The sequence below is a fragment of the Colius striatus genome, chromosome Z (assembly GCF_028858725.1).
Source record: "Colius striatus isolate bColStr4 chromosome Z, bColStr4.1.hap1, whole genome shotgun sequence".
Taxonomy (NCBI): Eukaryota; Metazoa; Chordata; class Aves; order Coliiformes; family Coliidae; genus Colius; species Colius striatus.
Window position 1 is genome coordinate 85,839,610 of NC_084790.1, and position 63,720 is coordinate 85,903,329.

Below are 63,720 nucleotides of genomic sequence, written 5' to 3' on the forward strand. Positions count from 1 at the left end.
GTTCTTCTTAAAAAGTGATTGTGGAGGCATGTAATTGTCTCAGCCCCAGCAGTGGGTCTGGCTCAGAGCTGGGGAGAGTTGCGAGCAACTTCTTACAGGAGCCATCTTTACAGCCCCTTCCCCCTTACCAGAAAAGGCTGTCATGTCAAACCATAGCAGGAAGGCAAAATTGCCAGAATTAGCATTATGAGCCAAAATTACCTTTCATTTTCCCAGGTGATGTGAGGCAGCTCACTTGCAGTTGAAGGAGTTACGATGGATGTTATTTGCTTTCCCTCACTTGGGCATCTAAAAGTGTCTAGTTTGAGCTGCCCATGACTAAACAGAGGGGAAGGGCATCTCTTGAACCCTATGTTAAGCCTTTCAGGATGCTGGTTCTGAGTTGACTATCTGAGTTGGAAAGACCTAAATACAAATACGATGAATCTCACCCAACTCTTGCAAACCTTGTTTTTTAGCCCTTTTGCCTTGATCTATCCTTTTTTTAGCACGACCCTGCTGTTCTCCTACGCTCAGGCCTTTTCTGAGGCATAAATAGTGCTTCTCAAACTTTCTACATCCCCAGGTGGGAGGTGTTGCAGAAACACAACTGCAGGGAGGCATTTGCAGCTCATCCTCTTGCAGACACAGAAGGTTGGGTTAAAAACCAGCCAGTTAATTTTGTTTTAATGGCTCTAAGCAACGGTGAGCTCCCCCTCTACCTTCCTCCAATGCCTTGTGCCAACATTTAATTGCTCTCACTCTGGGGAGATGCTATCTCCTTTCAAGGTTGAACTTATCAAGCTTCGACTTGCAGAGGGGGGGGATGTCGTCATGCCCTTGTCACAAAGGCGAATTGTCACTCCCAGCTCCTTGCCCAGTGATCTGGTCACCCCTTCCCCTGCTTCTCGGGAGCCCGAAGTATCTGAGGTGCTGTAACCACATGCTGAAAGGCTTCTGCTCCATCTTTTATTTTTTGTTGGGACCTCATGAGTGTTACTCCATTGTCCAGGTGCCAGTCTGGATGCAGCAGTGACCTTGGTGATGCCGTGTGTTGGTATGAGCTTGCTCTCTGACTTCTAATGGATGTGTTTCCCTTTTGTTTTGGCTTTGCTCTGACTGTGCATGCAGAAGAGATGCCCCACACTCATAGAATCATAGAATGGTAGGGGTTGGAAGGGACCTTTAGAGATCATCCAGTCCAACTCCCCTGCAGAAGCAGCTCCCACCTAGATCAGGTCACGTAGGAACATGTCCAGGTGGGTCTTGAAGACCTCCAAGGAAGAGACTCCACAGAATTACAGAATCTTAAGGGCTGGAAGGGACCTTGAAAGCTCACCCAGTGCAACCCCCCTGCCAGAGCAGCACCACCTAGAGTAGGTCACATAGGAACTCGTCCAGCTGGGGTTTGAATGTCTCCCTTAAAAGAGATTCAACAACCCATCTGGGCAGCCCCTTCCAGAGCTCTGTTACCCTCACAGTCAAGAAATTCTTCCTTGTGTTTCTCTGGAACCTCTTGTGTTCCAGTTTATACCCACTGCCCTTTTGTCCTGTCATTGGCCATCACTGAGCACAGCCTGGCTCCATCCTCCTCACACCCACCCTTTACATATTTGTAAACATGAATGAGGTCACCCCTCAGTCTCCTCCAAGCTGAAGAGCCCCAGCTCCCTCAGTCTTTCATCACAAGGGAGATGCTCCACTCTCTTCATCATCTTGGTGGCCCTGGGCTGAAATCTTTCCAGCAGCTCCCTGTCCTTCTGGAACTGAGGGGACCAGAACTGGACACTATATTCCAGATGGGCAGCCTGGGCCAGGGCTCCATCACCTTCACAGTAAAATAGTTTTTTCTTATGTTTAAATAAAACTTTTTGTTTTCATAGAGTCATAGAATGGTGGGGTTGGAAGGGACCTGGAGAGATCATCTAGTCCAACCCCCCTGCAGAAGCAGGTTCACCTAGATCAGATTGCATAAGAACATCTCAAATCCTTTTCTGGCTTGGGCAGAGATCTCTTTTGTGGCCACTTCTATTACTTTACTATGTGAAAACATGGTCCGTTGGACTCTGACCTCCACTGAGGTGCTTTTGTTCTCTCTGCAGCTGTCATCAACCAAGCATCCATTAGTTACTGTTTGGTTTTGGGTTTTGTTTTGTCACAGGTTTTTATTTAATATAATCTCCCAGAAGGAATCACAGGTGAGACTGAGCAGGGATAAAAATCCCTGAGGACTATGCCCAGATGCTGGTTTCCCTCCCTCGTTGTGCCCCATCCCACTGGGGCTGTATCAACACACACGTAGTGCCTGTGGGGTTTGTTAGACCTGGTGTCGGGTTGATCCTCAAAGTGTTACGTGCTTTGGAGGAATGCAGGCGAGTGCTGCGTTGAGGCAGTTGCCTGCGTCACGCAGCCCTGTTGGCTGTCAGAGGGAAGAAAATATGTCTTTTAAATAGAGCTAATTCCAGGAAACTCAGCTGGCTGATTGGAATAGTATTTTTAGTCTCTGGTTCATGTATTTACCTGGATTTTCTGTCCCGCTGTTCTAGCTGGAACTGACGCCAGGTTGCCTGTTGCTCCTGCCTTTCACTTTTAGTCCTGGCCTATAGCAACTACTCAAAGTCTCCCTGTGTTTTTAAAGGCTTTATTTTAGCAGATGCTTGGCAGCACTCTGTCACTGAGGGGTTTTAAGGCAGGTTATACAGGAGGTTGTTGGGAAGAACCCTGCTTTTGCACAGTGGGGTGCACGCAGTTTAATCTGTTGACCGAATTTCTCTCGTCCTCTTGGGTAAGTGTTTTATGCCAACCCCAATATCCCATTGGCAACACAAGTAATCCACTTCCAATTTTACTGACAGTACATAATACTGAATCCAGCTCTGTATTCCTGGCATGATTTAAAAGTGCCTTAATTTACAGATAATTCTGTTGGCTGTTTGGATTTAATGGATTCCTTTAGAGGTCCTCATCAGTCACCGACCCTGGATGTTTCTTTCGGTGACATCTCTTTTTCTTCTTCCTTTCCTTTGCCTTTTAGGAAGATCATGTTTCCATGCATTTTCCACATCTCATTTTTGCCAGAATGTTGTTTTCCCGTGTTTCAACTCTTGCTGCTTTTCTGGGTTTGAAACTTCTGGGGTCTTTGGTAGATGCTTTAAGTGAGTCCCTTACTCTCAGAGATGCCAACAATTGCTTGTGGCTTTGTAAAACGTGCCTTTTTAAATTTAGACACTGCTACCATTGTTTTGGTCTTGTAGTTTCTGTGACTAACACAAAGCCAGAAAGAAGCTATAATGGAACAGGACTTGCGTTAGACACAGCAGTTCATTTTGGCTTCATCCTTGTCACGTAGGTCTGCTGCTGCTCCATGGACAGTTAACACTGAAACGTGAGCTGCTCCGTGTGCCACCAGTGGCTTTACATCCAAAGACTTACTGGTGTGTTCCTTGGGTTTGGTATTGATTGTTCATGAGTTGCTTGCACTATGGTGTTTTTATTTGTCTCTCTGGTTGTATGTGTGTCGTGAATCGTGCTCTAGTGCAGCTTGAATGGGTAGAAGAGAATGAAATTTGATGCTTATGACCCACAGACGTGCAGAAAATGGCCTTTGAGGCCACTGCAGAAGAAAAACACATACCACATATAGTTTAACACGTTTAAGCACCGAATCTCTTCTTTTGTGGCTCGATATCTTCATACTCTCCTGACTGACTGCTGCACCTTGCAAGCCTCTTCTGCTTGCAGAAGCGATGCCAAGAGGTGCAGCCCAAGCCACTCTGTGGTTCCCATGATCCATGCTAAGGTGAGGCTAAACAGTCATCTGCTTCTAGGGCTTTCCGGGAAGAACTACATGTGAGGATTTACAGGAGCTGATCAGCCCTGCTGAAAGGTGCCAGGGTGACCTTGTGGGCTATCTGTGTGCACAGGAATGGGTCAGGAGCAGGACAAGCTCCTAAATCTCCCTGCTGAAAACCTGCCCTGTTTTGGAGGCTGCGGGAGGAATTAGCAGTGTGAGTTCCTGCAGCACTTTATCTGAGTTAAGCCTGTCTTTAAAAAGCAGTCGGCGTGGTTGTGCTTGGAACAAGCGGCTCAGTTTCTATATTATACACAACAGTCATCTCTGTAGGAAGCTGTCCAGCCCACGCCACTGCAGCAGCCCAGTGCTACACAGCTCTTCGTCTGCTTATCCTCGGGGTGCTCCCCAGAGGGAGGGAAGGAGATGGGGAACTTGAGGGAAAACCTTCCCAGACTGCTGTGTCAGAAGCAAACCCAGGTACGTGCGTGTTGCAGGGAAGCAGCTCGGCTTTGTCTCAGCTTCACTTCAGCATCTCTAGATTCAGGGAAGAGCAAACAACCACCCCCCTCACCCTGGGCCCATACCTGTTGGTGTCCATCTGTCCCAGCTACTCAGATTGTTTGCACAAGTTAGTTCTTGGCTACAGATGATTTTACAACAGTACTAATTACATGGTAACTGATAAACCTGTGACAATTAGCTATGTAAACTAAGATAAAAAGCCTCATCAAAAGTCATGTTTTCAGAGTACAAGCTGCTTCCCTCTGGAGGCTTTCTAAAGCCCTCCTGCTGAAATCCCTCCCTAAAAGAGACTACAGATGATCTCTGGACCCTGAGAAGGACTTGTTCCTAGTGGAGGCGAGGTGGGGCAAGGGAAAGGCTGTGTATCAGCTAGCGAGGCAGGAGCCTTCCTGGGAGGACTTGTTCCCCATCCCTCACTTTTGGATCCTTCTGGAAGGAGCTGGGGGTATCCCCATCCTTGCACTGCGTGCCCCTGCAAAGGATATGGAAGAAAATGCAGGCTGGATCATGTTTGCAGTCGAGATGGAATATCTTCCCATGTCTGTCAGGGTGGAATATCCTCCCACATCTGCCGTCACAGCACCAGTTGTACCCGGCCCCTCGCCGGGGCTGTGTGCTCCATTAACCCCCCCTGCCCTGTCCTGTGAAGTACGGAAAGTTCTGAACTATGAGAAAGTGCCTTTGGGTAGAGGTAAATTAAACCCTGGCCCGCTGTGAGGAGGCAAGGCTGGCAATGTGAATGTTGGAAGTAGGATTAAAATGACTTGGAGGACAAAGGTTAGGTGCTGGGCTTCTCAGGATCTGATTCATCTGGGACTGGTTCCAGTTAAAATCAGATCAAGAAGAATGGGAAGATGAAAAAAAACCAAAGTCCCAAACAAAACAAAACGTTTCTTTGCATTTCTGCCAATATTGCAGTGTGAAACATTGGGACTGGTTTGCATCTCTTCTACAAGCATTGAGTCTGACCCCAAGAGTATTGCAGAGAATTTCTTTCAGGAATTTCAGTTCTTTTGCTCTCTGGGATTTCTGCTTTCTCCCTGGTTCTCTGTGTATTTGGGGTGGTTTTTTGAAGTTGTATCAGCTTAAGAAAGCCTTTCCCCAGCGTAGTTTCTTTCCATATATCTCCCAGTCTGAGTGTGGTCAGAAATGCCATAAATTAGAAATAATGATGTGCTTTTTTAGGACGACACTAAGCCCAGAGCAGACTGCTGGTGTTTCAGTGAAGGCAGGCAAGTCTTGCTAAGGAAAGCTGAGAGCAGGGAATGAGTGAGCAGGGAGCTGGCAGAGAAGTAGGCTTATGGGGGAGCCAAAAAGGGGGTAGTCTCATGAAGCAGAAGTGTTTATGGGGTGGAGAGGACCAGGTCTTGCAGCTCCTGCCGTTGCTGCTGGATTGAAAAGGGATGCTGCAGGAGCGAGGCCAGATGTGCATACAGCTGTGTCATCAACGGCAGCCGGCTCTGTTCCACTCCTCTGCCACCATTTGCTGAACCTCAGTGAGATAAGTTTTAATGCAAAGCTGAAATTTCATGTGCCTGTTTCTCCTTCTTTTTCCTTTCTGATTTTGCTTTGCATTTGGGGTTCTTTGGCTCAAGGGACAAAGAAAGAAACGTGACGTTGGGTGATACTCTTGTGGCAATAATAAAGCTGGAGGTGTGACCCCGTGGCTGTGAAGGGATGACGGTGTGCACGGCATTATCAGTGAGCTGTCTCCTCATTCGCTTGAGTAGCGGACAGGGAGACCTCAGGTGGCATCTTGACAGGCTTTATGTTTGCCAAGTCGGTATTTACCAGTAATATCAAGGGTTGATAGGGGCTGATGTCACATTCCAGCTTCACCAGAGTCTTTTCTGCACTTCTTATTAGACGAGGGCTCATTCTGCTTGTTTAAAAAAGAAGACAAAAGTTACGAGAGAAATCAGATGGCTGCACCCACTCCCAGAAGACCTGCTTGACTTTAAACACGACAGACGTCCGTGCCATCTGCGTGCCTCTTTGGGGACACGTTTTGCCCGGGGTTAGCAATTGCATCGCTGCATCCCCTGATGTGAAGGCAGGTGAGCAGGCAGAACAGCTCGGCGCCAGCAGCCTCAGATTGCTGGTAAATACCAACTGATGAACAAAGTATATTTGTTCATCTAGTGCAGAGAGTGCTTTGCTGAACTGGGTGAGGATGACGGAGTCACAGGCAAGATTGCTAGTGGTGTTCATTGGGCTGGCAGAAGGGAGTTTGATCATGATGCTTGAAGGGCCTTCTTTTATTGTATCCAGTTCTGGGCTCCCCAGCTCAAGAGGGACAGGGAAGTGCTGGAGAGAGGCCAGCACAGGGACACCAAGATGCTGAGGGGACTGGAGTATCTCTCAGATGAGGAAAGGCTGCGGGATCTGGGGCTGTTTAGTCTGGAGAAGGCTGAGAGGGGACCTTATCAATGCCAATAAATACCTAAAGGGCAGGGATTAAGAGAACAGGGACAGTATTTGGTCTGTGCTGGCCAGTGGCAGGAAAAGGGGTAACAAGCACAAGCTGGAGCACAGGCAGTGCCCCTGGCACAGGAGGAGAAACTCCTTTGGTGCTGAGGTGATGGAGCCCTGGCCCAGGCTGCCCTGGGAGGATGCAGGGGCTCCTGCTCAGGAGGTTTCCAACCCCGCTTGGACACGTTCCTGTGCCCACTGATTGAGGGGAACCTGCCTGAGCAGGGGGTTGGGTTGGAGCAGCTCTGCAGGGGCTTTCCAGCCCCCACCATTCTGAGGCTGTGATCTTGTGTGTTTGGAGAGCATGGAGGCAATTCTGCGTTCAGAAAGGGCCTTTACAGTCTTTGTCTCCTGAAGTTATTTGAAATGCCACGCTCTTGTCTGTTAGGAAGGTGGATGTAGGGATGAAAAAAATAAACATATCTCTGAGCTGGAAAGCTAATTGCTGTCTGCTCTTTGAACACAGCGAAATGGGCAGAGTGTGTTTTGGAAAAAGGGAAGACATTGGAAGGCAATTTTGATTCCGATACTCGCAACAGCTTTTCAGTACATGAAAATGTTCCGTGTTGCAGCAGATCTCAGGAGCCAGTTGCAGGATTGCTGCAGTAGCTCAACAGCCAGAAAAGAACAGCAAAGTTTGCAAAACTCCTCTTTCGCTGCAGAGGAGTGTGGGTTAATACTTCATCTCATCTCACCCATTTTGTCTCACCAGTGCTGTGAGACTGAGGAGGGCAGACAGTCCTGCACACCCTGGGAAGGGTACAGGGACATCTCTTTTACTGCAGGACATGCCCTGTTGGGATGTGGGATGCCCATTCCCTGTGGAATCTCCAGAGCTCCCTGTGATGTAGGCTTACATCCTGGAACATAAGCTCATCTCCTACGCTGGCCTCTTTTATCTGAATAAATCTTGTGTGCCTGCTACTACTCAGACAGAGAAAAATAATCTTTAGTGCTGTGATAACGTTTGTCAGCTTTCCTTTATCCCAGCAAAGCACTTAAGATCTGCCAAATGCTTCAGAAACATAAGCATTTTTTGAGCAATAGATACTGAAAGGTGGTGTGTGTTGGGGGGGAAGAGTAAGGCTCTGAGACTTGAGTCTTGCAAACCAAATCACTCAGCCAGGTTGTCTTGACATGATTCCTTTTGCAAGGTGGGTGTCTTACCACCCACCGGAGCCAAAAGGGAAGGAATGGATTAAGGCTGTGAAATTGCTCCATCCCAATCACTCTTTTATGTCTCTGTGCAGAGCAGAAGGGATGTTTCAGAGCAATATTGGATTTAATGCTGGGAACTTGGTGATCTAGACCCCATGCTTGGTGTAAATGACCTAAACTGCATGCTCTTGACAAAATACAGGGCAGGCTGACACTTTCTAGTGTCATTTACAGCATCAGATTTGAAAATGGAGCAAAGCAGCCTCCCTCCCTTCAGCTGCTTCCCTCCCTTCAGCTGCCTCCCTCCCTCCTCCCTTCTGAGCACACAGGTCTTGATGGGGAGCAGGACTGTGCCCAGCTCAGATGATCCTAGGCAGGCAGGGCTCCACTTGTCCTGCTGTGAGGTGCTGTCTGGGCTTTGCTAAATGTATTCACCTCCTGTTTGCATCTTTTGGGTTTATTTTGACAAACAGGAGGTGGTGAAACATTTCTTCTCCTAAGTAATGGTCAACTTGAACACAAAGTGCTGGGTGATCTCTGAGAGGCACAAGCCTCATGTGGGATGGAGCAGATCTTCCAGGGTTCCAGAGGACTATGGGGCACGGATGGACCCTCACAATTACTTGTCCTGGTTGAGACTCCTTCTAAAATGAGGAATATCAACTTCATAACTGTCTTAACTGCATCTGGGCAGCAGCCTGGGTGGTGTGTCCCAAAACACACTGGGTTTCTCTAACAGGAGCCTGTGGTGGAGCAAACCCCACAGAACTGAGCCTGGACCTTGCTGCAGAGGAGCTGGGTGCACAAGCTGGAGGCCTGCCTGGATCTGTTTCCCACTCACTCTGACCTCATTAAAACTATAGGGTGAAAGTGACATGAATGGAAGAGGTTTGCTATTTAAGGCTTAATTCCCTTTTAACCCGGAGCATTTATCTGGAGTTTGTGGTAACCACTGGCAAGGCAATTAAAGTGACTTTTTAATGGGTTATTGTTGTCACTTCACCAGGGTGGGAAGCTAAAGATCCCAGGCTGTGAGCTGCCTGAGGTAGGGGCCATCCTTTTGCTGTGCTGTTCTGATGCTTTCTCCCTAATTGGGGTTTTTTTTCATGAGCCCTGGCTGAGTCATGATGAGAGGGAAGGTGCAGAGATGTGGTTGAATAGAACATGGGGAGAAAGATGGGCTTCAAGTCCCCAGGGCTCTAGCTTGGATCCATCCTGGAAAAGAAAAGAACTTTGGGCAGTGCAGTGCCCATCTTATTTGGAAGTTGCTGGGTGTTTTGCAGGACTAAGCTCCAGGGCTAAAAATCAATGGGGAAAAAAAAAAGGAGGAATGCAAGCTGGAGTCCAGCTGAATTAATTTCTTAGTGCAACTCAGCCAAGAGAAGTCAGGAATCAATCTGTTTTTCTCTGCACAACATTCATTCATTCAGGTACTGCCTGCTGCCTTGCGATCTCTCCTCACCTAGGTTATTTAGAGGAATGCTTTCTAAAAATAGGCTCCTGGTTTGATGCCTTTCCGGTTTTATTCTGTGTAGCACTAAAAACCTTGCCTAGAAAGGCTGTCCAGCTCATTGACATTCCCTTAAAATACAGCTAATCCACCTAATCTCATTATAGTAGTAGGTGATTATACTGAGAGCAAGCTTTAGCAGTGGTCCAGCAAAGCCTTTTATTCCACGTCTATTATCTGGATGGCTAAAAGTCACTGGGAGTGTGTTTAGGTTCTGCTTGGGCTATTTCAGGACCAGGACTTAGAACATATTTGTTTTAAATCTCTAGAAAAATCTCCCACATTATTTTTGGCAATGCCAGCACATTTCTGCCACTGGCTTTCAGCTTTGCTGGCTGCTGGTATCCCATGACTACCCCACCACAGCCTCCCAAAATCACTGGGGAGCATTAAAACAGCAGAGACCTTTTGTTTTTTTAACCCCAGAGAAGAAAGGGGGAAGTTGTTTTTTAACCCCAGAGAAGAAAGGGGGATTCCTGGGCTCCAGCATGTGCTTGCAGGTGCAGGACCTCGTGGCCCTGCTCTTTAGGGAGTCAAGACAAAGGAAAGGGATGAAGTTTGAGATGCTGAGTCCCTGCTGTTGGGAAGGACCTGCTTTGCCCCCCACCCCAGGCAGGATGGATGCAGGGGCTGGAGGTGCTGGGACATAACACAGGGCATAGATGTGCACTGTGGTAACCTGACAGTGAGCCAAGGCTTGTGTCTGTGGGAGTGGGGAAGATATTTGGGCTTGAAACGTGGCTTAAGCATGTCCATGAAGAGGAACATCTCCCAGGACACACTGCTGCCTAAAGCCCTGTACACTCCTATCGAGGACTGGCTCTTCAACATTGGCCAAATACCGCAGAGTTTATGGTGAAACACAATGTCTGAACGGTCTCCTGGTGATTAATTCTCCTTGAGCTCTGAACAGCCTGTGCTGCTTATGATGGGTAACAGGTCACATTCTCCCAGAGGGTCATTTGTGGGTGGATATCTCTGATCCTCTCAAGAATGACAGAGACAAGAACATGCAGCTGGAGGTACAGACACCCCAAAGCCTCTGTGATGCTGCCTGGGAGGAGAGAAGGTCATAGGGGGGTGTTTCTGGCTGGGGCACTGGGCAAGCCTCTGCACCAACACAGTTTTAGCCTTTCAGTTGCTGGAGGAGCATCTCTCTTGCTGTGTTGGGGCTGCAGCAGCGTGAGACCATCCCTGCAGAGCTGCAGTGGGAGGAGTGGGGGTGGAAAACTTTTACAGAGTGTCTTCTGCAGACAAATGCAGGGTTTTCTTTCCCCCTCCTCCTCTCTAAATGCTGCCTTCGTTGTTTGCCCCAGCTGAGCGTGCAAATCTGCAAGCAAGCACCATCCAGCCCCGTCCCCCCCAGGATAAACTGGATGAGATTTGTGAGTGAGCAGAGGGATTAAGGGGGAGGTTAATCTCAGAGAGACACAAATGCAAGCACTTTTGTGAGATCCCAGCTCAGTGTTTTGAGAGGACATCAGGCCCTCTGCTCACAGAGGTACCTCGTGGGGCCCATGGAGGGTAGGAGCGAGCCGCAGGAGCCATCTCCCTGCCTGCCAGTGCGTGCTGCACATACCTCCTCTGGGGCAAACTCCTGCTGCAGGCTCTTCAATCACAGTAAAAAAAAACCCTTTAGGGCTGTTCCTGTATTTTTCTTAACTTACTTTTTTAATAACCATCTTGTTTTTGCTTATCTTGGTCCAGTACCACCAATGATAACTCAGGCAAAGTCCTGACCTGTGGGATCCCGGGGAAGCCAAAGCCCAGCTCTCTGATGAAGCACCAGCAGAGAGTGGATCTTCTCCTCTCTTTCTTTAGAAGGAAAGATTGTCGGTGCCAAATCAAATGGGCAAAGTGAGTTGCCCCCAGTGAGGCATCATGTTTCTGCTCTGGTTTACGGTTGAGGGAGGGGCTTCTGAGTCATCCCTTCTAGGAATTGCTTTATTTAGGTAGTGGAAATAATTATTTTGGTTTGAAATTGATGCATTGTCAGCTGTTAAAATCCCATGTGGCATGAAAACTGTGTCTGGCAGGACTAGGGCTGAAGAGAGGCCGGGATGGAGGCTACAGGTGCAGCAAAATGCGATGGCTACCGTATCTATCTGCCCACCCATCATGGGCAGTCAGACACAGGTTGGATCTTCACAGAGATGGAGCTGGGCTTTTGCAGCTAATACCACGTCAGACAAATGTTCTCAGGCTGGTGGGAGAGGGTGGATTGGCTGCAGGGCACGTGTACTCAGCCGTGTTTGTTCAAGGCACTGTCTGGTTGCTGTCTGGCTGTGGACTGCTGAGCCCAGACTGGTTTCACATGCTGGCTTCCTCTGGGAAACGAGGTCTTTTCCCTCGTCTCGCCTGCCTTCAGCTGCTCACAGGCTCCTGCCACGGCTGAGTTAGCACAACAGGCTGGCTGGGGACAGCTGGGTGGCTTTCCTGCACTGCTTCAAATCCCTGCGAGTGTCAGCAAGTCCTTCACTGTTTCTGTCCTTCCTGGGAACTAATGAGCAGTCTCATCTAGTCCTGTTTTGTTTCAATTTCATTTTTTTTTCTCAGTGTAATTGGTGTGGCCACAAGTTAAGGAGGAAGATTCCTGTTTTCTTGTGAGAGACTTGGGTGGCAGAGGTGGCTTTTCAGTGCTGAGTGATGCTGCTGCGCTCGCTTAGTGTACAGTGGCATGCTTGGGAAAACCCCCTGTGTTCTTCTGCAGTTCAAGCCAGGGCTCTGGGGTCATTTCTGTGCTGTTCCCCTTTGGTTTTGCATTCCCCCTCTGGCTTTTCCCACAGGCTCATGGAGATTTCACTTCTGGTGCTTTCTGGCCTTTGGCTGGTGGCAGCTCTGTTCTCCTCCCCCTCAATGGGTTTGGACTCTAGTATTAAAGGCATCTGTAAGTAAGTACTTATCTGTAAGGATAAGTACTATTTTTAGAGAGCTAGGTATAAGATCCACTCCTGAACAGGTTGTATGGCTGTTGTTCTGTACAGGACATGCTAGATCTCAAAGGAAAAAGCTCTTCATGAAAAACAGGTTACTTAGAGCACCCAGGGTACGTGATGTGCTGTGCATCAGCAGCCCTAGTGAAGCCAGGAGGGTAAAACCCATGTTCAGAAAGCCCAAGTGCACCCACTGATTTGACTGTAGTAATCTCTGACTCTTTGCTATAAGCAGCTCTGGTGTAAGAGGGTCTGATTCTGCCCAGGAGGAGGACTCTGACAGTAATGATTAGCAAGAGCTTCACTCAGAGGAGCTTACAACAACAGGCCTCTGACTTTGCAGCTTGCTTTTAAGCAGGTCAAAGTGGTTGCCAGTGTCAGTGCACAGGCTTCTGGTGGTTTTTAGGGTACCAGCACGAGGTGTCTCTGGTTGAGATCCTAGCACCAAGGTGTCTGAGGACAGGCAGCACAAGAGCATCACTTGTTTTTCATCGTCCTTCAGCCTGAGTGGTTCCTGTGTTCATCATGAGCTTTGGGGAGCAGCTCATTCCCCTGACATTGAACTGGTTTTACTGGGTTGGGTTCCTGCCCCCTGTTTCCCTGGGATCCCATCTGCCAGATCTGGTCTCCTGATGTGTTTGCTTCTTCTGTAGTGCCCAGTGTGGGGTTGTTGCAGAGCACAGGCCATTTGTATTGGAGCATCTCTATGAGAAGGAAAGGCTGTGGGACCTGAGGCTGTTGAGCCTGGAGAAGAGAAGGATGAGGGGGAACCTTGTCAATGCTGATAAATCCCTAAAGGGTGAGGCCAGTCTTTGTTTTGTGATGGCCACTGCCAGGACAAGGGGTAACAAGCTGGAACACAAGAAGTTCCACTTAAACACAAGGGAAATCTTGTTTGTTCCTGAGCCCTGGCCCAGGCTGCCCAGGGAGGGTGTGGAGGCTCCTTCTTGGGGGGTTTCCAAACCCACCTGGACACGTTCCTGTGCCCCCTGAGCAAGGGTAACCTGCTTGAGCAGGGGCTGGGCTGGATGAGCTCTGCAGGGCCCTTCCCACCCCCAGCATTCTGTGATTCTGTGGGGTATGTTGAGGGTCTCAGGATAGGCAGGGCATGAGGCCCCTCAGCTCCGTGGTAGGCACCTTGTACTCCTTGGAGAAGCAGCAGTTTGTAAAGCAGGGAACCATGTCCTGTGGTTTATAGCTGAGCTGCAGGAGGGAAAGGAAGAGGCTGTTTGCTGAGACAAGAGCTTAAGTGTTGCCTTTATCTGTGTTTAGCCCTGAAGAGGAACCCTCCCTGGTGCTCTCTGCAGGATGCTTCTGCAGAACAGAGCACCAGGAGCCTGTGGTTATGGATGGGAAGGACTAATTACTTTCAGCCTGCAAGCAGTTGCAGGCCTTGGAGGGAAGAGCTTTGGGATACTTGCCTGTATTTCCCTCTGCTTCAGCAACTCTGTTCCTGTAACTAAGGGTTGGTTTTCCTAAAAACATGTGAGTCCATCACAGGAGCAGCAGGTACCACACTCCCTGGACTCAGTCTGCTGCACCCTCTGCCCCAGGGTCTCTGCAGCTCGACTTCTGTGGTCAGAGATGGCTTTTACCATGCATAAAAAGACATTTGAAGGGCTTTTGCTGCAGGGGGAGTGATGCTGGGGTGAGGAGAAGGAAAGAAAATATGAATCTCCTCCTGCTCCTGCCAGATCTGCCTAATACAGGAATCGATAAGCTAAGGCTGAATGATGAGCACAGCCTCTGCTACGGCCCTCCTGCTTTGCAGCACAGTGTTTTATCTTAGGCCCAGCTGAAAAGGCTGTTGAGATGCAATGATTTGCAGGATATGGCCCTTTGCAAGGTGTTCAGGTGAGAGATGGCTGTCATCCTCCTTTAATTAGCACCTGTGGTGCTCTGTTAATAACACACATCTTGTTACAACACTTGAGCTTTAATGAATTCATCCAGCTAGAGAGACTGACGCTGGTTCAAGTGGGTTTGGTGAAAAGGAAGAGCTCATCACAGCATTGCAGTTGGGTCTTGCAGTGGGAAATGCCGGGAGACAGCAGTGCAGAGCCCGTGTGAGGGCAGCCAGAGCCCCCACGATCTCATCTGAGGGCACTCCGAGCCCCCCTGAGCCTTTGAAGTGGTGAAGGGAACAGAAAGGTCACAAATCCAAGCAGCAATGTGAGAGCAAATGCTTTCTTTGCATCGAGTGATGTGGGAGAGACAGAGAGGAAGGATGGAAGAGTAAAAGAAAGCTTAATTCCCTCATCCTTTTGTTTTATGTCACAATCACAGAATCACAGAGTGGTTGGGGATGGAAGGGCCCCTGCAGAGCTGCTCCAGCCCCTACTAAAGCAGGTTCCCCTCAATCAGGGGGCACAGGAATGTGTCCAGATGGGTTTGGAAACCTCCTGAGAAGGAGCCTCCACACCCTCCCTGTGCAGCCTGGGCCAGGGCTCCCTCACCTCAGCACCAAAGGAGTTTCTCCTCCTGTGCCAGGGGCACTGCCTGTGCTCCAGCCTGTGCCTGATACCCCTTGTCCTTGTATTTCTCAGCATTGAAAAAGTCCCTTTTTAGCCTTCTGCAGGCTGAACAGCCCCAGCTCCTGCAGCCTTTCCTCCTGAGAGAGACGTTCCAGTCCCTTCATCGTCTTGGTAGCCCATCAACTCTGTGGCACAAGGGGTCCCAGTTACAAAATCTCTGTGTCTGTGCAGGGGCAGCTGCTGTGACTGCCTTCAGGGAAAAGGGGAGTGAGAGGTAAATCGAAACAGTGAAATATGTTCAGTGTTCATAAAGAGGGAGCATGGCTCTACATTTCCTGCATTATTCTTATGTGCACAGTGTTTCTTGGGAATCTGTGTCGTTCTCCATATAAACAACCACATCCCTTCCTTGGCCACCCCTCTGTGCCTGGCGTGCGGCCAGGTGACTGGAGAGTTAGGTTGGTGAGAGCACCTGCCCCTTCCCTTGGGCACTGCTGCAGGTCTGATGGATGACTTTTACCTCACATACCTTTAGTGAATCGGTGGGTTTTACGATCTGCAGAACAGGAGTTTCCAACAGGGACGGTTTTTGGCGTGTGCTTTCTGAAGTTAGCCCAAAGCTCTCCCAGCTTTAAACTAGGACAGGTGGGAAGTGGAAAAGGGGATGGGAGTAAACTTAACACTCAAATCGCTTAAAACTAGCATCTCTTTGTCTTTTACTATCTTCCAGCACCCCAGAAACCTCCCCTGTCAAGCACATGAGCAGCATACTGGGGTGACTCCACTGATGCAAAGAAGTCAGATTTCTTCTCCTTGCATGTTGTCTTGGGGTAAGCACAAATTTTATTACTCTCTGCCCCTGACCCTTTGTTGTGCTCCAGGACCTGTTCGCTGTATTCTGCTGCAGTTTGCCTGGAAGCTCCCATTGAATTCAGCTTTTCAAGTGGATGGCACATCCTGTCATCATCAGCTTGAAGAATCCCCTGGGACTGGTTTGTAGTTCTGTGAAAATAGACCACGCTTTCCATCATCTGCAGCTAAAGAGCATTGCTGCTGTTTTATGACCACTGCTGGTCTCAGCTGCTCTTTTCATTAGGCCACTGAAATAATACTTTTTCATTATAATAGGCTTGGAGAACCAATAAGAGAGGAAAAACGAAGGTTACTGATGCTGGGGATCCTGAAATTCCCTCTCAGTTAGCTGCAGTACTGCCTCAGCATCCAACTCTTCAATGGAAATGGATGTTTAATAAGTCAGATGTTTGTTTCCCTGATGCAGTTTCCAGACATTGGCTGCTTGGGTAATGTGGGAGCAGCACCCAGGCTGTGTGCACACTTTATTTCATTTCTTTTGTAATAACTGGTCTGATTTGGATAATGGAGAGAGCTGGAGGAATAACTCCTGCAGCCTTTCAGGAAAGGTTGGTCAGCCTGATCCTTTGGGTCTGCTGTCGTGTTGGTTAAAGGAGACAGAGATGAGACAAATGGTGATGGCAGCCTCTCCCATGGGAACATGTTCATAGAATCATGGAGTTGTTGGAAAGATCTTGAAAGTCTTCAAGTCCAGGCCCTCCCCTCACCCTGCCAAGCCCACCACTAGCCCATGGCCCTCAGCACCTCAGCTCCACAGCTTTGCAATAGCTCTAGGGATGAGGACTCCCCCACCTCCCTGAGCAGCCTGGCACAGGGGCTCACAACCCTCTCAGGGAAGAAGTTCTTCCCCATCTCCAGTATAAACCTCCCCTGGTGCAACTTGAGGTCATTTCCTCTTGCCCTATCGCTTGTAGACCGGCTGCCCCCAGCCACCAGCCTCCTGTCAGGGAGTGTCAGAGAGTGCTGCTGTCTCCCCTCAGGCTCCTCTTCTCCAGGCTCAACACCCCCATTCCCTCAGCCCCTCCCCAGCCCCTTGTGCTCCAGCCCCTTCCCCAGCTCTGTGCCCGGCTCTGGCCATGCTGCAGCCCCTCAGTGTCCCTGTGGCAGTGAGTGAGGGGCCCAGCACTGACACAGCCCTGGAGCTGCAGCCTTCCCAGGGCCCAACACAGAGGACAATCCCTGCCCTGCTCCTGCTGCCACCCCAGCGCTGACACAAGCCAGGATGCCCTTGGCTTTCTTGCCCCCCTGGGCATGCTGGTGGCTCCTGTTCAGCTGCTGGCACCAACCCTCCCCAGGCCCTTTCCCTGCAGCAGCTTTCCAGCCCCTCTGTCCCAGCCTGTGGTGTTGCCTGGGGTCAGATGATTCCTGTTGCTTTGGGGCTTCACTTGTATTCACCAGCAGCTTTTCCCTGGATGGTTCGGTGCGAGGGACCCCTCCACGAGAGCGAGCACAGGAGCACGCTTGCCATCCTCCAGTGCCAGGCTTTCTGGGGTAATTCTGCCTCAGCTCCTCTAATTGCAGAAGATGCCTCAGGGTCATCACTCAAATGGGCACTGAGATGTAGCCAGGAGCACCGTGAAGGCCATTGCCTTGCTTCTGAGATAAAACAGGGCTCTTTCTTCCCTTTTAGTCTTACTCATTGCATTTTCCCTTTCAGTGCTTCTAGAACTGTACTAATTATTAATAATTAAGCTGATGAGGCAAAATTTGGTTTCCTTCCATTGCATCTAGAGTAAGCCAAGAAGCTCAGAGTGGGAGCTAGCACTGCATCCCATCCAGCCCTACCTGGTCTCAGCAAACCCCATGGAGTTAGATTCATAGTTGCCAGATAGGACAAAGGGCAACGGGGACAGGCTGCAACAGAAGAGGTTCCAAAGCAACACAAGGACAAACTTGTTCCCTGTTGAGGTGAGGGAGCACTGGCAGGGGCTGCCCAGATGGGCTGTGGAGCCTCCTTCTCTGGAGACATTCCGACACCCCTGGACGAGTTCCTGTGTGCCCTGCTCTAGGTGCTGCTGCTCTGACAGGGGGGTTGCACTGGGTGAGCTTTCCAGGTCCCTTCCAACCCTTGAGATTCTGTGCTTGTGTGAAGGCTGAGAAGCGTGGGTGGCTCTGGGTGCTGGAGCTGGAAGGTGAGGCATAGAGGTGGATCTCATACCCAACGTGGCACCTTGTTGAAGCATGTCCAAGCCCTATTTCACAGAGCTCCCTTTGCTGCTTTTCTTGGGTTTTTCCCTCCTGGGACATGTAGGAAAGCCATGCAGACACTGAGTTCTTCAGCATGGGCTTAGGAAACTCTGGTTCATCACCATAAAGCTCCAGTTTTGCTGGAGTTGTACCTCTTGCAGCCCCTTGGCTGCTCATCAGGTCCCAGCCTGACCTTAAACCTTCCATTGTGCTCCCTTTCCACAGCTGGATTGCAAGGCAGGTGTGGCCTTCCTGCACAGGGTGCACTTTCCTGCTGTCTTTGCAGAGCCTCAGGATTTATTTACCTTCCTTTTCCCCTCCATTCCTTGTTTGTCATCTTTGCTTTTCTCCTTTTTTCCCCCCTGCTCCTTTGACTGTGGACTTTGCCTTGCTCCACTTACTGACAGCAAGAGCAGCTTTCTCTGTTCGATCCTTGCGTGCAAAAGCCAGCATTAGATAATTGCTGGATGGAAGAGAGGCTGTAATTATTCTTGCTTCCAACTAAAGGAGCAGGCAGTGTTTGCCAAACTGCTCTGTAACTGCTGGCAGATGCTCTTTGGAGGGTATCCCTGCCCTGCCTACATCCCTTTGCACCGTCAGATGGTCCACACGTCTTTGTTTTAACCACTCACTCTTTCCCTCTTCAAAAAGCTACTCTGTGCTCAGTTCTCTACTACCTTTAATGGCTGATGGTTGTAAACCCATACAAAGCTCAGCATTTAGTGTCTTTTCCTGCTGCTACTGTGGGTAAGTTCTCCCAGACAGCAGGAGGGTACAGCTGGCACGGCTGATGCTTGGGGTGTGCAGAGCACCGGTGGGGGGGTTAACAAGGCTGCTCAGGTGATTAAGGGCTGTAACAGAGGCATTATTCTGGCATGAAGAACACAACAGGAGCAGCCCCATGGTCGTTTTATTTCCCCCCTGTGAGAAGCACCAGGGAACTAGTTGGTCATCTGAGACATCCCTGTGCAAGCTCACAGCCCAAGCTGGTCCCCGTAGGTTTCCCTGGGGTCAGAAGGAACTGGTGGTCCCTTTGTTGGGTAGCACAGGACGTCGTTCTGCACATGGGTCGTGTGTGGAAGAGAAGGCGCAGCAAAATGAGGTGTCAGGAGGTGTTTGAGAGAAGGACAGGGCCGAGGTCAGGAAGGAGAAGGGGTCCCTGTTCCTCTGAGATTCATAAACATCTGCAAGGAGATGCAGGAGGTTGAAAGCTTTGATTAGCTCATCATCTGGAAACAAAGTAAAGCCCAGCTGTTTCCTAACACTTTGTTCATTTTGCTCAGTTCTGTTTAAAAGTTAAGTAGTAGCAGGTGGAAAACCAGAGTGTTTTATCTAGAGAGTTTTGAACCCTCTCTTCCCCACTGGAACATCTGTGAGAAGTGATCTTTTGCCTGTGGCCATCTCTGCAGGATCATGTGCCACAAGAAAGTGACATTTTTGTCAGGAAAATCCCCAAAATATTGATATCGTCTGGCTAAATCTGCATCCTCGTCCTCAGCAGACGTGGGGATTTGCTTGTTGCACTGTTGCCAGCAGTGGGGTGGGAGTTTCTGCCACCATGCCAGAAGCTTCCTCTGCTGCTTTGCTTTTCCTTACAAACCAGGGCATCCTGTTGAGAGATTCCTTAATCTCTTAGCAAAGCCAGAACACAGGCTTTGAGGTATAAAAGTTGTGGTCCTGAGACGCTGTAACTCACTGCTGTTGCTCACCTTGCTTCTGTTGGGTCCACATCCATTTCTGCCAGGTTCTTAACCCCAAGGCTGTTAGAGTCTTTGCATATTAATACAAGATGAAAGAAAGAACACCTTAAGTGTAATCTCATTCATATATAAATTTATGTATTCAATTTTACCCTTTCAAACACCACTGTAGGACTCTGCATCTGTCTCTACATGTATCTTGTTTGCACAGGAGAGTTCTTGGGTCTGTGAAACCACAGCCAGGGAAGGGCAAAGCTGAGGCTGGAAGCTGGCTGATGGAATCACAGAATCATTTTAATTGGAAAAGACCTTTAAGCTCATCGAGTCCAAGCCCTCCCTTTACATTGCCAAGGCCACCACTAACCCATGGCTCTCAGCTCTATGGCTTTGCAATATCTCCAGGGCTGGGGACTCCCCCACCTCACTGGGCAGCCTGGGACAGGGGCTGACAGCTCTTTAAGTGAAAAAGTTCCTCCCCAACTCCAGTATAAACCTCCCCTGGTGCAATTTGACCCCATTTCCTCTTGTTCTATCACTTGTTATGAGCAGAAACCAACCCCCTCCTCACTCCAGCCTCCTGTCAGGGAGTTGCCGAGTGTGCTCCTGTCTCCCCTCAGGCTCCTCTTCTCCAGGCTCAACACCCCCATTCCCTCAGCCCCTCCCCAGCACCCTTGTGCTCCAGCCCCTTCCCCAGCTCTGTGCCCGGCTCTGGCCATGCTGCAGCCCCTCAGTGTCCCTGTGGCAGTGAGTGAGGGGCCCAGCACTGACACAGCCCTGGAGCTGCAGCCTCCCCAGGGCCCAGCACAGGGGATACTCTGCAGGGAACAACTGTTAAACTGGGGCAGATGGGGAAAGTATTTTTGCACTGTCTGGGTGCTGAGTGCATGCTTATGAAGGCTGTAGTGAGAGATGGAGTCTGTTCCTGTTCTCCCACTGTGTCCCCCCACCCCTGTGTTCATCAGCAGCAAAGCAGAAGGATGGCTGCCTGTGCCGACCAGCTCTCAGCAGAGTCATGGGGTGCCTGAGCTGTGGTCACAGACACTGCTGGGGGGTGGTAAATCCCTGCAGCCAACACCACAGCTTTCGTCCATCTTCATGAAGATGCTCTCCTTCTTCCCCCAGCACACTGAAGGGGAAATGAGCCCTCTCATTAGCTGCTTGTGCACTCCAGGCTGAGCAACGCCAGTGAATCTCTCTGTAAAGGCACTGGGGATGGTGTGGGTCGCTCCACGAGGGAAGGGGCTGGCAGCTCCCCGTGACTGCAGGCACGGAGCCAGCGGCATCCCCTTGCTGCTGCCCAGGTTTGCTGGGGGACCCCAACTTCAGGGGGTGTCCCACAGTTTTTAAAGCTCTTTGCAAAACCAGCCACGGTGTCACACCCTCGTTTGCTCAAGCAGTTTTGGTTTTCAGAAGCTGAAAAAGCTCGTTGTCTCTGCCCTCAGCTGCTTCCCTGGGAGGGTTCATACCCCAGTGGGCTGCTACCGTGCTCTCCTTGTGATGTGCTTGACATTGGCAGGCAGAGGCACAGTGTGCTCCTGAATCTTTGCTTTCTGCAAATTGCTCTGCAACATTTCCAGACGGTTTAAAATGATGAAAACAAGAAAGAAAGAAAGTTACAGGCTTCTGTGCAAGGCGAATGGGAAAGGAAGTATTAGCTGTCTGAAAAGTGCTGGTAATGATGCATGCTCTTGGAGGAGGATAACTAACGCGCCTACAAAAGGTCACAGTTTTGCTCATGGTTACCCTTCAGTGAGCCATTTACGTTGGCAGGGCGTAGGCAGTGCTGTTATCAAATTAATCCATCTCCTCTTTTCTCCCAGGAGCTGGGCTGAGACCTGCTGAGGGATAACCAGGCTCTGCAGGGGCACGGTGCTTGGCTTCACCAGCGAAAGAGGTACAGGGGGGAAGGTGTTGGGACTGCAAACGTGGAACCTTTCCGTGCTGAGTGCAGCTGGTAGAGTGAGTTTGGGCTTGCAAAACATTTGCTGCCATCGAGATTTCTATCTGCTGATGGGGAAGATGGGGTTTGCCTCCACCGAGAAGGGAGCACTGAGAGGGGCAAAGCTTTGCTGACTGCTGGGGAGCCTGGACAGTGCCTGGATGCACTTCACTGGTGGGGAAAACGCTCTTAAAACGTGTGGGCAGGGAAGGTTTCGGGCAGTGGAGGGCCCATGGGTCTGCTCTGGGCTCTGCCCCACGTTGTGGCTCGCCAGCTGCACCGGCACTGAGGTGCTGGGGATGTGGGGCTGGGCATCCAGCTGCATCGCCTGCCCTGCGCTTCAGCATCACCTTGGGGACATCAGAGAAGGAAAACAAGAAAGTGGCTGCAAAATGTAGCAGCACTGATCTTGTAGTCTCAAGAAGAAGAACCTTCCTGTTTTGCTAGAGACCTCTGGGCTGTGTTTGTCTGGCAAAGACTCTTCCACCGCTTGGTTCCTCGCTCAGTTTGAAGCATTGTGTGTGCTCATACCTATTTTCACTGCGCCTGCACGTTGCCTCGAAGCAATGGACTCAGAGTGGAGACCACTCCAAACCATCAGTAAGCAGTGATGAGGCGCTCGGTTCACAGCCACATTTGTGATCCAGAAGCCCTTTGACTCTCCCGGCTTGTCAAACCACGGAAGGAGGCCAAAAGCGGGAGGAAGACGGAGCTCGCGATGGCAGAGAAGTGTGACTGTATCGCCAGCATGTACGGCTACGACCTGGGCTGCCGCTTCGTCAACTTCCGCCCCTTGGGCTTCGGGGCCAACGGGCTGGTGCTGTCAGCCCTCGACAGCAAGAGCTGCCGCAAAGTGGCGGTGAAGAAGATCACGATCGGCGACGCGCGGAGCATGAAGCACGCGTTCCGCGAGATCAAGATCATCCGCCGCCTGGACCACGACAACATCGTGAAGGTGTACGAGGTGCTGGGGCCCAAGGGGACGAACCTGCGCGGCGATTTCTTCAAGTTTAACGTGGTGTACATCGTCCAGGAGTACATGGAGACGGACCTGGCGCGGCTGCTGGAGCAGGGGAAGCTCGCCGAGGAGCACGCCAAGCTCTTCATGTACCAGCTGCTGCGGGGGCTGAAGTACATCCACTCGGCCAACGTCCTTCACCGTGACCTCAAGCCAGCCAATATCTTCATCAGCACGGAGGACCTGGTGCTGAAGATCGGTGACTTCGGGCTGGCCAGGATCGTGGATCAGCATTACTCACACAAGGTAGGTGACACCGAGTCCATGGGGCTGGCGCTGTCTCAGGGAGGTGGCAGCTGGCACAAGGAGGTCACAGAATCACAGAACAGTGGGGGTTGGAAGGGACCTCTAGAGATCATCTGGTTCAAACCCCTTGCTAAAGCAGGTTCCCCTCGACCAGAGGGCACAGGAATGTATTTTGATTTGGAAACGTGCTGGGAAGGAGCCTCCACACCCTCTCTGGGCAGCCTGGGCCAGGGCTCCCTCACCTCAACAGGCAAATAGTTTTTCCTTTGTTAAAATGGAACTGCTTATGTTCCAGCTGATGTCCATTACCAGTGTCACTGGGCACTACAGAAAAAAGTGCTGTCTCATCCTCTTGACAAACACTTTTAAAATACCTGTAACTATTAATGAGATCTCCCCTCAGTCTCCTTCAGACTAAACAGCCCCAGTTCCCGCAGCCTTTCCTCATAAGGAGGATGCTCCAGTCCCCTGATCTTCTTGGTGGCCCTGCACTGGCCTCTCTCCAGCAGTTCCCTGTCCCTCTTGAGCTGGGAGGCCCAGAACTGGACACAGGACTCCAGATGAGGCCTCACCAGGGCAGAGCAGAGGGGGAGAAGAACCTCCCTCTACCTGCTGACCACACTCTTCTTGATGCCCCCAGGCTGCCATTGGCTTCTGGCCCACGAGGGCACGTTGCTGGCTCATGGTTAGTTTATTGTCAATCAGCACTGCCAGGTCTGTCTCTGCAGAGCTGCTCCCCAGCAGGTCACTCTCAGCCTGTCCTGGTGCAAACTTGAGTTGCTGAACTTGCAATAGAGCATAGTGGCTGCACTGTGGTAGATATGCCCAGGAGAAAGGGGTCCTTGAGGCTGTTAGAGCTGTGAGCCTTGCTGGAGTGTTCACTGTTGGGGTGGTCACCGTCCCTGCCTCAAGCCAGGATGGGTTGAGCTCTGCCCAACATTCCTGAGGGTTTTCCAGTGCTGCAAAGCAGTGAGCAGGGCACACGAAAGCTTCAAGTGCCATTCAAATGTCTTTCATTGCTTTATATCATAAATGTCAAAGATGTACTCAGGCATTTTATTCTATCCCAGCAATGCTCTGTGGGGAGGTATGCATTTGCTTGCTTTACTTAAATGACTGAGCTCTATGTTTCTTCCTTTGCTGCTTTTGTAAAACACCAGCTGCTGTTCAGCCCTGAAGTGGAAGCCCATGGAAAGAGTATCTGGCTCTTGCACAGCCACTCTGCTGTCTTTGTCTTCACTTCTGTGCCAACCTGCTCCTTAAAAACCCAACTCTGAATTACACTCAGTTAATCATGGGGAAAGAGGGGTGAGTCTGTGAGATACAGCCACAGAATCACAGAATGTTAATGGATGAAAGGGACCTGTAAAGGTCATCCAGTCCAACTCCCCTGCCAGAGTAGGACCACTTAGAGTAGGTCACGCAGGACCACCTAGAGTAGGTCACATCACCCACTCTGGCTGAGGTAGAGAAGGAGAGACGAGGAATGAACCAAAATGCAGGAAAATAAATACCAGCTCTTGAGTAGGGGAAATTATCCACTTCTTGCTAGGGATGTCTTTGGGATTGAGTCAGTTTTCATCTCCTGCTGCTGTCACCGCTGTGCTTGTGCTGAGGTTTAAGTACACTTTGCATTCTCGATGAGTTTCTATAGGCTCTCATTTGGACACTCTTGTGTGAGGAGGCAGGGAAGGGGAGAGGCAAAAGGATGGCCAGATGACAGTTTTGTGATCATGAAGCTGAGGCTTTGTTTATTCTGATTTCGAGTCTGGGGTTTGGGGAGAAACAAGAGCCTAGGGGAAGAGAGGGTTGCAAGGGACACTGAGGAGTGAGTGCTGGGTTTTTGTCACTGCTGCCTGCCTCTCCTGTGCTCCCATCCTCACTGATTATTTGTTACCCAGCTCAGGAAGAGGCTCCTGGCTTTTTCAGTGTATAGTGTTTTGGGTCTTTTAAGTTAAGTGCATTCTTTTCCCAAGGGAAGGAAAGCTCCCAGAGAAGACCCCTGCAAACGAGTCAGTGCTCCATAAACACAGAAGTCACTGATTTAATGAGCATCATCTTGCTAGAGACTGCAGGATCAGGGTAGCAGTCACCTGTCCATGTCTGCTGCAGAATTACTGTTATTTCTAAGCAGTTCTCTGCTGCTTTAATAACAGCCAGTGCAGTGGGAAGAAGCTGTTAAGAGCTGTGTCTTTGTGGTGGAATGTAGCTTTGCCTTTTCATGAGCATCCTCTGATTCTTCCCAGGGATGGGAAGCTGGAGCATCAGTGCAAAAAAAACCCCACCAAACCCAGCAGGTCACCACTGTGCAGGGTGACCTGGCTGCTACTCTGAAAATAGCACCAGAGATAATGTCAGTTATTTGTACACCCTGGCAGTGGGGAGGACTGTGTTTGCTGATGCCGGGTGATGGGCACTGTGAAGGCAGAGGTACCACGGCAGGGCTTGGAAGGGGCTTGGCTCAGTCCTGCCTTTGATTTCCAGCTCTTCTCAGATGACTCAGAAAAATCAATTCCTTTCTGTATTTCTCTTTTCAGCCTCCTCTTTCCTCAAGGACTCATCCAGATTTATAAGCTCTTTGCTCTGTGCTCTCACAGAAAACATCAGCAAGAGGGAGAGGACCAGGGCATTGCTGTCTGAAGCTGCTGAGCCTCCACCCCATGCCTGACTGGCACTGAGCAGAGCAGGAAGCCTTACACCCCAAATTTTGGTGCTCCTAGCAGGTGCTTAATGCAGAGCCATCCAAAAGCAGATGAAATGCTGCTCTCTGGGTAATTAAGTGCTGTAAGGACACAGTAGATCCAAACCCAGTGCAGAGCTACACCTCGAGCGTAGTGTTTTCTTGCATGTCTTTGTGGCGAGGAAGGGTCGTCTTAAACACTTGGATTTCTCTTTCCCCTTAGGGTGTTTTCCATCTGCAATGTCCTTACACTGATGGCTGGGTTCTGCTAGTGCAAAGAAAAACCCCAGCAGGTTGTGTGCTCTTCTCAGAAAGGTCGCAGCTCTTCTGACCCACTGTTTCTCAACCCCCAAACCATCCCGCTGAGTGTTAAAGATGGCAAATAATAACTGCAGGACACTGTGAGCAGAGTTTTAAACACGGCTTAGGAACACACAGACCACCTAAATAACAGCCCTTGCTTGGCAATGTGTCCTGTTTATGTGGCTTGCAGCAGGCAGCCGTTTAATGAGATGGGAAAGGGGCAGCTCTCCAGCCCCAGGAGATGCCCTGGGACACAGCGGGGTGTTGGCCTTCACCAGCTTCGAAGTAGAGCAGCTCCAACTCTGTTTCTCACCATTTGGCTGGTGTTTTGTGCTCAGATGCCTTTCTCTGTGTGATAGAGCAGCGCAGGGGCATCTGTTTGCTTGAAACTTCTCTGGAACAGACAAGATGAGTTGCAAGCTGCCGAAGTCATGTCCAGATCAGGGTCTACACCTTGACAGGCTGCTTAGATTGCTTAAGTGTGAGCCCTGCCTCAGATAAAAATGCTTCTAAGCTCCCTGGGTACACACATACTTGCAGAAATCTCTTTGAGGCACAGAATATCAGGTCCAGGAGGCGAGGACTCCAGGGAGATGATCCTGTGCATCCCTGTCCCTCTCAGTCACCCCGTCTCTTCCTCCTTGCTCTCGTCATCCAGCCTTGCAGGCTCCTTTCTCTTCCTTCTTACTACTCTTTATCCCTGGGAGCTGCTAATCCTGCTGTTCATCCCTCTAAAACATGTGCACATTAATCTCTGTCCCCTTAGTTGCTGCTGTTTGGGCTGTGAACGCCTTACCTTGCATCTTGGTGTCCAAATGGTGAGTGGGAGAGCGTTAGAGATGAAGAGCTGAGGCAGCTCTGGCCTCCATGAAGTCCTTATCCCTTTGCAAACAGACAAAGCTGAAACCACCTTTTTTTCAGGAAACACCTCCTTACTGAATGCAGTCATCTCAGCTTTGTCAGAGGAGACCTGTGCCTTACACTCTCCATCTGCAGCCTCCTGGTCCTGCCTGCCTCACACTTCACTGCGTTCCCCTCAGGGTCCAGCCTCTCTGCATCTCTTCAGAGGCTGCTTGGGTGTGTTTAGCTGCCCAACTGCCAGTCCATCCCCACTTTTATGCCCTAATAGATGTGTCTTTGGCTTCAAATGAGAGTCTAGATGTCTCTGCACAAAGTTTGGAGGGAGTGTAGAAGTGAGATGCTGTCCTCCCTTGAGCACCCTCAGCTCCTGGTGAGAAGGAGAGATGGGACAGCAGGGAGGCAGCAAAGTCAAGCATTAAAGATTGGGATAAATACCAATGAATGTCTAGACTTAAAAATAACAAACGTTTCAGAGGGCAGACCCAGCCCTGGCTGAGTATCTCATGTGGCACGTTGCCCAGTGCTGGTCAGAGAGGAGCTGTTGGGCTGTGTGGTCCTGTCTGGAGAAGACAACCCACGTGCCTGCTCTGTGAGGATGTGGAGGCTCGATGGATCTCCTTACTTAGATGATGAGACAGCGAAGCAAGATAATCCTCAGCCTCCCATGATGTAAAAAAGAGTCAGATTACCTCATCTAGGGGCTCTACCCGGTGCCCCAAAGTGTGGGGGGCATCTGCATGGGGCTGCCAGGGAACCCTCTTCCCCTTTGCCTATTTGCAACATTAATTACAGAACTAATTGGCAGGAAATCCACTCTAAGGAGGGTGCAGCAGCCCTTTTAGGGAGAGACCTTGTGGTAAATGGTTTCCAGAACATCTTCAAACCTTTGAAGTCCTCCCTTCATTTTGTACTTGCTGCTCAGTGCAAACACAATAGCTTCCAGTTTATCCAGTACAATAACAAAGTTCCCAGGAGAGTCATCATGAGAAGGTCTTCAAAGGAGTCAGGGATGTGGGACGTTGCTCCATAGTTGTCCTGGAGGGGACCACCCATCACGTCGAGCCCTCAGGTGCAGGGAGCACTGACCCTCCCTGCTGTCACCCTGACCCCCTTGGCTCTCCTTTTCTGTCCTCTGATGAGAGCTCGTGGTGATCTGTGGTGGTGAAATGAACGCACTCTGTCATCCCAGCACGACATCCCACCCCTGTTCGTGGCTGTGGATGGAGGTGTGGAATCGCAGACTGGGGCTGGGTCTTGCTGTGGTTACAGTCCACAGGCAGCTGCTCTGCACCTCTGTAGCTTTTGGAGCGCTTTTTTGAGTGAAGGGTGGATTTTGGTGTGTGATGTGCTCAGGAGAGGCTGCGATGTTAGGAGCTCCTGGTTTGCAGTAGATGGCAGGCTGAATTTTGGCATCCAGCTCAGGGAGACGTGCCCTTGGTCTCTCCAGCTCTGAAGAGGAGCTCTGGACTTGGGTAAGGATTGTTTCAGAGCACTGGTGGGTCGTCTTATGCTGCCCAGGTACTGCTGTGCTGTGGCAGCTCCCCTCGGCTGCGACACCGGGATGCAGCAGGAGCTGCACCCATCTGAAAGTGTTTCTGCTGGTAGAATCACAGAATCGTTTTGGTTGGAAAAGACCTTTAATATCATTGAGTCCAAGCCCTCCCCTCACCCTGCCAAGCCCACCACTAACCCACAGCCCTCAGCACCTCAGCTCCATGGCTTTGCAATATCTATAGGGATGGGACTCCCCCATCTCCCTGGGCAGCCCATTCCAATGCTTAATAACCCTCTTGGTGAAAAAGTTCTTCCCTCTGATTCTGTGTAAACCTCCCCTGGCACAACTGGAGAGCGTTTTCTATTGTTCTGTCACTCATTACTTGGGAACAGAGACCAACCCCCATCTCCCTGCAGCCTCCTGTCAGGGAGTGTCAGAGAGTGCTGCTGTCTCCCCTCAGGCTCCTCTTCTCCAGGCTCAACACCCCCATTCCCTCAGCCCCTCCCCAGCCCCTTGTGCTCCAGCCCCTTCCCCAGCTCTGTGCCCGGCTCTGGCCACGCTGCAGCCCCTCAGTGTCCCTGTGGCAGTGAGTGAGGGGCCCAGCACTGACACAGCCCTGGAGCTGCAGCCTCCCCAGGGCCCAGCACAGGGGACAATCCCTGCCCTGGTCCTGCTGATCCCAGACAGGCTGCTCTTGGCCTTCTTGCCCCCCTGGGCACGCTGCTGGCTCCTATTCAGCCTCTGGCACCATGCCCCTCAGGCTCTCCAGCAGCTTTCCAGCCCCTCTGCCCCAGCCTGGAGCCAGGCCTGGGGTTGGTGTGGCACAAAGGCAAGACCCAGCACTTGGCCTTGTTGAACCTCATACAAGTTGCTTTGGTCCATGGCTCCAACCTGGCCAGAGCCCTCTGAAGAGCTTTCCTGCCCTCAAGCAGGAATGTATTGTCCACAGAGTATTATGCACGTATTTCTCTACAGGACTTGGTAGTCCACAGGACTGTTGTGCTTCCTTCCAGGTTGTAGGATAGGAACTTACATATTTTATGAAAATAAAGGTCTGTCCCCTGTTTTCAGTCGCTGTGGAGGCAGAGCAGACATAGGTGGTGAGGCTGGATGAGCCTCTCAGGACTGCAGTGCTGTGCTTGCCCAGCCTCTCTTGCTGGAGCACCTTAAACCATGTGAGAAGAGTCTTGGTTTTCAAACCTCCCATCAGACCTTTGCTGCATTTTCCCCCTGAGGAAGAGGGATAACCCAGAGGGCAGCAGCAGAAGGCCACAGGAGTCGAGGAGGGGTCCAACTGTGCAGTGCACAGGTTGGTGTGATGGAGAGAAGCTGTAGGTGCCTCCTCTCCACGAGTCCTTCCTGATCCTGGTGGTGGGTGACTCAATGGTCCAGCTTATCCAGCAGACAACAGCAGGGAGATGACAGTCAGGTACGCTGGGATGGGGAGCAGAGGCTGAAGTGTAACGAGAAGCACTGCTAATTAATTACCACCTGCAGCCTCACACAGCAGGGGAAGGGTTGAAGATGTGTCCAAAACAGTGAGTTTTTGCAGGGAGTTTTCTCTGGTAGGTGAGAGATGCCTGGGGAAGGAAGGTTTGGCCCATTGCAGCACACAGATATTTGCAGTGTGTTGCTCATACATTTTGCACGACATCCACACCCCAGAGAGCTCAAATCCTCCTTTTTCTGTCAGAGAGGAGAAACCTATGAACTGAACATTAAATCTGTAAAGAGAGTGGGAAAGGGGAGAAATGGTTCCAGCCAGGAGTTGCCCTGGATCCCTGTCCCCAGAGTTTGTTTTCTTAGGAGTTTCCAATAAATACCAGCACCCTCATTGTTGGGAATAATTGCAGGAGTTTTGGTCTGATGGGTTAATGCCTGGGGGCCTTTGTGCCAGGTCTGATCCAGCAGCACTCACAATCTAACAGCATTAAAGGAAACTTCTCAGCTACTCAGTCCCTGTTACAACTTAAGAGGACCAAAATTAAAATGGTTTTTGTTGTTTTCAAAAGCAGGGAGGAGTGGGGTGGCGGATCCCTGGCTGCAGAGGGGTGCTTGGACACACTGGCACGTGTGCCTCAGGACACTGGAGGGGGCACTGTTAGAGTCTTTGCTCCAGCTCCTTGTGCCACGAGCAATAAAGAGACAAAAACAGAGGCATTGGGAGTATGAAATTAAAAACAAACGACCTGGTTGCATCGTTTCTGGTGGGAGAGTTGTAATTCTGTTGCTGCTGAAAACAGTTTATGGACTGTATTAGCTAGGATGGAGTTTTTGACTGAGTTTTTATGCTTTTATTGCGTTGTGGTACCCTCCAAACGTTTCATGGCCTTTAAATGCAAACCCAGTTTCGCATGCAACTCGGCTTCATCGTTTTGTTTTACTTCATCGTGCCTCAGTCTACCTCGTTCCTTTGATGTGTTTGTATTTAACATAGAAACTAATCCCTGTTACAAATATTCCAACATTACCCCGATGAAACAGCCCCTGGTGCCCGAGCCCAGCGTGGCCCCGCGCACCCGGAGCTTGGCTGGCTGGTGGAGCCAAAGCCCTGGGACGTCCTTTACAGGCCTGAACACATCCCCTTCATTTCTGAGGGAGCTGCTGAGTGCTTGGCACTTGTGTTGAATCTCCAGGGTGAGCTCAGGAACGGGGAAGGCTGTGGTCCAAAGAGACAACGACGCTCTGTCTGCTGAGGGCGTCTGTTTTAAAACCAGGTCAAGCATCCCACCCGGCTGTCCTCACTGCGAGCAAAGTAGGGCAGGGGATGAGGACCTGGGTGATGAGGGAGGAAGGTGACTGTTAGGCAGGATGGAGGCTCAGTGCAGAAGCAGCGAGGTTTCCAAGCCCTGTATCAGGTAGCTAATCCCAAAAAACGCTTTGCTACTTATCCCATGGTGTCTGATTTTCAAGAGTCTTGGCTAAGAGCTCTTGCGTGGGCTCCCTGGGGAGCTCCAGCCTTCACAAATTCACTTTGAGCGTCAGTGCTGGGAGATGGGTCCATGGGAATTCAGTGGCACGTGGCTTGCTGTTAGCAGCAGTCGAGGTGGCTGTGGAGGGACTCTGGATACAGGCTGAACTGAAGGTGGAGTCAGCAAAGGGCTGCAAGTGGGTAACGTCTGGAAGTCTAAGCACTGAGCTGGAAAAAGCTTTCCTCACACACTGCTGGGCTATAGCTGGGACCCAGCAATGTACTTGAATAACGTGCTTGACTTCCAAAATGTCTATGGTGGTGGAACTGGGTTTTATATAACACACGTAAGTCCTCCTAACAGTGACATGAAGTAAGTTCTGCAGGTATTGACTCTGCCGATCTGTGCTATTAAAGCCACCCGTCCGCTGCAGAAGAGGCCTCAGTGCAGAGGTGACAAACAGCAAATAAGCTTTTTGGGGAACAGCAAGTGGAGCACTGAAGCATCTCTGTTCCCAGTGGGTGTCTGTCTCACTCCTTTGCTTCCCCACAAGACACAGAGGCACAGCCTGCCGGCGGTGCAGCGGAGTGTGGTGGGCAGGTTTCTCTGCTGAACCCGATGGTTCAGCCCCGGCAGGCTGAGCAGGGAGGAGCAGATGAGCCCTCCTGCAAGGCTGCTGATGTTTCTGTCTCTGCTTTTTCAGGGTTACCTTTCTGAAGGCTTAGTGACAAAATGGTATCGCTCCCCTCGCCTCCTCCTCTCTCCAAACAACTACACCAAAGCCATCGACATGTGGGCGGCCGGCTGCATCCTGGCTGAGATGCTGACGGGAAGGATGCTCTTTGCTGGTAGGTTTCTGGCTCCCCTGGATTAACTATTTTTTCTCCTTTCCTCCTGCCTTGCTACCCTAGTCAAAGGCAGAGGGAATCCCTCTCTCCTTGCCACCCAAGGCCACGCTTACAGCATCACTGCAGGGATCCCACGGTTGGTTATTTGACATGAGAGCTGTCTCCAGAGCAAACTTGGAACAAACTTTGCACAGCCTCTGCTGTTAGAGGGTCTTTTGGTTGGTGCAAACTTCCCTGATGCAGCCAAGCCCTTGGGGATGGAGAGGAGTTGGTGTCTTGATTTTCACTCAGCCTTCCTGTCCTGCTTGCCTGGACAGGACACATAGTGGTACTGGTGTGATGGCTCCTGGGGAAGCCACCGGCCCGTGGTGTGCCCGAGGCTGACCAGGGTTGATGATTGCCTTAGTGCTGAGCAGGGATGGTCTGCAGCCAAAAGCAAGACCCTCAAAAAAACACGATGAAACAGCAAAACCTGTTTCTGGGTTTCCAACAGAAAGTAATAGCTTTTTGTTGGGAGGGAGCGTGCTAAAGAAATATCACAGGGTGGAGTACCAGGACAGGAGGTAACGTGGCCCTGACCCAAGAGGCTTGTACTCTGTGCTCTGGATTTGAGTTGTGATTGCTGTCCTCGAGGTATGTCTTGTCTTTGAGGGGAGACATTTGAATGCCACCACCCATTTTCAGGACTTTCCTCTAAGCAGGCATCGGAGAGGCAAAGGCGCAGTGCAAAGGAAAAGAAGGCAAGAAAAGCAATAGCAAGAAGCGTGTGATTATCAGTGCAGCATCTGAGGCTCTGCTCTGACGTCCTGGAGCAGCAAATCTTTATTTCCCACAGTTCCAAAGACGCTGCTGCCAGGAGCCAAGCTGTGCTCCCCGAGCAGGGCCACGGAGCCGCTCGCTCAGCTGACCATGCGGCCTCCCAGCCCCAGGCCTGCAGAGATGCTGCTCCTTGCCCGTCTCTCCGTCGCCCATTAATGTTTAGGATGACAAGGCTTAACGTGTTCCGTGAGCAGCCGTTGGCAGAGTTGTGTAAATAAATAATTAGACCCATCAATAATGGAGAAGGACGTTTTCTTCACAGAGACCTCGGCGCGCCGCAGAGCTCCGCAGACCGCGTTTGATTGCAGCTGCTCTGTCACCCCCTCCCAGCTCCCGCTGGCAGCTTCCACATTTCTTTTGTGAAAGCTGAAAGATGAGCACTCAGGATCATTTTCGAGAGATGTCCTCAGTCTCTTCTCTCCAAAATTTTCATCTCCAGGGATTTCAGCTCTATCGATTCTGCATCAGACCTGGTTGCTCCTTCTCGGGCTATATTCCAGGAGTGGGGATGGCTCCATGTGCTGCTTGTCCCTGTGGGCGCAGGGCATTTTCTGGTCTGCCTGGGAGGTAGCACAAGTGAGCGAGCTCCCAAGGCAGCTCTGCCAGCTGCTGCCCCTTGCCAAGCCATGGTTTGCACCGTGGGAGGGTCTGTGATCTTTTTGGGTGGAAGCAAACTGGATGATGCCCTTACAGGGCAGAGCTAAGGCTCTGCCAGTCCAAAGCACGGAGTGTGAACGAGCCTCAGGTCAAGCAGAGCAGCAGAAGCAAATTCCAATGGAGACACAGGGCCTTGCTCCAGCAGGGGTTGCACCAGACCAGAGCAATGCACCACCTCACTTTAAACACGGTGCAGCTGGAGCACCACAGCAATCCTTTTGCATTCTTAGATCAATCTCATGTGTTGTTTTATCCTGTTTTTTCCAGACTGTGCTTGGACACTTTCTCAACCTCAGCTTGGTTTTTGTGCTGTCTGAGGACCCCAGGGGTAGAAGCTACATTGGCTGACACCAGCCTAGGTGTACAAGCTGGTCCCTAGATCATAGAATCATAGAATGGTAGGAGCTGGAAGGGCCCTGCAGAGTTCACCCAGCCCAAGCTCCTGCTCAAGCAGGTTCCCCTGGCTCAGGGGGCACAGGAACGTGTCCGGGTGGGTTTGGAAACCTCCCGAGAAGGAGCCTCCACACCCTCCCTGGGCAGCCTGGGCCAGGGCTCCCTCACCTCAGCACAAACCAAGATTTCCCTTGTGTTTAAGCTGGAACATTTTTTGTTGCCTCTAGTGACATAACAGGGGGTGATGGGAGGAAGCTACAACACAAGAAGTGCTGTCTCATCCACTTGACACACACCTTTGAAATGCTTTTAAGTGTTGATGAGATCCCCCCTCAGTCTCCTCCAGACTGCACAGTCCCCTGTTCCTTTAGCCTTTCCTCATAAAGAAAATGCTTGAGTCCCCTGATCATCTTGGTGGCCCTGCACTGGCCTCTCTCCAGCAGTTCCCTGTCCCTCTGGAGCTGGGGAGCCCAGAACTGGACACAGGACTCCAGATGAGGCCTCACCAGGGCAGAGCAGAGGGGGAGCAGAACCTCCCTCCACCTGCTGCCCACACTCTTCCTGATGCCCCCAGGCTGCCATTGGCTTCTTGCCCACAAGGGCACGTTGCTGGCTCATGGTCAGTTTATTATCAGCCAGCACTCCCAGGTCTGTCTCCGCAGAGCTGCTCTCCAGCAGGTCACCCCCAGCCTGTCCTGGTGCAATGGTCCATTCATGGTCAAGTCAGAAGCCAAGGCTGTTCCAGGATGTGAACCATCTGGCCTCTGTTAGCTGTCTGCCTTCAGTTATGCCTTAGAAGTATTTACTTTTCCACTCCTGCTCACAAAGAGCATCTGTAGAATGAGCTGAGGTGCCTGTGCTGGTGTCGCACGTGGCTACACGTGAGATTGATTCTGCCCAGGCGAGACGCCCCAAAGCAGCAGGTTGGTTCCTGAAAACCCACAGCAGGTTACAGATCAGGAGGTGGGGTTTGGCAGATCTCAGACTGTGCTCAGCCAGGCGAGGGCTGTACATGCATCACTGCTTCTCTGCTTTCCAGCCCTGTGCATTGGCTTTAATAAGCCCCTAGATGAAGGCAGGATATTTAGTTAATGGGTGGGGATCAAAACCGAAGTTCAAAATACATATTCCTTTTGGGTTGCTTTAAAAATAGTCTGTAGAGCTGTTACAGGAAGGTCCTGGCCCTGTGCCCCAATTTTGCTGGCCTCCTCTTGTACCAGTAAGGAATGAAGACCCGGGGTGGGAGCCTGGCAGTGGGGTAGGATGCCTGTGATGTGCCATGCCACGTACCATCTTTCATCTGCTGGTATCTAAAGAGGGGATGAATAAATCTCAGCCCTTTAGAATAACTGAAACTGGCAAACACTTGCGTGAGGGCATGGGTTCATCCTTGCTTCTGCTTTTCTCCCCTTTGTGTGGGAGAAGGAGTGTGTCCCTGGCCAGCTGCAGCCCCTGTCGCTGCAGGATGAGAGTCCTGGGTCGCCAGCAAACACCTCGTGGGAAATAACAGCCATGTAGTTCCCAGAAAGATGCAAACGTCTTGTAATTGCCTTGCACTGGATAAATTGGCTCTTGAGTATGCGTCAGCAGCACAGTTTAAATTGGGTGCTTAGCATAAGTCAATATAATTAACTCAGCAGTCTGTCTGGGGTGCTTAAGCAACTCTGTTAAATTAAGGTGATTGCTTATTAAGAGGAGATGCCACTGGCTGCTCTCATTCTCCTGCACAAATTGATATACACCCCACAGAGAGGGACCCCTGGCTCTCCCCACAGCCCCTCCCCTGGGCATTGTGGTGGCAGGAGCAGCTTTTGGTTTGGCAGAGGCCCAGGAGGGCACAAGAGGTTTGGCTGACCCAAAGCTTCCAGGAGCCTAGCACGTCTCCAACAGCTAAAATCTGGTTTGCAGACCGTTAGAGAGCTGCCAGCACCTCGAGCAGCGTGGAAAATGGGGAAGAGCAGCCGCAACTGAGCAGCTACAGCTCCCTCCAGTGACTTTCCACCAGCTGCTGCCGAAGTGCAGCTGAAAGCATGGACAGTGGGAGCCAGGGGAAACAGGAGAACAGGACAAGCTGCCTGTCCTCACAGTTCCCCATGGGGCTGTGCCTGTGGCCAGGAGCAGGGAGGTGGTGCAGTGGCTTTTCCCATGGGGTCTGTGCTTGCTTCCAGAGGATGCACTAGCAGGGCTTGGGTGCTCTCCCAGGACTGGGAGAGGAGTTTCCTTTTCCTAGGCACGACACAGAGCTCCTCCTTCTCTCCTCAGGTAAGGACAGCACGTTGGGTTTATTCTGTCTGTAGCTCCTGTTTTTCTTTTCAGGGATTAATGCTTCCAGAAGGTCGGTAGGAATGACATAAATAGAGGATAACAGCAAAGTACTGCGTTCCTGAGAGACATAATTCAAGGCTTTCAGCATTGCATTAGCAGCTGCTTTGTGTGACTAAACATGATGCCTTTTGGCTGCCAGGTCGCTCAGTGAGCAGTGCCTGCAGCTGCATTGAGAGAACAACAGCCACAAAGCCTTTGTGTCTTCTGATACCCTGTAATTTTGATCACAGATTAGGAGTTAGCCTGACCTACAAGGTGTTTGCTTCCCCATGGCCACCTTTAGCTTCCTCTGGAGCCATAATGCGAACCTCTGGATGACCTAAAGCTAGTTTTGCTGTAGGAGAGTAAATTCATTTGCTCAGCATTGATATTAGGAAGGTGTCCCTCTGCCTTGTTTACTTTTTCTGTTGCTCTTCATTCCTTCTGAGCAGATGCATGGCACGATGGTGACCAGCTGTGCTCATGCCAATGTGCTTTGGGGTTGTTGAAGTTCATTGCCACATCCTGGCTCAGAGCTCTGCTGATTGGGGTGGAAGTGACCACGACTGCATTGAACCAAACCTGGTTGGAGTGGTGAGGCCACGGAGGATGAAGATCCTTTCCTAACCCTGATGTTTGGACCTACCCTTGCCCAGGGCAGATGTGTTTGGGGTCAGCTCTGTGCATGTGGGTCTGAAAACATCCTGCAGTCTCACAGGAAGCTCTGGGATGGAGAGAGCATCCTCTGTAAGGTGCTGGGGACCTCTAAGGGGACTGGGGATGAAGCCAGCAATGGTCTCCACCATCCCTTATGAGCTGGCCTCTCTCCCTGCAGACTGATCAGAAGTGTCACGGCGTGAATGAGCTTCAGTCCTCCTTCCACAGATCAGCTGGGCACAGCTTGTCAGTGAAACAGCCTGAAATCCATGACTGGGCCAGCAGGGACTTGGTAGCCCAAAAATCCCTGTTGATTTGTCTGTCCCAGCCAGCTCGCTGTCTTAATGGATAGTCCTGCCCCTAATGACAGAACATTTATAATGAGTGTTTCTGGCAGGCAGAAAATCAATAGTGCAGCTCGGTGTTTCTGCCAGGCTGCTTCTCTGAACACGCAGGAAGCTACAAATCAGCCGCAGAGCTCTCGGTGGCATCCAATAGTGTGGGAAGGAATGGGATTAACGTTCATTAATGAGGCGGTTGGGTCCGCTCCGCTGGCGCTGCCGCTCCTCTGCTCACACTGCCTGGCTGCCAGGCCGGGGCTGGGGCTATGAGGTGTGTGGATAAACTTATCCTGAAGGGAAAGGCTTAAAAAGGTCTGAGTGCTCATAGCAGTTGTGGGGGTGGACACCATCAGAGCCTTGATTTGGTACGCGGCAGCCATCAGGAGCCAGTCAGAAAACACCATTCCCATCAGGAGAGCAGAGAGAGAGGCACTTGCATCCATTTAAAGGTGAAGCTTTGGGACCTCTGGAGCTCAGCACGTTCTGGTTGTCGTTGGGGTTGTGGCAGGACTTGTCACCACTGCACAGGGGAGCTTTGCTTCTCAGCGTGGTGACGGCATCAGGCACAGCCCTGCTTGGCTGCAGCCACCTGAGCTTCGTCTGGGACTGGGAATGAGCCCAGCCTCCCACCTCCATGATTGGTGTTCCTGCACAGCCTGGCAGCCACAGGGTGATATGCCAGGAGGCCAAAGGGTCTAGGTTAACTCTTTCATCCTTCACCCAGCTGAGAGACCCACCAACATGAGCAGGAGAGGGAGATGTGGAGGCTTTAGCAGCATGGCCTGTGTGCGTGCAGATGGAGGCATCTCATCCCAAGCTGTGCCTCAGACATGCCTGAGCTGTTGTTTCACATGCTGCTGTGTAGAGGGAGAGCCAAAAAGCCATTTCTCAAGCGGGAGACGGGATGAGAGCAGAGGGGCAGGGAAATGACCTGGGGACTTTGTTGTGCCAAGCTCATAAGAAGGTGGTGACACCGTCTTCCTTGGAGCAAAGATCAGTGTCTAATGCCAGAGGCATCAGTGCAGAGGGGCTGGTGGGAAATGCAGCGCTGCAATGATGTGGCTCGTTTCAAAGAGGTGGCTGATAATACCATTACACCCCCGTGGTTTAGCTTCTGCCTCTCACCTCACCTCACCTCACCTCACCTGACCTCACCTCACCTCACCTGACCTCACCTCACCTCACCTCACGCCTCTTTTCTGCCCGTTTGCCGTTTCAGGGGGTCACGAGCTGGAACAGATGCAGCTCATTCTGGAGACAATCCCCGTTATCCACGAGGAGGACAAAGAGGAGCTGCTCAAAGTGATGCCCACGTTCATCAACAGCACGTGGGAAGTGAGGAAGCCGCTGCGCAAGCTGCTCCCCGAGGTGGACAGTGAAGGTACCGCCGTGCCCGCTGGCTTCAGCACTGTCCTTCTCCTGGGGCTTCCCCTGGCTGCTGTGTTTTCAGACCTGTTTCCCCAGAGGGTTACAGGATTTATCCTCTTAGGGCCAAATGTGTGAGGGGAATACAGGTAACTGGGGGGGGTTGCAGTCCCACCCTGTGTCTCACACGTCCCCACTGCTGTGCCCCAGGTCCTGCTCGCTGTCTGGCTGGGGAAGGTGAGGGCTGCAGCACAGTACTCGTGATGCAGTAGCTTTCTCACAGATGGCTCATGCAGAAATCAGGGTGAAACAGCCTTCCAAGGCACTTTCAAAGTGAGTGCCTGCCTTCCCATGCGTCCTGTTCAGCTGTGAGAGTTCAGCCCACAGGTTACTTCCAGTCCCTGTTGCTTTTCTCACTGTGCTTTTTTTATCCATGAACATGGTTGTACAGTACAAGAAAATAAAGGCTTTTTTACCTCATAAACATCTGAACACTGTGAGATGGTTGTCACAGGCAGAAACATTGTCCGAGTGCTCTGAGGCTTAGACATCACTCGTGTTGGGCTCCTGTGAGGCTTGAAGCCCACTTCACCCACATCCCTCCTTTGGCTAAAGCAGGAAAGAAATCAGGTGTCTTGTGAGAGGGCTAAAAACCCCAGGCTTTTGGACCCAAACTTTTTTCCTGGAGCAGCTTTGTAGGCAGCTGTAGGTGGGCAATGTGGAGCAGGGGCATGTCAGCTCTTCTGAGCTCCTTCTAAGGCTCAAACCGGGCTGGTGGACCTCACCGGCTCCTTTTGGGAAGATGTAAGACCAGGCCCAGCTTGGCAGTGTGATACCCATTGGCCTGGGTTACCCAGGGACCACATCAGCCTCAGCAAGCAGGAATGGATTTATTCCCTGTCATTACTACAGGAAGAAAGGTCACCTGCACCCCTTACATAATTGATTGGCATTTTCCTGCCTCTCTGACCCGTGGTATATAACACATAAAACATCGCTTCACCGTGCTTCTTGCCCACAGTCAGTGACCTTATGAGGTTATTGATTCCCTTCCTACTTAATTAGTCCAAGCAGTGAAATAATCCTGTGGGAGGCAAGCAGATATTGGTTAATGTTTAAGCACTGAGGCAATAGGTATGGCCCGTTCTTTCTGCTGCATGGTTGTGCCCTTACAGAAGCTGTCCCGTTCACACAATTACATCTTTAATGGGGATATTGCTGAAGGTGTGACGCAAAAGTCATAACTGAAGAAAGGCATGTTGCTATTTGTATTACCTGAACTCGAAGGGATTCCCTCATGCACCAAGAGTCAACTGAATAAGCAACATCTTTAATGACAGGATTTGATCTTTTCACATAACCTCGGTAAAAGGAATCATCGAAATACACCAAACCTTCTGTGTTTAGGTTTAAGTCCAGTCACTTTAATTGCACTTAATTTGTCATCTTAGGAAGAGCTCATGCTCCACAGCCCTTCTAAAATAATGTCAGACACTCTGAGTTCTTTAAATATTGATGCATAAACCAATTTCATAGTGTTGGTCATGCCAAAGAGCTTTTAAAATGGTGTTTTTAATCTAATCCTGCTTTTGTTGCACGTGAAGATGTGAAATCATAGAGTCATAGAATCATTTTGGTTCAAAAAGATCTTTGAGCTCATCAAGTCCAACCCAGCCCTCTCCTCAACCTGCCCAGCCCACCACTAACCCACGGCCCTCAGCACCTCAGCTCCATGGCACTGGGATCCCTCCAGAGCTGGGCACTCCCCCAGCTCCCTGGGCAGCCTGGCACAGGGGCTGACACCCCTCTCAGGGAAAATGTTCTGCCTCAGCTCCAATCTAAACTTCCCCTGGGGCAACTTGAGGCTGTTTCCCCTTCTCCCTAGTTTTGAAGCAGAGACCGTCTGCCCCCAGCCACAGCCTCCTGTCAGGGAGCTGCAGAGAGTGCTGCTGTCTCCCCTCAGCCTGCTCCAGGCTCAACACCCCCATTCGCTCAGCCCCTGCCCTTGGCCTTCTTGCCCCCCTGGGCACGCTGCTGGCTCCTGTTCAGCCTCTGGCACCATCCCCCCCAGGCCCTTTCCCTCCAGCAGCTTTCAAGCCCCTCTGCCCCAGCCTGGAGCAGTGCCTGGGGTTGTTGTGACACAAGGGCAGGACCCAGCACTTGCCCTTGTTAAACCAATTGTTTAACAAGTTAAAATAAACAACTGGCCTCAGCCCATCGCTCCAGCCTGGCCAGAACCCTCTAAAGAGCCTTCCTAAATCAGCTCTCTGAGATGCCACGTGCTTGTTGAATGGATGTGAGGTCTCAAGGTCTTTTTGCTGTATATGTAGTGTTCTGGCCTGGGCTGGCAGCACCAGGTGTATGTGCTGTCCTGCAGAGCTGCGATGCTCAGTCCTTTCCCCTGACTCGCTAGATGAAGTGGGGTCTGGGATCTGCAGGACTGCTGCACTGCTGGCTCCTGGCTCTGTGAAGGGCAAGGTGGCTGCAGCAAGGGCAAAAGGGCCCGTTTTAGATGCTGTGACCTTTATTCCCTTCCTTCCTTTGAGGGGATTGTTACGGGGCGTTCACGAGGCTCCCCCTGGAAAGGAAGCTGGTGTTGCTTTTGAGGAGTCTGTGAGCTTGTTTCTCTCTGCTTCACAGCTATTGATTTTCTGGAGAAAATACTGACATTTAACCCCATGGATCGATTAACGGCCGAGATGGGGCTGCAGCACCCGTACATGAGCCCCTACTCCTGCCCTGAGGATGAGCCCGTGTCTCAGCATCCGTTCCGCATTGAGGATGAGATTGATGATATCTTACTGATGGAAGCCAACCAGAGCCAGGTGTCTAACTGGGACAGGTATGTTACCCAAAGCTGGGCCAGAGGCCAGATACTGGGCTGAAACTCTTCAGGCAGAGCTTGGCTGGTGAGCCTCTGACCTGCTCTCGATTGGGTTAGGTCGCACTTGCTCCAGACCCACAGAAGACACCTGGTGTTGTTTCTTTATGCCATATGGTAATTCTAGCCCAAGCTGCCACCTTGCTGAAGCCAACAAGAGGTTTGTCCTTGATTTCCACAGGGAGCAGGTGTTGCATCTGCACATTCCCTTTATGGGGTATCTTTCTGCTTTTGGTTTTGTTCACAGCCTGTATTGTCATCATGTGAGTTACAGCTGTTTAGATGATGCTGCAGTTCACAGAACCACTGAATGGTAGGGGTTGGAAGAGACCTCCAGAGACAATCTAATCCAACTCCCCTGCCAAAATCTCCTGCCAGAGCAGGTCCCACCTAGATCAGGTCACACAGGAACGTGTCCAGGTGGGTTTGGAAACCTCCAAGGAAGGAGCCTCCACACCCTCCCTGGGCAGCCTGGGCCAGGGCTCCCTCACCTCAGCACTGAAACAGTTTTTCCATATCTTTAAGGGGAACTGTTTGTGTTCCAGCTTCATCCTATCACCCCTTGTCCTGTCACTAGATATAGGAGAAAAAAGTGCTGCCCCAACCTCCTGACACCCACCATTTAGATATTTGTCACTATTAATGAGCTCCCCCCTCAATCTCCTCTTCTCCAGACTAAACAGCCCCAGGTCCTGTAGCCTTTCCTCGTGAGGAAGATGTTCCAGTGCCCTGATCATCTTGATGGCCCTGCACTGGCCTCTCTCCAGCAGTTCCCTGTCCCTCTTCAGCTCTTCCCTCTCTTCTCTGTGTCTATAACACAAGTTATACAATAATGTAGTTCTTGTACTGGTGGGGGACCAGGCCTGATTTGCAGCTCTGTGTTTATCACTTTCCAATGTGTGTAAGCCCCAGAAGCTGCAGATCTGTGGTCTTTAAAAAAAGATCCTTAATGGAGTTGATTTTTAAATGGTTTGCTGAAAGTCACAGAGGAAGTTTAGAGTGGATCAGAGCCTTGAGCTGAGCACTCTCATGTCCTGGATGATCACCCGTTACTAAGCCTGACCTGGAGCAGGTAGGACAAAACAAGCAGCTAAGAATTAGCTAGGTTCATTTTCCTACAGAGCTCCTTCGAGATGAGATGGCTCAAAGTGCCTACAGCGTTGCTCCTCATGGCATAGCAATTAAATCTCTCCTTTTTAGTCCACTGTATTTCACCAGAACTGAAAAAAGAAAAGCCTAAATAAATCCCTCACCTTCGCTCTTATTAATCTCTTTGCCTGGGTGAACAAGTACCAGGCTGGAGGCTGGGGAGCAAAACCCAGCAAATTAGGTAAAGGGGAAAGCTGGTAGCTTTCCTTGGGCTATCTGTCTTCAGTGTATCCCCACAGGTCTGGGATCCCAGCCAATTGTAGCCAACAAAGCAGCAAATCTGTTGCAGGAGGTCACCTTGTCACCTTCTTATCTCTTGGCTTTTATTTCTCTTAGTGTGACAGAAGAAGCTGGGGTGTAAACTGTTGGTGCTGCCACCCAGATGGGGACATCTGCTATAGGGCCATAAATTCTGCAGCAGAAGCCAAGTATCACAGAGATAGGAAATTACTCTGCCTGTCAGAGAATCCAAGAATAGTTTGGTTGGATAAGATCTACTACCACGGCCCTCAGCACCTCAGCTCCATGGCTTTGGGATCCCTCCAGGGATGGGGACTGCACCACTGCCCTAGGCAGCCTGGGACAGGGGCTGACAACCCTCTCAGGGAAAAAGTTCCTCCCAGTCTCCAGTCTAAACTTCCCTGGGGCAACTTGAGCTCTTCTCCCTTCTTCTGTCACTTGTAGCTTGGGAGCAGAGACTGACCACCACCTCCATCCATAATCTCTTGCAAGGGAGTGTCAGAGAGTGCTGCTGTGTCCCCTCAGGCTCCTCTTCTCCAGGCTCAACACCCCCATTCCCTCAGCCCCTCCCCAGCACCCTTGTGCTCCAGCCCCTTCCCCAGCTCTGTGCCCGGCTCTGGCCACGCTGCAGCCCCTCAGTGTCCCTGTGGCAGTGAGTGAGGGGCCCAGCACTGAGCACAGCCCTGGAGCTGCAGCCTCCCCAGGGCCCAGCATAGGGGACAATCCCTGCCCTGCTCCTGCTACCTCACTATTCCTGATCCCAGCCAGGCTGCCCTTGGCCTTCTTGCCCCCCTGGGCACGCTGCTGGCTCCTGTTCAGCCCCTGGCACCATCCCCCTCAGGCCCTTTCCCTCCAGCAGCTTTCCAGCCCCTCTGCCCCAGCCTGGAGCCAGGCCTGGGGTTGGTGTGGCACAAAGGCAGGACCCAGCACTTGGCCTTGTTGAACCTCACACCATTGGCTTTGGCCCATGGCTCCAACCTGGCCAGAGCCCTCTGAAGAACCTTTCTGCCCTCAAGCAGATCTACTCACCTGCACAGCTTTGTGTCAGCAAACTGCCTGAGGGTGCTCTCGATTCTCTCATCCAGATCATTGACAAAGCTGTTAAACAGAACAGGCCCCAGCACCAAGCCCTGGGGAACACCACTGGTGAGCAGCCGGCGACTGGATTTAGCTCTGTTCCCCATCACTCACTGGGCCTGGCCAGTGTGTTGTGAAGAGCATTTCATTGCTGAGACACAGAACTTCACTGTCTGGGATAACACATCTGTTAAAGGCAGCTCAGTTAGGATCCAGTAAAAGACGTGTCACATGGAGAACAGTACATAAAAACGGGTGTCGTTGGGTAGTTGCAGTCAAAGGAGTTTGACTGGCTTGAGAAGTTACTGCTTAGCAAGGCAGCCCTTCAGGTGTGCTCTTGGTCACAGTGTCAGAGTAAATTGGTCATGTCCAGTCTCAGTGGGGATTTTAGCTTTTCTTTTTTCACTGTTATGGCCACAGAGAAGGAGCGCTCACCCCGGCTTGTCTGCAGGCTGAGGGTCAGTTGTGATCATATACTACTACTCCCTTTTTAATCCCAAGCAGAGGGAAGGTGATGAAGGGCTAAATGAAGGAGCCAGTTGGTTTGGTTGCTAGGCTTTTATTCCCTCTACTGGTCCTGTCCACGCAGCCTGAGCAACCCTCAGGCTTCTCATAAATCACATCTTCCCCCCAGCCTTTGTTAACGCACACAAAAGAGGTCTCTGACACTAATAACAACTTAAAGCTGTGTAGTTAGGTGACATACTGGCCATGGATGAGCAGAAATAGCAGCAGCAGCATACATACCACTGCTGTTTCTAATAGTAGCACGTTTTCTGCTGCAGGTACCACGTCAGCCTCTCCTCCGATTTGGAATGGAGACACGACAAATACCACGACATGGATGAGGTTCAGCGGGACCCCCGGGCAGGGTCTGAGTCCATCGCCGAGGAAGCACAGGTTGACCCACGGAAATACTCCCAAAGCAGCTCGGAGAGGTTCTTGGAGCTATCCCACTCATCCATGGACCGAGTATTTGATGCAGATTGTGGGAAATCATGCGATTACAAAGTGGGGTCGCCTTCCTACTTGGACAAGTTGCTGTGGAGAGACAATAAGCCCCATCATTACTCAGAGCCCAAGCTGATCTTAGATTTATCTCACTGGAAAAGAGCAACCATAGCACCAGGAGCTGAGCTATCGCTGGAAGAAGAGCCATCCAACCTCTTCCTGGAGATTGCTCAGTGGGTGAAGAGCACACAGGTGGGTCTCGAGTGTGCCAGTCCTCTCCCAGAGATTCAGGAACGGAGCCTGCCGTCTTCTCCTCACCATCTCCACAAAGAACCCGCGGAGGTGAACAGTGAAACAGACCCCGAGTTTGACCTGGATGTCTTCATCTCCAGGGCACTGAAACTTTGCACAAAACCCGAAGATCTTCCAGACAACAAGCTCAGTGACATCAATGGGGCCTGCATACCTGAGCACCCTGGTGAGATTGTACAAACAGAGGTGTACCAGAAAGAGCGATGGTGAGGAACCCATGCCCGGGACGCCCCGCTATCTCTCCCTGCCCCTCTCTGATGTGTGGCCCTTGCCCCGGGGCTGAGTGGCTTCCATTTGTCATTGAGCATCTGTTTTTAACACGATACCCCATGCCTTTTTCCCAAAAGGCAAGCACAAACCACGTGCCCCTTTTGATGCCTTAGAAATGCCTTTAAGGGGATCAAGAGGCACGAATGAAATGCTGAGTTTCTTACACTGCCTTGCAATCTCTGGGACCAGTTTGAAGCTTAAATGTACGAGGGGGAAGATGATGGTACGTGCTAGATTTACAAACAGAATTCGTATCAACTTCTTTTCCTTTCTTTTCCTATAGCATCTTAAAATGACGAGGACAAAAGTCAGCATTTTCGCTATGGTGAGATCCCCTCCTGGTTTGATGTGTTCCCAAAACGCCAAACTCTGAGCTCCTCTGAGGCCCCCGAGTGAGTAGAGGCGGTAACGGAGTGAAGCGATGCCAGGCAGTGCCCCTCAGGCAGCGGAGCGCGGAACTAGACAAGAACTCTTCGAGAATGGTAATGGGGAAGGAATTTCACCTACAAAATACGGGCCACTTGGGACTGGATTTAACTTTTCCTGATCAGAAGACTTTGGTGAAGCGCGTTCTCCTTGTCTGCTTCCTCGCACAGACATTCTCCTTTCTGTTGCACGTGGTAGAGCTGAGCTCCATGAGTGCTCAGGAGGCCCCATGTGATGCATTTCAAGTGTAACAGCCTGGTGCTGCGAGTCCTGTGTCGGGCAGCTGCCCAGCAGACCACCAGATTCTGCTGGTAAGGGCTGGATGGGAGCTGAGAGCCAGAAACAAGGTGTCTCACGGTGTTGTTCTGCCTCGTACCACCAGCTGCACAGACACAACAAGGGCACCCACCTTTGCTCGTTAAAAAAGGCATGAAAATACTCCTATTATACCTTCTGACAAAGATGCTGTGAAGGAAACAAGAGTTCCTGTGGCATTAGATTCGTAACTGGCCACTTTGCTTCTGTCTTCATTGGAAGATGATGGTGCCTGCAGGCAGCCAAGCGCCATTTGTAAATAGACGCAAACGCAACCCATCTACTGCAACGTCTGTTTTCATCCACACTCCTGAGCACTTTAACAATGAATCAGCTAACAAGAGCTTGTGTAGGGAAGAAATATTCTATACTTATATTTAATCCAACTCAGCAGTTTTTTGAATGGCAGCATCTACTGTAAATAGCGTCGTGAAAGCCAGTCTGCTTCCCTTGCCACCCTGACACGGCAGCACTGCTGTCACCTGGGAAAGAGAAACCACTGTACTTGGTAACTCCAAGGTCCATGTTTAACTGTGTGGATTCTTTCTATCCCTTTTAACAAACAATCTACTAATTGTTCTGAGATGTGAAGAAAACTCAGTGGAGACTTGGGTGATGCCTGACTGCAGCACTTACTGTGTTAACCCTGGTTTCTCTTCCTGGTGGGATCGAGTACAGGTTTAGCTGTAGGAGAGCTTGTGCTGGGCATTGGTGAGCCCAAACCCGTGTTCTCCTTGTGGAGATCTCTCCTCAGGCTGATGGAAACGTCGTCACTCTGATTAGCAGCAGAGGTGTGAAAGCTGCTGGCTGTGTGGATGGCATGGGGTGGAAGTCCTGGGGCAGGGGTGCAGAAGGCGTGTGGAAGGGAAAGCTGTTGGAGGAGGCATCTGGGAGGCAGAGACGTTGGGCTCTGGTCTTTGCTCCGAGCGTGTGGACGTCCCCCACAGCAGTTTAGAAAGGGGAAACGAGAGAAACAACGCATTGCTTCTCCGTGTGTCGCAGATTATTGATATACCTCAACTAAAGCTCAGCACTTTTCCTGGTGGTGGGGGAAATTCAGACGCCGAGGAAGTGGAGCAGATCCAAACCCATCCGCAGCAGCACGGGACTGACCTGCCGTGGTCACGCTTAGGCATGTGCCCAGCAGCAGCCAGCAAAGGCTGGAAGGGGATAGCTGGGGCTGGAGTGAGTGAGTGTGTGCCACGAGGAGGGGGCAGCAGCAGCTGCAGTTGTGTCTCATCACTCCCTGTTCCAGCCAGGAGGAGAGGAGCTCGGCTTCTGGTAGGGGATGCACAAACACTGCACCAGGGACATCGACTGCAAACCACTCATTTGGGAGCCAACGGAGTTTCAGCTCAAAGGATGAGATCAGCAACGTGAGAGATGACTTTTAAAACTCTCTTCTGATAAATTCAGTGTCTGTTTGCTGCCGTTGGGTTAAGCAGGGAGAGGTGCTGACCTGTGAACTCGCATCACACCGCAGCGTTTTCCTCAGCGGGCGTCGGTCGCCACGTCCTCAGATGGCAGAAGCCATTTTCCGTGGGCTGTCGCATTGGGGCGTAAGGGACAGTTTATTAAGGCTGTGAAAGTTTTGCTTTTGAATGTTGTCTTCTAAGGAGCAGTGGGAGCTTGAATGCCCACAGTTCCAGGGTAACATTAACCTCACAAGAAGCAAACGGAGCATTCTGCCACTGCTCTGGGTTTCCCATCTCAAGTTCGTGAGCTGTTATTTAACGTTGTTTCATAACCTCAGCATCACGTGGTAGGGGATAAGGGGTGGGAACTAGAGGAGTGGCTTGAATTTGTTACCTGAGAGTGCTCAGCTGATCACAAAGCCAGATTTATTTCTCATGTACAACAATAAAATTCAAGGCCTGACCCTTCTTCGCTTGGCAGCCTGTGTTTGTTGTGCTTATTATGAGGCTTGAGGCGTTTGTTCCAGTCCTGGCGTTTGGATTTCTCCTGCAAATGGTCACAAACACCCAAATCAGTGCATGCATCACATTAATATTGGCATTCCGGGGTTGTGTGGTGTTGGGTGGCTTTTCACCAAGCTTTGCTTTGGCTGATGCATCCATCGGAGTGCTCAAGGTCATGGGGAGGGGGCTTAGACCTTGTCAGCAACACGGTGACTTCTGAAAACTGCTTCTTCTTGCAGTCGTTCAAAGAATCATCGTGGCTTTAGGGAGGTGCCAGCGTGGGTGTGCTGAGCAGAGCAGGAGGGAGGAGGCTTCTTGTTATCTCCGAGGCTCAGGAGCGAGACACGTCATCCTGTTTGGTGACATGTAGAGGCACCGCAAGGGACTTCACTGTCAGAAGCAGAGAGACTCCAGGTGCTTCCAAGCTGAGGAGGCCTCAAGTTCAGAGGCTGGTGTTTAAGCCAGTGCTCTCAGAATCACAGATTCTTAAGGGTTGGAAGGGACCTTGAAAGCTCATCCAGTGCAACCCCCCTGCCAGAGCAGGACCACCTGGAGCAGGGCACACAGGAACTCATGCAGCTGGGTTGGAATGTCTCCAGAGAAGGAGACTCCACAGCCCATCTGGGCGTCCTCCTGAGCTCCCAGATGCTGTGTCCATGTAGTGGTTTTGCCTGGGTAGTGGTTTTTGCCTGGGTTTTTTGGTAGCAGAGGGGCTACAGGGGTGGCTTGTTTAAACAAAAAGAGTTGCCAGAAGCTTCCCCTGTAGCTGACAGGGTTGGGGACAGTCAATGCTAAGCTGGACCCTGCACCTGACCCAGGCCTGGCCAGTTGGTGACTGAGGTAACCCCTCTGTGAGTAACGTATTTGAGAAGGAGAAGCTGCTGGGCAGTTGCTGAACTGCAGCAGCAACAGGGAGTGAGACTGGGAAAACATCTCCACACACACCAAGGTGAGTGGAGAAGGAGGGGAGGAGGGTGCTCAGGCCCTGGCAGAGAGATTCCCCTGTGCCCTGTGCTGCAGCCCATGGTGAGGCAGCTGTGCCCCTGCAGCCCATGGAGGCCATGAGGAGCAGAGACCCACGGGCAGCCCGTGGAGGAGCCCACGCCGCAGCGGGTGGGTGCCTGAAGGAGGCTGTGACTGCGTGGGAAGCTCACCCTGGAGCGAGCTCCTGGCAGGGCCTGGGAGCCCGTGGGGAGAGAGGAGCCCAGGCCAGAGCAGGGTTGCTGTCAGGGCTTGTGACGCCGTGAGGGCCCCGGGCTGGAGCAGCCTGTCCCTGAAGGACTGTTCTCCTGTGGGTGACCCACGCTGGGGCAGGCTGTGAGGAGCTGCCCCGTGACAGGCCCCGTGCTGGGGCAGGGTGTGAGGAGCTGCAGCCCGTGGGAAGGAGCCACGCTGGAGCAGTTGGTGAGGGACTGTGTCCCGTGGGAGGGACCCCACAGTGCAGCAGTGGGAAGTGTGAGGAGGCCTCTCCCTGAGCAGCAGCAGCGGCAAAGCCCATCTGTGATGAACTGACCGTAACCCCCGTCCTCCATCCCCTGCGCTGCTGGGGGGAAGGAAGGACAGTCCTGGGCAGAGGGAGGGTGGGGGGAGGTGTTTTTAAAATGGTTTTATTTGTCATCTCCCTGCTCTTTATGTTCCTTTAATAAATCAAACCGTTTTCTCCCCAAGTTGAGTCTGTTTTGCCCGTGACGCTAACTGCTGAGTGATCTCTCTGTCCTTGTCTCAACTCACAAGCCATTTGTTGTATTTCTCTCTCTCTCCTGTCCAGTTTAGGAGGGGGAGAGATTTTATGACTGGGATAAACAACCACAGTTCAGCCTTTTGTGTGATCTTATTTAAAGAAGAATGGGGAGCAGCATTTCCCCACCCTGAGCCTGTGAGAGCTGCTTATGCTGGCCCCCACACAAGGGTCTGTCCTTCCACTGCAGTCACACGCTGGGGACAAGTTAGGAAAGACAAGGTGCAGCTGCCTGCTCAGCTGCTCTTACAAACACCTTTAAATGTCAGAATGACACCCCTGATGGTTCATGGAATCATAGAATCGTTTTGCTTGGAAAAGCCCTTTGAGCTCCTGGAGTCCAGGTGCTCCCCACGGAGGCAGGAAATGATTCCATCAGAAAATCCTAGAATTGTTTGGTTGGATAAGATCTTTTAAGATCATCAAGTGCAACTGTTCCCCCAGCACTGCCACAGCCACCACTAACTCACGTCCCTCAGCCCCACAGCTCCATGGCTTTGGGATCCCTCCAGGGCTGGGCACTCCCACAGCTCCCTGGACAGCCTGGCACAGGGGCTGACACCCCTCTCAGGGAAACAGTTCTGACTCAGCTCCAACCTCAACCTCTCCTGGGGCAGCTTGAGGCTGTTTCCTCTTGTCCCATCATTCATTACTGGAGAGAAGAGACTGACCCCCACCTCACTAAAACCACCTGCCAGGTAGCTCCTAGAGAGTGACCATGTCTCTTCCCAGCCTCCTTTTTTCCAGACTCAAGGACTCTAAGAATATCTTTCATCAGATTTGTTCAGGATCTGGCCTGGTGATTGCTCTTCCCCAGTCACAAATACCTGACTTATTGTCAGTGGTGCTGGGATTCAGCAGCTGTGGAAAAATCAGCCATGGTTTTTCATTCAGCCATGGAAAAATCAGCTTCATCTGACTTTTAAAGATGGTTTTAGGCGCATCCTGGAAAGTGTGTGCTACTGACAACACACATGGGTCCCAGTGTAAAGCCACAACATCATATCCATATTACAGGCAGGGCTATTGGAGACTGGACTGTTAATGATCCTTTTAACCCAACAAACATGTGTTTGAGCAATTTCACGCCACCATCTAACATTCTGGAGAGCTTGCAGGGAGAGTGCTCTGTAATATGGCATTCAGTCCTTTCAGGTACAAAATGTTCTTCCTCTTCCCCCCCCCCCCCCATTAATTGTAAGAGGAATTGGAGAGGACAAATCCATCACATGGTGTTTGCTTGTGAGGAGTTGCCTATGACATTTGCAAAGGCAGGGTTTGGTTCTGAAGCAGTGCAATGCTCGGGTGAACGCAGTTCATCTTCAGATTCTGAGGCTGTGCTCGTTTTCAGCTGCCGTCTGGCTGCTGTCAGAGGTGGTTTGTAACGAATGGGTTGCTGAGATCAGAGAGCTGGGGTTTATTTATCCGAAAAGAATAAAGGAATCTGTCTTAAAGAGGTGGCCTTTCCTCAAGAGGGGCTCATTCCATTGTCTCTTGGCCTGTGGCAGAGTACACTGTGGAAAAAGAGACCTCGGAAGAGTAGCTGGCAGTGAAAATGAAGTGTTTTAGGAGGTCCATTTATTAAACTTGGGAGAAAATATACCCAAGTACATCTTTGACAGTGCAGCCTGTAACTAAAAATACCATTAATTCCTGTGTATGGCACCACTTGTGTGTGCACACGGGTGGTATATTCATGTTAAGTTTAAGCACTGTATAATATTCCTCCCAGAAAATGGCAGTTGATGTAAGTAAAGGTGCTTCAAGGTGTGATTTGAGCTCTCTCCTTACTCTCTGTGCGTTGGTGTGTGCAGGTGAGAGCCCCTCAGGGCACATCTGATGGCTGGATAGTGCTTGGGTGCCAGCCCTGTCCTTGTGGGCGTGGGAATTCCTGCCCAAGTCAGACTGGTAGTGGTATAAATACCTGGGTCAAAATCTGGGGTAATTATACTAAGCCTTAACAGACCAGGCTGCAGAATGGAGCTGGTAAGAATAACTGCAGTGTGGTTCTGTGGCCAGGAATAGCAGGGGGAGGAACCGTGATTTGAAGGTTTTTTAAAGAACAGGGAGTTTCTCACCATGTTTTTATACAGCTCTGCACTAGAAAAGACATTTTACAAAACCTATTTAACAGCCCAAGCCTGGTGCCAAGTCTAATGACAACAGGCCACAGCCTGAACCTCACAGCTTGGTTAAAACCACTGCCCCAAACCAGCTGCTAAAAATGCAAACCCTTCAAACCCAGCAGAGCCTTCACCTTCCTCTGCCATCCCCCATTAGCAGGGGCTGCCCATGTACCCAGGGCTGCCACCACCCCGTGCTGCACACACCTGCACTGTCCTGGAGGGAATGAGCTGGTGGTGATGCCCTGTCCCACTGCCATGTTGATCAGTAGTCACCCAAACAGGAGCCAGCAGCGTGCCTGGGTGGGCAAGAAGGCCAAGGGCACCTTGGCACCTTGCAGCTCCAGGGCTGTGCTCAGTCCTGGGCCCCTCACTCACTGCCACAGGGACACTTAGGGGCTGCGGCGTGGCCAGAGCCAGGCACAGAGCTGGGGAAGGGGCTGGAGCACAAGGATGCAGGGGAGGGGCTGAGGGAATGGGGGTGTTGAGCCTGGAGAAGAGGAGGCTGAGGGCAGACAGGAGCACTCTCTGACACTCCCTGACAGGAGGCTGAGACAAGGAGCAGTTGGTCTCTGCTTCGAAGCTACAAGTGACAGGCAACAAGAGGAAACAGCCTCAAGTTGCCCCAGGGGAGGTTTAGACTGAAGATAGGGAACAATTTCTTCCCCAGTGGGCTATCCATCCCTGTCCCAGGCTGCCCAGGGCAGTGGTGCAGTCCCCATCCCTGGAAGGATCCTAAAGCTGTGTAGCTGTGGGGCTGAGGGACATGGGTCAGTGGTGGCCGTGGCACTGCTGGGGGAACAGTTGGACTCCATGAGCTTAAAGGGCTTTTCCAGCCATAATTCTATGATTCTGTGCTTTTCCACCCCTCATTGCCTTGTACAGCAGTTCCTTCCATAAGTGCCACCAAAAGCCAAGTGACAGTTTTTAAAAGGAGCTGGGCTACATTTCTAACTGTATTCCAGCCAGTTTGAATTTGGACTCAACAAACATGGGTGCAACACTGACCACATTCACATGGTTTTTTTCTCCTGGTGTTTATCCTCTCTGCACATGGACTTTGCAGTGCAAGAGGGGCAATGGAGGGTGAGTAAATGCCACGGCCCCAGCTGTGAGCTGTCAGCTCCAGGACGGATCAGGCAGTGCTGGGCTGGCTGCTCCTCTGTGCTTGTTGCAGCCATTATTTTAAAACCCTGTGGTGCTTCTGTTAGACCCACTGGCACTTCAGGAGGGAAGTGGAGATCAATGAAACAGCTTGAACTCAGCCAGGTCCAACTACAAAGGCAGGTTGAGCTCCAGGATGAGCAACCATCTGGCTGTGGATGGGGCCAGGTGATGGGACAGGCAGCATGATTCCGTGCTGGAAAGCGTGGATAGGGTGAGTGGATGTCAGATGGATGGAGTGAAGTAGGTGGTAGAATGACAATTCAATAAAGAAAAGGTCTCTTCAAAAGTATATGCTGTCTGCCTCCAAATCCTGCTGGCCACTGTTAACTGTGTCATTGCCAACGGGAGTGTGCAGCACAGAGCCATGGTAAAAAGCCCCTTGCCTCACACAAGTTGAGTGCTGCATGTGAGAAGGACAGTGAAAACACACAGATGATGGAGATGGGATGGAGGAGAGAGCTCATGGGCAGACAGAGCTGATGGAGTTCCCCTGCTGAGCAATATGAGAAGAAAATGCTTTCAGCCCAAAGTATTTTTGCTCTGCTCTGCAGGGAATCTGTGCTGACGAGTGGCTGTGTGCCAGGAAGCTGTCTGTCATACAGGTAAAGTCCTTCTCTTCACTGAACAGAAGGTGGGAAGTGAAAGGAAACCTACCATCTGCATGAACTGGGCTCAGCAGCTCTGCTGTGTGCAGAAACGCAGGTGATTCATGTGCTGGATGTCTGGGGCAGCCTCTGGATCAGGCCTCTGGATTGGAAAGGTTTGTTTCCATCCTGACAGCTCCATCTTTCATCACACAGCTTGGCCACATCTCATCAGCCTCTGTCACCTCTGGAGATGTGAATTCCTTCTCCACAATGAGAGTTTCTTGGCGCTGTTGTAGGAATAAAAGCAGCAGGAGCTCAGGATACCACAGAGCAGGTGCACGGAGGAGCCCAGCCGTCCACATGCAAATCATCTGCTTTTTCAGCTTGAGTTCTTCCAGCCCCAATGAGCAGCTCATGTTTTTAGAGGTTTGATTGAGCCACGTTTGGGCATGGGCAGCATTTGTGTCCTACGAAGGAAGATTTGTCAGTCCCCAAAACTGCTGGGAGGGAGGAGACTTTCAACTGAGAAGGTCTCCTCAGGCACAAGAGTCAGTCATTTGGCACAGCTGGGCATGAAGAAGAGTAAGTAAGGCAAGAAGGAGATATGGACTCCTGACATCTATCCCATGAAGATCAGTGATGTTCATGGACGTCTAGAACTCTAGCTGGAGCCCTCTGTGGTTCCACCAACCAGGACAGCTCCTTGTTCTCTTCCTACAGAAAGATGCAGATAAATTAGCTTTTCTGGCCCAAACGAGCAGCAGGTCAGGGGCTGATGCCACCTGTGCATGGCCCTTGCTGGCTCTTGGCCATGGTTGCTGTGTGTCTCACCTCACTGTGTCTGGAGCTGCATCCCACCACCTCCTGAGTGCCACCAGAGCTGCCAGGTCTGAGTGAGCTTCTCCACCCTGCCACAGCCAAGGCAGAGGCTCTGCTGGGAGCAGGGACAGTGCTGACATGAGGAGTCGAGTGCCTGCAGAGAGCTGGCAGTGCTGGTTCGTGTGTCCCACTCAGCCAGGCTGTGCCATCCTCCACATGGAGAAACAAAGGGGAAACTGAAGGCAACAGTGGCAAAAAACGTCAGACAGTGGACTGCTGAGCAACAAACTGAAATATTTAATCACAGAGTGATTTACAGGGTGGGTGGACAGCAGGATTCTCAGGTTCTTCTTTTGGCTGTGGCTTCTCCATCTCCAGAGACACCAACTGACATTTTGCACTAACTGAACTGGCTCATTAAAATCCAGATGTGGGCAAAAACTGTCCATTCTTTCCCCACTGGGTGAGGATCCCTGTGCTCAGCAGGTACTGTATTGCTCTAAATGATGTTCCCCAAATCCACAGACACAGTAGCTGCCAGTAAATGCTGAGATCCTCCATCGTCTCTCCTGTCTCTTTGAGTCCCTCCTCCAGGAGCTACGTGGTCTCTGCGCTGCTGTGTGTTCAGATGAGCGCTTTCCATCAGCCACTGCTCATTTCCTGAAGTGAGGTGAGGAGAGGCAGGGTGCTGCTCTGGGACTCACTCTGCTCCCTGCTCTGCTGTCAGGTAAAAATCACCTCAGCTCTGGGTGTCTGTCCTTAACCTCACCTGTTAAATGGAGGGGGATGCAAAAGAACCTCAGTGAGAAGAGAGTGAGGTATCCTCTCATTTTCACCTCCAAGCTTTTATAGAATCATTACAGAATCCAAAAATTGCTGAATGGTGGGGGTTGGAAGGGCCCTGCAGGGCTCATCCAGCCCCAGCCCCTGCTAAAGCAGGTTCCCCTCAATCAGGGGGCACAGGAACGTATCCAGGTGGGGTTGGAAACCTCCTGAGAAGGAGCCTCCACACCCTCCTTGGGCAGCCTGGGCCAGGGCTCCATCACCTCAGCACCAAAGGAGCTTCTCCTCCTGCTCCAGTGGCACTGCCTGTGCTCCAGCCTGTGCCTGTTACCTTTTGTCCTAAATCAGAGAGTGTTCAGGGTTGGAAGGAGCCACTAAAAGCCATCTAGTCTAGGGCAATGAAGTTACGAATGGGCTGAGGTGCACCTTCTGCTCCAGTTAATCCAGGGAGGGCAGACGCCCGCAGCCCACATGTCCCAGCTACTCTGACTCCGTTTCTGAGGTTCTTGATGGACCTGTTGAGATATTTGCTCAGCAGCAGCCATAAAAGGGACAGGATCCTTTCTTTGAGGAGGTGGATAGAGAAAAGAGCGGGTGGTGGGCAAAACAGTGGGCGATGGGAAGCCACAGGCAGGGGGGCTGGGAAGGCAGAGGGAAGAAGTGGGGCTTAGTGGTGGATTCAGGGACTCCCAGCAGATACTGGGGGGGCTGTTTGCTTCGGAGCTGCAGAACTGCAGCCAAAAGTGTCCTTCAGGAGGGTGTCCCCAGGCCAGGGCTGTTGCTCTGCAAGTGCAGCCACGGGGCAAATGGGGGGATTTATGGTTATAAGCCTGCTGACTTTAGGGCTGTGCAGCTGCTGGGGCTGGGAGCTGTGGTCAGCGAGGACAGGCCGCCCTCTTCAGGGAGCTGCTAGGAGTTGGGCTGTTGGCTGTCCTCCCTTGTTGAATCAGCCCCGCAGATCTGTCCCAGGGGAGCCTCAAGCTGATGGCATCACTCAGAGCGAGCCGCCAGCGTGGCTTTACAGTCCCCGGCAGACTCCCATTGTCAGCACCCGTGCTGTGCCGGAGAGCTGCAGCGCTCCGCCGTTTGCCATCAGGCTTTTTCCCCTGGCAGGGAGAGATTGTGAGATCACACCTACCTGCTGTCCCTGCTCCTGGGAACAAAGGCAGGAGGTGCTCTGTCTCACTGAATCTCATCTCTCCTTGGTGTTCTCCAGCAAAGTGTTTGAGCACATCATCCTCAAACAGGCCAGCAAGAGGAGATGGGGATGACTGATGCTCCTCCTTGGTTTGGTGCCTGTTGTTAAGCCCTTTGTTGGCCTGGGTTGGTATTTAGGCAACGGAGGTTAGAACAGAAAAGGAAATGATGCTGTTTCTGGTGACCTGAGTCCACACCACACAGGCACTGAGGCCACCTGGATTGTATCAAAGTGTCTGAACAATATCAATTCCTATTGACATAAATCCCTGAAGGGTGGGGCCAGTGTTCTGTGGTGGCCAGGGACAGGACAAGGGGTGATGGGCACAGGCTGGAGCACAGACAGTGCCCCTGCCACAGCAGGAGAAACTCCTTTGGTGCTGAGGTGAGGGAGCCCTGGCCCAGGCTGCCCAGGGAGGGTGTGGAGGCTCCTTCTCAGTAGGTTTCCAACCCCACCTGGACACGTTCCTGTGCCCCCTGAGCCAGGGGAACATGCTTTAGCAGGGAGTTGGGCTGGATGAGCTCTGGAGGCCTTTCCAGCCCCCAACATTGTGGGATTCTGTGCCTCTGTGGTCTTTAGCTTTGACAAGGACATTCACTGCACCCTGTGACAAAGGCAACAGAAGGGAGGAAGCTCTTCCCCCATGGGACTGATCAGTGTGTCTGCTGAATTGGAGGAGAGTGCGGTGCTTTTGAAAACAAGGAGTCTCATGCTTTGCAGCAATATCTAAAAATATAGGTTGGAGACTGCTTCTCATGGAGAGAAGGATCTGATGTGTCAGGGGGAACTCAAGATAAGAAGTCCAAACCCTTCTGAACAGTAACTTTGATACCAGACTTTGCAGATTTCTTATAGACCCCAAATCCCTGTCCTCACTTGCTGTTTCACACAAACATGATTTGGAATCTGAGCTGAGTGATGAACTGTGAGAGAACTGCAAGGAAAGGGTCTTTGAAAAGAGTCCAATAACAACAGTGGTTTTCTTAAACTCAGGAACAGCACTTTGAGCTGAGGCAGAACCAGGAGTCCAAACTGTCCTGCTCTCACCCAGTCCCATCTGAGAGTCTCCTACATACCTTTATCCGAATCACAGAGGTGCTCAGATCTGCACTTCTGTTACCAGGAAGGTCCAGAGCGCAAATGAAAGAAGACACCTCAGGTTTACTCAGGCCCAGAGTCAGCTGAACTAAAATTCATGTGGGCATCCGCTTCAGAAGGTACAAACCTTCGTAACGTCTTGGAACAAGAACGCACCTGTTTTACACAAAAGGCTGCTCTCCCTTAGCTACTTCTCTTATGTGGCTGCCAAGAGGCTCTGTCCTGCTCCTGTTGATTCTGAGGAAGCCAGTCTTGGACCAGCCCTGGAACATATTGAGCCACTGAGCTTCACACCAGGCTTTGCAGGTTTCTCATGTATAGACCTCAGATCCCCATCCTCATTTGCTAATTCACACAAGCACGATTTGGACTCTGAGTTGGGTGATGAGAGAACTGCAAGCAAAGCCTTCACAGTGTTTCAAAGCACCTGGGCTGCTTATCTGTTGTGCTGACACCTGTGAGCAGGAGGCCTTCAGAACCAGCCTGAGAAGTGGTTGAGGGAGGGAGCCTTGAGGGAGCCTTATGGCACCATGATAGTTCTGTTTTGGCTTATAAACCATGGGACCGAGCAGACAAACAGCTTCAAAACAGTTCCAGCAAGGCCACAGTGCCCAGAGTGAGATCATTGCTTTGATTCTCTGTCAGCTCCATAGGGAGTGTTGTTTCACTTGTCAGGGTGCAGGTTGGGTGGAGTGATCCCCTGTGCACCCAGCGCTGCAATAAAGCAACGCTGCTGCTTCATGTCACACTGCTCTTAAGGAGTTTAGCCCCCATTTTGGTGCTGGAGAAAAGGTACAGCTCATGTTCACACAAGTTTATCAGCAGTTGAATGTCTTGTTGGTCAGGCCTTTGCATGCTCTGCTGGGAAGTAAAGTATCCACACAGCAACATGTGCAACTGGGAGTATTATGTGACTGCTGCACTTTGCAGGAGCTGTGGGCAATGACCGAAACTGAGGGAGAGAAATGAACTGACTGCCCTGGGCTCAGTCACACAGAAAACACACACCAAGTGCAGTCCTGTCCACCTGCTTCCAGGCCTGGGCACCCCCAGGGGAACCACCACAGTGAGGGTTGGCATCTTGAAACTTTTTCTCCTGAAGGTACCTAACAGCTTCTGCTGGCAGTTTCCTGATCAGACTGCCAGCACCTTTTGCCTTCAAGTGACTCCTGGAGTGGTGGAGGAACAGCCCTGGGAGGAGATTAAATGACAGCAGGGATGCTGAGGGACCCCAGAACCCTCCTCAGGATTGAAGGGGTGCTTGAGCCTGCAGGTCAGGCAGCTTGAGCCGAGGTCCTGCAAAGAAAAGGCAGCAAATCCTGGAAAACATCTCCAAGTACAAAAAGTGGATAAAAGCAGTCAGGAAAAACTGATACAGATCTACTGGAGGGTAAATAATTCCTAAAGAGCTTTCCTTCTGCTACGGCTGCCTGAGGGCTTTCTCCTTTCAGCACATTGCCCTCAGACCTCAGGCCATCAGGCACAGAGCAGAGGGAAGAGCAGGGCAGGTTGGATGGGGCTTGGAGCTACCTGGCAGGGGGTTGGAATGAGGTGAGATTTAAGGTTCCTTACAGCTCAGACTATTCTTCTATCCTGTGACCTGTGACGTCTGCAGCTCTGTCTCAAGCCGTCTTTTATCATCAGGAGCCTTTCAGCAGTGGCTTCACTCAGCCTCAGTGCACTCAGCCCTTGGGCTGTGGAAAATATGCCCAAACTGGAAAAATCCTTGCTAGCTAAAGAGGTCTGAATCATCAAGATATTCAAGTTCCCTCTCAGCAATGAGAAAAATCTTGTTTGTGGTAGCTATCAGAGACTTCCACTGACAGCAGCACGGATGAAATCTTGATGGAGTGAGGCTGTCTGTAATTTATCCTACAGAAGAGCTTCTGAATAAGTGCCAAAGCTCAGTTTATAGCAGAGGTTTTGTAGCTAGCTCATAACTCCCTCTCTGGATATCTCATAACTACGAGCTCTGACACTGTTCCCAATCCAGATGTCTGCACATTCTGCAAAGTGATACGATGTGCCATCAGTGTAAGGGATTTATGGCTTTTATTGTTTATTTGAGGTATAAAATGTCATCACATAATTGTTTCTCCCTGATCACATTTTTAGCATCAACCTTCCTCAGCAGGAAGAGCCACATTTCATGATTCAACGAGAGATACATGGCCAGCGAGAGGACACTGAATGACTTGAAATGCAAAGGAGCCCAGGTAGGACATAGATGTGACATTGGGGGACAGCAGCTGCCATGCTGCCCTGGCAGGGTCCTGTGGGGTGCTTTGTCTTTAGCAGTGTGCAGCAGGTCATGGTAGCTCCAAAGGCAAAAGGCCTACAGAGAAAATCTCTTTAATACCGAGACTGTGTTCTGCTTATCGACTCATAGCCTATTTTCTCACTTCTTTTGGGGAAACTAAGTTGATTTGCACTAGGCCAGATGCTGTCCTTTGCTGCTCTCACAGCAGCAAAGTCAGAAGAAGTCAGGGCAGAGACGATGATACTGTGCTAAGTACAGAAAGTTCACTTCTTGGCCTCTCAAGCCAGTACCCTTTGGAGACCTGTGAAGGTTAAAGGATTGTTTTTTTGGCAGACCTTGCCATTATTTTTGCCTGTTGCTGCCACACAGAGATAAACACACGCTGCTTTCATTGTGGAGAGTTTCAGGTCTGAGGTACCAGTGAAACTGCCCAAGAGTGTGGTGTCCATCAGTTTAAAAGCAGAAGCAAGAGTCATGGAGTGTGTCTGTGCTGGTGGGCCTCATCCTTTAAACTTTCAAGCCTTGCTCCATGCTCTGATCAGTCTCTGTGAGGCCCTTTCTCATTCTGCAGCACATGGACACACTATATCAGGTGACAGACAGACAAAAGAGTGCTGTCTGGTGGTTTTGAGATCTTAAACCCATATGTGATGTCAGCAAACACTTTAGATTTTCTCCAAGGCATCTGAGTGACACATCTTTCCAGCTTAACTGAAGTCGGTGGTATCTGAGGACTTGTAAACTCACAGTGAGTTTAGCCTTAAGCTGTCGGTGTTTTTCAAACTCACTTTGCTCAAATCCCAGGCTGGTATATACTGAGCGATCAGAAGAGGGCAGCCCTTCCCCTCTGCGCTTTTGTCTACGCTCACTGTTAAGGACACAATGTTTCTCTCCTGAGCTCAGTTCAGTCCCCGTCTGTCCCTCTATCCTTCCACCGAGGCAGCTAACGAGCTCAAGCAGTTGAGAAGGAATGTAAGAAACGTGATGTCAAGACAGATGATCCAGAATGGCAGAGGTAGGGTGCTGTGGAGGATCTCTGGAAGAAAGCTTCCCATTATGAGGATGGTGTAGGAAAAGGACCCTATGTATCTGCACCAGACCTGGGAGCTGTGGCCACATCACATACAAATCTTCATGGTTTTAATGGAACAAATACAAGTAGCAGCAGTGGAGAAGAGGAATGGCTTTACCCTGACTGCTAGCAGAAAAGTAGATTTATCTGGGCATGATGGCACAAGAAAGGCTGTGGCCTATCCTTGCAAAGGACACTCTGTGTGTGTGAAGCTGGGGAAGGGTCTGGAGTGTGAGTCTGATGGGAGCAGCTGAGGGAATGGGGGTGTTCAGCCTGGAGAAGAGGAGGCTGAGGGGAGACAGGAGCACTCTCTGATACTCCCTCACAGGAGGTTGTGACTGGGGATTACTCAGTCTCTGCCTGCAAGCTACAAGCAACAAGAGGAAACAGCCTCAAGTGGCCCCAGGGGAGGTTTACATTGGAGATGGGGAACAATTTCTTTCCTTGAGGGCTGTCCAGCCCTGTCCCAGGCTGCCCAGGGCAGTGGTACAGTCCCCATCCCTGGAGGGATCCCAAATCCATGTGTCTGTGGGGCTGAGGGACATGGGTTAGTGGTGGCCGTGGCAGTGCTGGGGGAACAGTTGGACTCCATGAGCTTCAAGGGTTTTTCCAACCTCAATGAATCTGTGCTTCTGTGAACTGTTGAGGCTGGAGCTAGTCAGCCCTTTCTTCATAACACACTTCTGGCATCACCATGGCGGCCAGGTGAGCTCCAGTTCAGATGAGTCTGTGCAAGCTACTTGTATTAATGGAACAAAAATGAGGAGAGAGGAGACTGTGGCTGGTCAGGATAAGTGAGGTAATGTAGGACAGTGGTGAAGGTGGACTGAAAATGGAAGGAAGCAGGGGAAGATCTGGAAAAGCAAGAGGAAGTACCCTCTGGTTAGATCATCTCAGATTTTATCACCACATCCCTGGATGTTGGGGAGCTCAGCAGAGTAGAAGCAACCGATAATCTGAGGTCGAATGGATCATCAGCCTAAAAAGAGGCTGCAGATCAGAAGCAGAGAAAGTAAAGCACAAATGAAGAAGCAGCAGATGCTAGACCTGTTAACCTGCAATGACAGGACAGGTGTCCATGCACAACAAGGCTCCCTGACTGAGGAGACTTCCAGACATGTGTGGACATTCGTTTAAGCAAAAACATCCCTAACCAAGACAGATTTAGCAATGCTGCCACAAAATGTCCCCAGGAGCTGGAGCTTTGTCATCTGTTAAATCGTTAGCACAATGTCAGGCATAGTTCTGGATCAGGCCAGATCTCATTTACCCAAACAATTACTGGAGCCTGCCTGGGAATGAGCACTCTGTTCCCCAAATTGCAGGCTGCACGTGAATGTCAGTTTGGATGATAAAAGGCCAAGGACTGTTCCCTGGCGAGTTGGTCTCAGAGCCAGAAGAATAGTCTTGACACATTTGGTGGGAAAAATGCTGAAATAATTCTTTGCTCAGCAGCTGTGTGCACAGTTACATTATCAGTGCCTTGTGGGGGTGACAGCAGCATAGGTGTGGAGGTGGCACTGTGGAGGGAAGGAGAAGAGCCCTGGGTCTAGGTGAACAGAACAGAGAAGTGATTTTGATGGGTTTTTTTAAGTTTACACTAAGAATTAGTGATATAAAAACCAAACCACTGAATCCAGCTCTGGTGATGCTGCTTTAAATAGGACATTTGAAAAACTAGAAGTGTTACAGAATGGAGACAATGTTATCTCAAGGATGGGAAGCAAAAGTCCGTTTGATTTATCAGATGGGTTGTGATCAGTAAGGTTTACTGTGAGAGAAATTAGTCAGGAAGTTTCGTTTCCCTTTTTTCGATGGTGTCTAGCAACAGGACAAGGGGTGATGGGATGAAGCTGCAACACAAACACTTCCATTTAAACAGAAGGACAAACTGTTTCAGTGTTTCAGTGAGGGAGCCCTGGCCCAGGCTGCCCAGGGAGGGTGTGGAGGCTCCTTCCTTGGAGGACTTCAAGATTCGCCTGGACATGTGCCTCTGTGACCTGATCTAGGTGGGACCTGATTTGGCAGGGGAGTTGGACAGAATGATCTCTAAAGGTCCCTTCCAACCCCTACCATTCTGTGATTCTATGTTTTCTCCAATTTAGCAAAGAGACAACCATCAGCAAATGATCCAAAGTCCATGAAAACTTAAGTGGGACATACAGCACAGTGGTAGGAGAGTGGAAGAGATTTAAGAAAACCTTGAAACTGCAATCAGGTGACTTTGGGGCGATGCATTTTACTGCAGCAGAAACCACTGGCTTCCTCTGAAGTGGAACCAGGCAAAATGCAATGGTCTGTACCTGTAGGAAATCTGTGAAGGCAGTCTTCTGTTGTCTTAAAAGCTTGTGAATGAGCAGGAGTTTGTGCCCTGCAGCGAGTGAGCTGTGACTCTGCCCGAGGCTGCTCCTCTACAGCCAAGAGAGAGCAGTGCGGTGAGGGTTTTACAAAGCTGAGGAATGCCGAGGGCTCCCAGTTGTTCTCTTGGCAACAGCAAAACAACAACATCACGAGTGCCAAAAGAAACTCTTTGGTGTTGAAGACCAAATACGGTGATAAAATTCCTTGAGAGGAAGAAGAAATGACTGGTCCTCTTGTTCTATACCAGAGGTATGAATGAGCTATAAGTGCAACAGTCACTCAGGGGCTGTGTAGTAGCGTGAGATGAAGAGCAGGCTTGAGAAGCAGGGTCCCATGCTATGTGGGGTTGCTACCTGTACAGATCAACGTACAACAGCTTTGTTGCCTTAAGAGAAGCCATTTTGGGTTGGTGGGTCACAGGCCAGGCTGTATCGTGACACCTCATTTCATCGCTGCTGCCCACTGGTACCAGATTAGGGTTGTGTTAAGGTATAAAGCACGCTCCAGGCCTCACACACAGTCCTTCAGGTGGGAA

At 51.0% G+C, this 63,720-nt stretch overlaps 1 protein-coding gene across 1 annotated transcript; it reads left to right on the forward strand.

Annotated features, from left to right (window-relative positions):
• The first annotated feature begins 22,258 nt into the window (after positions 1–22,258).
• MAPK4 (mitogen-activated protein kinase 4) lies at positions 22,259–45,259 on the forward strand. Its single transcript, XM_062018886.1, has 5 exons — positions 22,259–22,804; positions 31,759–31,903; positions 38,294–38,455; positions 41,080–41,281; positions 44,572–45,259. The coding sequence occupies exons 1-5, from the start codon at positions 22,259–22,261 to the stop codon at positions 45,257–45,259; spliced, it is 1,743 nt and encodes a 580-aa protein (XP_061874870.1).
• Positions 45,260–63,720: the final 18,461 nt, after the last annotated feature.

What these genes read in the sequence shown, in the direction of transcription:
- MAPK4 (XM_062018886.1), top strand. Translation starts at nt 22,259, where the DNA reads ATGGCAGAGAAGTGTGACTGTATCGCCAGCATGTACGGCTACGACCTG. An exon ending in ATCAGCATTACTCACACAAG is followed by an intron (nt 22,805 to 31,758) that starts GTAGGTGACACC and finishes CTGCTTTTTCAG; the next exon opens with GGTTACCTTTCTGAAGGCTT. An exon ending in CAGGTGTCTAACTGGGACAG is followed by an intron (nt 41,282 to 44,571) that starts GTATGTTACCCA and finishes TTTCTGCTGCAG; the next exon opens with GTACCACGTCAGCCTCTCCT.